Source organism: Macaca mulatta, chromosome Y (genome assembly GCF_049350105.2).
Source record: "Macaca mulatta isolate MMU2019108-1 chromosome Y, T2T-MMU8v2.0, whole genome shotgun sequence".
Classification (NCBI taxonomy): Eukaryota; Metazoa; Chordata; class Mammalia; order Primates; family Cercopithecidae; genus Macaca; species Macaca mulatta.
Window position 1 is genome coordinate 2,383,163 of NC_133427.1, and position 72,089 is coordinate 2,455,251.

The window sequence follows — 72,089 nt, forward strand, 5'->3', positions numbered from 1 at the left end:
CCAGGAGACCTTCCCCAACCTAGCAACACCGGTCAACATTCAAATTCAGGAAATACAGGGAACACCACAAAGATGTTTCTTGAGAAGAACAACTCCAAGACACGTAATTGTTAGATTCATCAAGGTTGAAGTGAAGGAAAACATGTTAAGGACAGCCAGAGAGAAATGTCGGGTTACCCACAAACGGAAGCCTATAAGACTAACAACGGATCTCTCTGCAGAAACCCTACAAGCCAGAAGAGAGTGGGAGCCAATATTCAACATTCTTTAAAAAAAAAAGAATTTTCAACCCAGAATTTCATATCTAGCCAAAGTAAGCTTCATAGGTGTAGGAGAAATAATCCTTTACAGACAAGCAAATGCTGAGAGATTTTGTCACCACTAGAACTGCCTTACGAGAGCTCCTGAAAGAAGCACTAAACATGGAAAGGAACAACCAGTACCAGCCCCTGCAAAACATACCAATTGTAAAGACCATTGACACTATGAAGAAACTGCATCAACTAATAGACAAAGTAACCAGCTAGCATCATAATGCAAGGATCAAATTTACACATAACAATATTAATCTTACATGTAAATGGGCTAAATGTCCCAATTAAAAGATATAGACTTGCAAATTGGATAAAGACTCAAGACCCATCGGTGTGCTGTGTATACAAGAGACACATGTCACATGCAAAGACACACGTAGGCTCAAAACAAAGGGATGGAGGAATATACACCAAGCAAATGGAAAGCAAAAAAAAGCAGGGTTTACAATCCTAGTCTGTGACAAAACAGACTTTAAACCAACGAAGATCAAAAGAGACAAAGAAGGCCATTACATAATGGGAAAGGGATCAATGCACTCTAGTCACTTCCACTCAACATTGTGCTAGGGGTTCTAGTTAGGGGAATTGGGAAGGAAAAAGAAATAAAAGTCATATCTATTGGAAAGAAAGAAGTAGACCTATCTCTATTTGCAGATGACATAATCTACATAGGAAGTCCTCAAGAATCCCTTAAAAAAAAAAAAAAAAAAAACTACTAACAAACTAATTAAGCAAGTTTGTGTTATATAAGACAAATGTAAAGAAATCCGTTGTATTTCTATACATTAGCAATGAACATCCAAAAAGTGACATTAAGAAAACAATGCTATTTGCAATAGAATAAAATACTTCGGAAAATTTTAACAAAAAAAGTAAAAATTATACACTGAAAACTCTAAATAGTTGTTTAAAAAAAGTTTAAAAAATCTAGATAAGTAAAAGACATCCCATGTTCATGGATAATATTAATATTGTTAAGTCTTTAAGATGCCAATGCCCCACAAATTGTTATGCAGATTCAACATAATCTCTATCAAAAATCTTGCTGCCTTTTTTTTTTTTTTTTTTTTTTTTTGGCAGAAATTGACAGGCTGAACTTAAAATTCAAAAATGCATGGGACTCAGAATGGCCTAAACAATTTTGAAAAAGAACAAAGTTGGAGGGCTCACACTTCCCAATTTCAAAACTTACTACAGAGTCATTAAGATAGTGCAATACTGGCTTGTAGATGCATATGTATATTGATAAAATAAAATTGCAAAGCCAGAAAAAAAAAAACAAAAACTTTCTTTACCTGGTGAAAACATCCTGTACCATAATAATTTACTGTTATAACATCAACCTTCTTGCATGCTAAAGGCTTTTATACAACCAGAAAACATGCATTGAAAATTACAACTGAAATCCCTAAAAAATGTTTAAATGGCCCACCAGCTGACCAAATATACATAAAATTTTGTTTTCCCAGGAATATGGGACCAAACATTGGATATAAGCTATTTTAGTAATTTGTTTTTGTTTGTTTGTTTGTTTGTTTTGTTTTGTTTTGTTTTTTGAGACGGAGTCTTGCTCTGTGCCCCAGGCTGGAGTGCAGTGGCGCGATCTCGGCTCACTGCAAGCTCCGCCTCCCTGGGTTCACGCCATTCTCCTGCCTCAGCCTCCCGAGTAGCTGGGACTACAGGCGCCCACCACCTCGCCCGGCTAATTTTCTTGTATTTTTAGTAGAGACGGGGTTTCACCGTGTTAGCCAGGATGGTCTCGATCTCCTGACCTCGTGATCCGCCCGTCTCGGCCTCCCAAAGTACTGGGATTACAGGCTTGAGCCACTGCGCCCGGCCCAGTAATTTGTTAAGTTACCACACAAATGTATTCAATTTCGATTTTTTTAATCTTTTCCATGATGAGTCATGGAATGCAGAATTTTTAACAATAAGGCTTTAAAGGTTCAGGAAGGACAAGGTGGCCATCCTGCTGGTTCTCCATGAGTCCATATGCCTAATTAACATTACAGCCTCTTAAATACCAGTTGATTTTCCAAATTAGGTGCATAGCACTGATAACTAATGGATTTATCATTAGCACTGATAATTAATGGGGTTATCATAGGTAATGCGACTGAGACTGTGGAGTTTATTCAAATTGTGTATTTAAACAATTTCAGTATCAGCTGGTTTAACATGAAAATCTGACAAAGTATTTTCTTGGTATTTAATTTTTTGTTCTACTTGAGTTAGTAGGTTTATATAACCAAATTTGGTTATTCTGTGATTTCAAATTGTAGCAGGACGGGCCACAGACAAAACCTCTCAGACACTAAGTTGTAGAAGGAAGGGCTTTATTCAGCTGTGAGCATCAGCAAGCTACTGTCTCAAAATCCGAGCTCCCCAAGTGCACAATTTCTGTCCCTTTTAAGGGCTCACAACACTAAAGATATCATATGAAAGGGACGTGATTGATTGAGCAATCTAGGGGATACATGACAGGGGTTTCATGCACTGACAGAAACAGAACAGGGCAGCGAGTTTCACAATGTTCTTCTATACAATGTCTGGAATCTATGAATAACATTGGTTTCTACATTATGAGTTGATTTTTAACTACTGGGTTTAGGCCAGGCAGACCCAGGCCTGGTTTCGGGCCTGGTGCTGGGCTGCCTGTCTTTGGTTTTCTTCCTTATTTTTTTCTTAAAACAGGTACCGAGTATAAAACAATATAAACCAATGTGAGAGGGTCTTTTTCTTTCCTCAAAATAACTTAACATAAGGCTGGGTGCAGTGGCTAATGCCTGTAATTGCACCACTTTGGGAGACTGAGGTGGGCAGATCACCTAAGGTCAGAAGTTTGAGAGCAGCCTGGCCAACATGATGAAACCCCATATCTACTAAAAACACAAAAATTAACTGGACATGGTGGCAGGCACCTTTAATCCAAGCTATTAGGGAGGCTGAAGCAGGAGAATTGCTTGAACCCGGGAAGTGGAGGTTGCAGTGAGCCAAAGTTGTGCCACTGCACTCCAGCCTAGGCAACAGAGCGAGACTCAAAAAACAAAAATATATATATATTAAAAAAAAAACCAGAATAACCATAATTATAATGGATAGCATATATTTAGACATTAGAATTTTAGAAATTCCATACAATTTTGAAATGTATATTAGTATTATTCACCAAAATATAAAGATTGAACATCATTTTGACAATCCCAACTACCTAAGCATGTCACATAATCCTGTTAACCTGTTTTCTGGATGTTTTCAGGGGCCCTCTGATCCTTCCAAAAAGTCAGGCATTAGGAAAGACGATTTTGAAACTGCAGTTTGATTTTGGAATTCCAGATTACCATAAATTATTTTGCCAAAATGATGACTCAGAAATGTTAAAGAAGCAAAACATTTTATTTTAAAAAAATTTACTGTTCTTACACACCTTGCATATAAAACTGTTTCTATAGTCTTAATTGCTTGTTACAATGTTGATTCTTAACAATTTAACTTTAATATAAAACCTGGTAAATTATGTTAATTATGTGCTAGGTAATAAGGTCTTATTGTTTCCAGCATAGCTAGGGATGTGGCCAACTCCACATGTCCCCAGGACTTACCTAGCTGGAAAGCAGGCAAGTTAAACAATTCTCAAAACCAAAGAAGCAGCTTATAACCTTAAAGCATTTAGCACACCTAATATTTGGACATAATTTAGACCACATGTTTACATTCTGAAGACATTTGTGTTTTACCAATAATTTTTAAAACTGTTTATAAGATTACTAAAGTTATGTGAACTAAAAGGCATTACGCTTTTTACTTATTTAAAACAAAATATTTGATGTAAGCTCATTATTAAACTAATTAATTAAAGCTCTTTGTAGTAATTAAAACATTACAGAGGAGATAAACAGTGACTTTAGTTTGCACAAAGAGGAAGAGGCCAGAGATTGATTGGTAAGAAATTCTTAACTTCAAATTCTATTTACAAAAGTACATTCAACATGATTAAAGTATCAAGAAGCCTAAAATCCAAAAAATTAGTTTAAGGTTAAAAGGCTAGTGTGCTCCATTAATTCTTGTAAGCCTGACCAAGACAGCTTAGGAATTCCAGATAAATGGAAAAAAGGGTGACTTGATAGAAATGCAACAGAAAATAACTATTCAAAGAACAAAATAAGAGCCTTCCACAGAAAACTAAAATAAAACCATGTTTTTATATATATATATGTATATATACAAATGCATACTATATATATATATATATGCATACATAAGCAAAATCCAGAGGAAACAGCAAACAAATGAAAACTAGAAGCAAAATCAAACAGAAAATCAACCCTAAGTTTTTTATGTTTAATCTTCCCTGGAGGCTACAGTGTTACCCAGAACCCCCTCAAAAAACCATGCATAATATTTTATTGCTGATACACAACTAAATGTCCTCAAGTTTATTAATATCATCATTCATCCTGCACAATTCAGAAATTCACTTTAGACACATTTGGAAGAGTTAAAGAAAGAGGAAAGAAACATGAAATGCAGTTTAACAGTCAAAGACAGTTTTTTTTAAAAATAAACCTGAGAGGGGCTTCTGGCTGATTTTGGTCAGGAGGACTTTATCTTACAGACTATAAAAGTATATATTGGTCTTAGGGTAAGGGGGTTTATTACAAGTTAGGAATGTTTCTGTATGGGGGAGAAGTTTATGGCAGGTTTGGAATGTCTCTGGGAGCAGGGGAGGTTATCTTGGGGCTGACATCTTTCCGGCAGTAGGGTGTTTTCTCTGGGCTAGCATATCTCTGGATTGGGAGAAGTTTGGAATGTTTCTTGTTGGAGATGTTATTTGTGGTTTATGGTCATGCTGACCTTTGCCGTTAGGCTGATCTTGGTGAATTTTGAAATGAGGTGCTTGTTCATGATGGCGATACTTCTGTTCTGTCAACATGACCAATAAGGACTCCAGTACTGGCACTATCCACATAAAATAGTAAACATAGTGTAAAGCAATGCAAGCATGTTTGTTGAAACTTGGCTCCACACTAAATCCAGCTTCAGGCTTAACTATATGTGAAAAAAAAAAAGAACCGTCAAACTGCCAATGCATTTTTTTACAATACTTGTTACTTTAATCAAGACTAACAGCTTTAACAATGAAAATGTTAATTAGCCAAATGTGTCCAATTCTTTATCAGGTTTTAAAGAATATTTTATTATATAATTTTTCCACATTTTTCTCCCCTACTGAATGGTTCATTACCAATTGTTTCACAAATAACCTTTTCAAATCTGTAATTTGAACTACCTTTTGGATAACTATTAGACAATTTTTTTTTTTTTTGGTCTCTTTGGAGTCTGGGGAGGTACTAATAACATAATCCTAATAACATAACCTTTCCTGGCACATTTTGTATATAGAATTACATGTTAACTAGAATTCTTACCCTAAAACTTAATGAAACCCTAAAATGCTAAAACTTAATGAAACCCTAAAATGTAAGAAATTCTGAACTATCAGATATGGGCGTTTAGAAATAAGAACAATTCCACAATTTTAGAACATATTTCCCCACATTATAACCCTTTCTTAATTGGAAATGACCCAGATATGAGATGAGCATCAAAAATAACTTTTAAGATATTAATTTACACAAAAAGTTTACCTAAAACATTTATTCCTTTCATTGTACTCAGTTGTTACAGTTTATTGTCATTATTATTATCATCATCATCATTTTCTTTTTTTTTTTTTTTTTTTTTGAGACGGAGTCTCGCTCTGTCGCCCGGGCTGGAGTGCAGTGGCCGGATCTCAGCTCACTGCAAGCTCCGCCTCCCGGGTTTACGCCATTCTCCTGCCTCAGCCTCCCGAGTAGCTGGGACTACAGGCGCCCGACACCTCGCCCGGCTAGTTTTTTGTATTTTTTTTAGTAGAGACGGGGTTTCACCGTGTTAGCCAGGATGGTCTCGATTTCCTGACCTCGTGATCCGCCCGCCTCGGCCTCCCAGAGTGCTGGGATTACAGGCTTGAGCCACCGCGCCCGGCCATCATCATTTTCTTGAGACAGAGTCTCACTCTGTCACCCAGGCTGCAGTTCAGTGGTGTGATCTTGGCTCACTACAACTTCTGCCTCCCAGGTTCAAGTGATTTACCTTCCTCAGCTACCCAAGTAGCTGGGATTACAGGTGTCTGCCACCATGCCTGGCTAATTTTTAGTATTTTTAGTAGAGATGGGATTTCACCTTATTAGCCAGGATGATCTCGATCTCCTGACCTCGTGATCCGCCTGCTTTGGCCTCCCAAATGTTACACTTTTATCAGCGGAGACTTGGGACATGAATTAACACATGTAAAATGAAATTGGTTCCATGTGGAAAGGCAGGACAACTCAAAGTGGGGAGAGGGGTTGAGAACTTCCAGGTCACAGGCAGGTGGGAAACAAATGGTTGCATTTTTTTGAGTTTCTGAGTAGCCTTTCTGAGGGAGGCAATCAGATATATATTTATCTTAGTGAGGAGAGGGGTGAGTTTGAATAGAATGGAAGGCAGGTTTGCCCTAAGCATTCCTAGCTTGAATTTTCTTTTCAACTTAGTGATTTTGGGGAGCCCAAAATATTTTCCTTTTGTAAGTTATTCTCCTTCATCAACAGAAAGCATGCAAACCAAAGACCATTTTGTTCTGGCTGAGTTTATAGTTTTATAACCTTCTATGCCAAACACTGACATGTCAAAATATCTAGCAAAGACAAACATAAAATTCAGACAAAATGTATGCTGACAATTCAGAAAGCATTTCTATTTTTATTCTACCAATAATTTGAAAACCAGCTTGTTCAGTAAAGTTATACTTGAGTCACATGAACTTGAAAATTGCTTATACTTATTTACTTAATTTATGAGCACTCTTTTTACTTATAAACCAGTTTGGCAGACACACCATATAATGATAAGTGTATATACTGATTAACACATTAGACCTGTATATACACACATAAACAAAGATCCAATAGCTTAGAACATTAGCCATGAGATAGCGACATAAGCTTGCTGATTTTACTCTGTTTGCCCTAACAGATAATTCAGTGAAGTCTGTGAACCAATATTTCTGGTAAAGGAGTCTCCATGGCAGATTTTTAAAGGCCAAACCTCCCCAGACTTCAAAGAATACTGGGGCCAAACAACACCAAATGAGAGTGTCACACATTAACCAGGCACCTTGCTTAAGACAGCAATACAAAAGCCTGGATACATGCAATGTCATCCCACTTTCCCATTCAACTGTGAGCTCCAGGTTCCAAACAATATTGGGGACAAGCAGTATCGCAACTCAGAAAATTTTAAGGAGGGCTTAGTACTAGACCTCTCTAGTACTCTGCCAAGAGTCTCTCCTTTGGAGATGTTGAGGTCTGAAGAATTCCCCTGCCTGTGCATTCCCCAGGGGGCTCCAATCTTAGAGTCAGACGTCTCTGACCTTAGGAGTATACCAGTGCCAGTTGCATGTTTTCCCTTTAGAGCGAGGGAGGAAGAGTTTTTATTTCTACAACCAGTTATAAGGAGAAGGCCTGGAAATTATTGCCAGGCCAACTCAAAATTACAAAGTTTTCCAGAGCTTTGATAGCTTCTAAGCTCTATATCTAAATGTAAGTGTGCAGTCATCTAAAGATACACATGATTACTTCTTTTAATCTATAAGCAAGGTCTGAGTCCTGAAGACCTTCCTCTGGAGTCTCAGCAAGTTTACTTAATCTCAGTGGGTATAGGTGCTGGGGTGATTACACTTGTTTCCTGCTAAATCATAAAGGTTTGGGAAGATCCTTCAGACCCCCTAATAAACTTGTTTGTGGAGGCCTGAGGAGTTTCTTCAGACTCCCATTAAAACCTGTTTAATTATGCTTTTAAGGTTCAGGAAAGGCCTGGGAAAAACTCTTGGTGGACTTTTGTTGCATTCCAGCCTTTGTATAAGGACATTGGTTTTTTTAGCTTTTAATATTTAACTTAACCCCTCAGTCAGTGCTGAAAGTGTGGTTATAGAGGCCTGCATTAGTGAGACCTGGCCTGCCACATTACCACACCCCTTAGCCTGTTTGGCTAAGGCTCTTTCAACACACTGAGGCCACGTGAAAAGTGAAAACGCATGCCTGGCACAGAATAAGTGCTCAGTAAACACATCAATTTGTTACTGTTTGGAAGGAAGCTTTATCATCCAATATCTGATTTAAGGTAAAAGCATTTATTGCCAAGTTGTTACATTTTCTTATACCTTGATCATTTTGAAATTATGCATATGGCATTATTCAACTAAGAGAGTGTGAAAGGAAAAATAAATGTTGGAACCCCCAAATCACTAGGCCAAAGGGAAACGTCAAGCTGGGAACTGTGGCAGGCAAACCTGAGATGAGAATAAGACAGTTACAAAGCTAAAAAACGGCTACATAGGGCTGGGTGCAGTGGCTCACGCCTGTAATCCCAGCACTTTGGGAGGCTGAGATGGGTGGATCACGAGGTGGGGAGATTGAGACCATCCTGGCTAACATGATAAAACCCCGTCTCTACTAAAAATACCAAAAAAAAAAAAAAAAAAAAAAATTAGCCAGGCAAAGTGGCGGTGCCTGTAGTCCCAGCTATTTGGGAGGCTGAGGAAGGAGAGTGGCGTGAACCCGGGAGGCGGATCTTGCAGTGAGCCAAGATCGTACCGCTGCACTCCAGCCTGGGTGACAGAGCAAGACAGACAGTCTCAAAAAAAAAAAAAAAAAAAAAAAAGCTACATAGATTCCTCACATTTGTGCCAAAAGAGAAATTCATTGTGGACCTCAAAGTCTTTTTTTCTGAGACGGAGTCTTGCTCTGTCACCCAGGCTGGAGTGCAGTGTTGTGATCTTGGCTCACTGCAACCTCTACCTCCCACGTTCAAACAATCATCCTGCCTCAGCCTCCTGAGTAGCTGTGACTACAGGCGTGTGCCACCATGCCTGGCTACTTTTTTTGTATTTTCAGTAGAGACAGGGTTTCACCGTGTTAGCCAGGATTGTCTCGATCTCCTGACCTCATGATCTGCCAGCCTCTACTATGAGCTTTCATTTTTGTCACTACATGAAGGCCTTGACTGCTAGCATCCTTATAATTTGATAAGGCCATGATTTCCCACGCTTCCCATTCCATGAACTTTAATGATGAACTGGAGGCTGGGTTGGGTTTTTGTCCTTAGCTGGTTCAGTAGGATAACGGGAGAATAAGAAAAGGTTTACGCCTTCTGAAACATGCGCAAGTCTGCTTTGAGCTGCATCACACGTAGGAATCAGAGACCACACCTGGAACAAATTAAAAAAAAAAGTCCTTCCCCCTTCTGGGCAGTACAATTATTCCCATTCACTCCTTGGCATTCAGGTAACACCAGGGAGTGATCCTAGCCAATTGCCCTCAATTTCCAAGGAGCTACTAGGAAACAGCCACTGAAAGACTGAAAAAAGAAAAGGAAAAAAAATCTGAAAAAGACCCAGATACCTTAAACAAACTGAGCAGTGGTGATTTGGTGCCTCCACAGGGAAACCCCTAGTTTCACTGCCCACAGCCAGAAACCTGCAGTTGACTCTGTGTTTAGGCGCTGCCCACCAAGGGTCTCATATTGGAAAGGGCAGAGGTTCTGAGGTCTAGTACTAAGCCCTTCTTAGAATTTTCCCAAAGTGCTGGGATTACAGGCATGAGCCACCATGCCCAGCCATGCACCTCAAGATCTTTACTCCAAAGCAGTTCTGTTTAATTTCACCCTGGCAATGTAGCTCATCTTCATAGATGTAGGACAGAAAGTCCTCCATCTTCACATCTGCAGCAAATGCATATCTCATTGCTTCCTCTGCTACACTGTTTATGTAAAAATGCAGACTCACTGAGCCAGACTATGATAGTAACTGAGTATTCCTCTACCCCTCCTGTGTTTTTTTTTTTTTTTTTTTTTTTTTTTTTGAGACAGAGTTTTCCAAGTGATTCTCCTGCCTCAGCCTCCTGAGTAGCTGGGATTACAAGCATATGCCACCATGCTGGGCTAATTTTTGCATTTTTAGTAGAAAAAGGGTTTCTCCATGTTGGTCAGGCTGGTCTCGAACTCCCAACCTCAGGTGATCCATCTGCCTTGGCTTCCCAAAGTGCTGGGATTACAGGTGTGAGCCACCTACCCGGCGTCTACCCTTTCTCTTACACTTAAATTGTGTATTTAGTGAAAGACTGTTCAGAGACCCAAAAGAATGCAACCATTCATCTCTTACGACATCAAACTCTACCTCCCCACTGCCCCAACCCCCCACCAACCCACCCCAAATTCCTGCACCATATACATCTTGCATACATTCACTGAAGTCTCTTGTCTTCCTAAAATGTATGAAATCAACCTGTGCACCGGCCACCTTAGGCACATTTTGTCAGGACCTGGTGTGGCATCTTTAACCTTGCAAAATAAGCTTTCTAAATTGAGACCTGTGTCAGGTACTTTGAGTTCACCAGAGACACAAAGCAAACTGGGTTAATATATTTAACTTACTCCTACTAAGTGTTCAAAGCCTTCTCATTCTCAAAAGCTCCGAGGAGCAGCAGACAGTCAGGAACCCTCTCTGTTTAACAGAAGTGTAAACAAATTCTCACAGTAGAGTTTGGTGTAAGCCTGGATAGAGAGGATTTCATACATATATCTATGAAAACTCACCGTCGTCTGAGACACTTCATCTATCCCCATGCCCACATATGTATTTGACTAAGAATCTTCTGAAAATGATCCAGTCAGAAAAGTCTGTATTAGTCAGAAAGCAGTATTCTGCACTATTCTATCTGGATGAGTGAATGCATTATTTGGGAGAACAACAAGAATGGAAAAGAATAGAAAACTGAGTGTGGAGCTGTCTGCTACCAAGAGTGGAAGGAACCAGCCCAATTAAGTGTAAGGGCTCTCCTTGGGCTGTCCAGAACAAGAACTGAAATCAGCAAGGAGACCTGAGAAATGGCAAAAGGAATCTAGGAATTTTGGAATAGAAGAGGTGAATCCTGTTACAGCACAAATAGTATGGAGTCCAAATCTATTCCAGCCTGCTCTCAGGACAGCTGGCACATACACTACCTGAAGCCTTGAGTCAAGGAATTGAATGCAAAAACAAGCAAAACAAAACAAAAAAACACTTCAGGTACTGTTATGTGCTTACAAATTGGTAAAGACGATGGATCTTATGTTGTGTTCTTGCAACAGTTAAAGGAAAAGCAAAGCCAGGAAGTGATGACAGTCCCAGCACTGTGGGAGGCTGAGGTGGGAGAATTCCCTCGAGCCCCGGGAAGTCGAGGCTGCAGGGAAGCTGGGCGACAGAGGGAGACCTTGCCTCATTCAAAAAGACAAGAAAAGAAAGAAAAGAAAAGGAAAAAGAAAAGAAACACTCAGAAAGGAACACAAGAAACTTTTGGAGGTGATGGAGATGTTCATTACCTCGATTGATGGTGGTATCGTGGGTTTTACGCCTACGTCCAAACTCGTCAAATTGTACACATTGAGGAAATGCAGCTTCATTTGGCTGTTTTAAAATTTTATTTATTATTATTATTATTATTATTATTGAGAAGGAGTCTCACTCTGTCACCCAGGTTGGAGTGCAGTGGTGCGATCTCGGCTCATGGCAAACTCCGCCTCCCGGGTTCACGCTATTCTCCTGCCTCAGCCTCCCGAGTAGCTGGGACTACAGGCGCCCGCCACCACGCCCGGCTAATTTTCTTGTGTTTTTAGTGTTAGCCAGGATGGTCTTGATCTCCTGACTTCATGATCTGCCCGCCTCTGCCTCCCAAAGTGCTGGGATTACAGGCGTGAGCCACAGCTTCCGGCTTGGCAGGTTGTGTTTTGTATATCAATTCTGTCAGGCGGACGCGCGTGAAAAATTCCACCTCAATAAAGCTGTGACTACACACACGCGTGCGCAGTGCAACTTACATAGCCGACTGTGAATTGTTTTGGAGGTTTTACGACATGCACAGAGCTGTGCATCCATCATGACGAGCTAATCCAAAGCAAGGTATTCAACTTAAAATTCACATGCCATAAAATCTATCATTTCAATGTTTACAAAACAGACGATTTTAGTACATTCCCAAACCTGTGAAACTGGCCCCAATCCAGAACAACGAATGATTTGTCTCTGACCCAAATCATGATTTTGCAGTCGCAGCATGTCACAGTCACAAGGACTCACATACGTTATTTCTTAGCATTGGCATTTTTTTAAGGCTCCTAAATCGTGCTCTTTCAGGGCTTTTGCTAAATATTTTGAAGGTCGGTGACAGATAAGTTAAAGAGTGCAAACTGCGTCCTCCCAACTCAGCCGACCTGACGCAGGGGAGGCACAACAAAAAGTCCTGCGGCATAACTGACACCTGTAAATCAGTATCAGAAACTTAAAATACTAAAAAATTCAGTTCCAGGCTGTGAACTCTATAGCGGAAGAATAAGAAACCGGAACTGAACTTCTCACTCATCTGACTTCCTGCGGGTTACGACCACAGAGTTTCGTTGCACCGGAAAGGAAGAGGTTCTCTTCCGTCGCAGGCTTTCGCCATGGTAAGACTGATACGCCCAAACTCCGAATATATCTGCCTCCATCCTTTGAAAAAGGGCCGTTCCACCTTGGCAGTGTTTCGCTTTTTGATCGCCCCTACTTGGTGGGTGGGAACGGTGCTGGTACTGCTTCAGGAAACCCAATTTGGAGAGCGGAGGTCTCAGAAGTGTGCGTCTAGTTGTCCTCGGCCTGGGGGCCGGCACAAGAGTCCTTCCTTGACGCAGCCCGGCAGTGGCTTTTTACCCGTATTAGCTTATTTCCACACGTTGAAGCAGTCTGAGATTCGCTTGGAGGGCACTGTGGATGTTTTCGACGTGTGATAGGGAGACGCGCGGTTTTCAAAGGTCTGTACTTTACGCGGTCTCGGTTCTGGGGTCTGGCAGGAAGTAATATTGGCTCAAAACGGGGCGTGAGTATGGGCTGGGCGATCTTTTCTCCTTGGATGAGGTATTACCCGTTAGCGGTTCCTGCAGCTGAAAATGAGGACGTTTTACTGTCAGCGGAGACGAATTTCTCTGAGTTTGGTGTCCTTTTCAGGCCCGGGGCCCCAAGAAGCACTTGAAGCGTGTTGCAGCGCCGAAGCATTGGATGCTTGACAAACTAACAGGTGTATATGTGAGTATAACTTCATTTTTTTTTTTTTTTTTTTTTTTTTTTCACTCGAGTACATGCTAAATACCTGTGGCTTGGTATTTCTTGGGAGCGGGGTTTGCTTATTTGTTATGTGGAATTTTCGTTGGTAAAGACTTCCTGCACCCGGAACTTGTCCTTGCACTTTTCTGTGCAACAAAGGGCCAGCATATCACGTCCTGATGGTCTCCTTTGCTGTTTGAGCTCCCCACTTTAGAGGGCACTTGCTGAGGCCAGAGCCGGGTGGGTTAATGAATGTGTCCAATTTCACGTAAGAAAGGAGTTCAGTGAGAGTCCACTGAGTCCCCATTAATAAATGTTTAATTTAAAGTTACCCTTGATTTTAGAGAGTGGAGTAACTGCTTTTTACGTTGAGCCCGAGGTACTGGTTTAGCAGTAAAGGCTACAGGAGCCCCCGAAACAAGGGCAAGAAATTGTGTGAGAAACGCTGGATGCTCTTGAAGTGAACGTGAAGACCTGGCAGGATGAGGGCAGTATACTTAGATGCACGGGAGGCAAACATCTCACAAGGAGACTAGGCAATTTCCACATTGGTGGTGTGGTGACATTGGGAGAGAGTGGTTGAAGCCATAAAGTCTTGGTCTTCTGAGACTGAGAGGAGTCAGTGTGAAGAAGACAGAACCGAGGTGCCTAAGATGCCAACGGTTTTTTTGATTGGGAATAAATGTGGGGCATCCTTAAGAGACTGTATCTTCCCCTGAGGGTCTACAGCCATATAGGAGGCACTTGGTAACTAGCTTGATTTGGCCTCTTCTTCGTACAGTTTGAACTCTGAACACAGTAGTAGAGGCTTGTCTTCCTTGTCCTGATATTTTCGGAGACAACCTAGGCCATGTGTTGGCTGGGGACCTGGATTTGCAACCTGTCCTTGTCAGTTTCTGCTTCCAAGTGCTGCCTCTGCTACTGTCCACTACTATCTGACCTCCCTGGTTGGGCCATTGTTTTCTCTATTGTTATGTGGATGAGCAAGGCACTTTAAGAAGACTTGTTGGGAACTTAGTCCCTTAGTCTTGTGGGCTCCTCTCGTTTTCCCCTTGGCATTGATGAATGTGTGTGGTTAATGATTGCTAGTCCCTTTTAAGAGGGACAAAACTAAAGAGGGATCTGTAGAAGCAGCTTGAAGAACAGTCTCCATTAGAAGGGATTCCTGTGTGATCCAAGCTTAAGAGATAATTGGGGAGTGATGTTCAAGACAGACCTTGATTGAGGCTTTTGTAGGTACTGTCAGTAGATATCCAAAGGACAGTATAACACTGAAATTGCAAGATTATAGGTTACAGGATTTGTTGCAGTATGATTTTGATGACACTGAAGCCAGCAAGCAGCCAAGAAAGGAAGAACGCATATTGGGTGTTATGGGGTAGTCTAGCAACATCGGCAGGACTTGTGTGGAACTTTGAAGCCTGGAATGGTGAGAGAGTAGTAGAATACGTCTTCGTAGGGTTTTGGGTAAAGTATAAGCTACACTCGAGATACATGGGGTGTAGTGTTGTGTTCAAGGGAGGTTTGAGGAGGCAGTACCAGTGGCAGTGGTGCTTGGGGCAGGGCAAAATGGGGAGATTGTTGTGAGGCTGGATTTGGGGAAGGAAGGGGCATGAAATGGAATTTCCATGATTGGAGACATGACCTTCCTAACAAGACAGACCTCTCTAAATTGATGAAATAATTGCCCTCTTGTATTCCTCTTCCCCGCGACAAGTTAAGTTCAGCTGAACTTATGCAGAGCTAAGATCTGATTCCATAAGGACCTGGTTACATAGATCAGGTTACCTGCCCTTGTTTTCTACAGGCACCTCGTCCATCGACAGGTCCCCACAAGCTGAGGGAATGTCTTCCCCTGATCATCTTCCTCAGGAATAGACTCAAGTATGCGTTGACTGGAGATGAGGTAAAGAAGATATGTATGCAACGCTTCATCAAAATTGATGGCAAGGTTCGAGTGGATGTCACATACCCTGCTGGATTCATGGGTAAGGAAAGAGCTCTTTATTTTGAAGAAGGAATGGGTTGAGAGAAAGACAAGGTGTAGGGCTTTCATGTTGCCAGTGATAAAACCGGACACTGAACTTTTGATTTGTACAGAAGTTACTGCTGGTCCTTTCAGAAGGAGAATGAGGGATAGGGAGAGGAGTGGCAAGGCTGAAGTGAAAAGCAGGAAAGGGGTGGTCACTGTAAATGGGATGAGACAAGCAGTGGCTGCTAGCTGGTGTGTTATCAAAGTTAGGCTCCTACCCTCGCGTCAGAGGTTGGGAGACAGAGCAGCTGTCCTTAGGTGTTGGCTGGAACAAACAGTAAATTCTTGTGGCAGCCTTGAGTTTTCTCAGGTAGGCACTTTGAGGGGGATTGGGCTCCTCTTGAGCTTTTAGAAGCCATGTTAGTGTTGAGGTCTTCATAGGCCAAGGTTGAAGCTTAGCCAAGAAGAGGGCCCAGAGGAATCTGGCTAATGATTGGTCGAGGAGAGACTCTTTGTCAGTCAACAGAGTTTTGGCTCTGTCTTCCCACTTTGTTGATGACTTAACTATTCTGCATCTCCAAGGATGGATTTGCAGCTTGGTTTGGGGGGGGGGGTGGAGGAGGGGCAGAAGGGTCACACACCTCTAGGGAAAAAGTGTACTGAGAGGGGAGGTAGGGAAAGGCGCTAAGGAATTCTGACCTAGTGGTTAGTTCACCCTTTTAATGGTGAAAGGCTCAATTTAGCCTAGTATTGTTCCAAAAGCAGGGGGATAATTAGTTTATCAGATGTGGATGCTACCAAGTGGATGGGGTTCCAGGCCAGACTTTCCCAGGATGCAGCCACTGAATTAGAAAAGACAGACCTTCCTTTTCTTACTTTCCTTCCTTCTTTTTTTTCCCCCCCATCTTGCTTTCTTCCTCAAAACCCCAAATCCCGAGTGAGGCAGGACTCCTGATAAGTCATAGAGGGAGTAAAGGGGGCCAGGCCATTGACTGCTGACCCTTGAGTCTTGCTTGCTTAAATGTGAGTTCTGCTTGTTCATTTGGTTTCCTGGTATGTGTGGGTGTGCTCATGTGTGTTTTCTCCTCAGGATCCTAAGTGCATTAACCCAGAACACAGTCTCAAGTAGCCATTGCATAAGAACATAGGAAGCGGTAGAGCAGCCTTATTTGTATTCACTTTCTTTTGCTGGATGACATGTATTGGGACAGGAGCAGGCTTTGGTTTTGTTCAAGCACCCCCATCAAGTGCTGGGTACTCCTAGCCTGCTAAAATGTTCTCAGGTTCAACCTGGCATAGAGTGTTCCTGCTGTGCAGGCAAAAGAAAGTTTGTGTTAACAATGTTCTGTATACCTCTTTGTGATCAGATGTCATCAGCATCGAGAAGACAGGTGAACATTTCCGCCTGGTCTATGACACCAAGGGCCGTTTTGCTGTTCACCGCATCACAGTGGAAGAGGCAAAGGTATGTTGTGCAAATTAAGTGAGGTTTGTAATTTCCAGACGGTAGGTCTGTTACCACGGTTGTCAGAGGGTGTTTAGGCCAGATTCTGGGAGTATTTCCTATCTCTGCTTGTTCATCTGTTTTTTTAATCCAGGCACGTAGGTGCCACTGATGGAAGGTAATGGATTTTTCACATGAGACTGTTTTAGAAGCAGGATACGAGTAAGCAGTTCTCTGAAGGACAAGGTGTTTCTGTACAGGAAGGGTCTGTGGTATTGGAACCAGGAAGGCCTGGGTACAAATCCAGACCCTTGTCATTCATTCATTATGTAACTGCAGGCAATAGTCCATAGAACCTTTTTTAAGTCTTTTGTTTTCTTTGTAAACAGTGGTAATAACGCTTTCTTGCCAGCTGTCTGTGACTATGTTAGTAGTAGTGCTGCCTCGCACTTACTAGACGTAGAAGATTATTGACTCCCTAATGTCTGCCTCAGCCCTTAAAACTCCCTCTTCCCTCCCCAGATTTAATGGCTGAAGTTTCAAGGAAACTTTCACAGGAGCTCCTTTCTGTGTGTACAGGACTTTCCATTTTTCTGTGTAGGGAAGACCTCTGGAAACCACAGTCACCCCTCAGTCATCTATTCCTCTTTTTCCTGAATTTAGGGTCGTGGGATGACTTTGTTTTTCACATAACCAAATCACCTTTACAGTGACTAGATGCCATCTGAATATGAGATACATTCTGTAAGTGAATCACAACATGTTTTATTGGATGTTGTTTCCACTTAGTTTAACCGGCTTGCATTTTTCTCTGTATACTTCTTTGGAACACATAAGAGTCCCTACAGGAATTGACAAATACTTTCATCTCTGAATAGTTACTTAATTGATCAGTTGTTTGGTTGTTTCTGACTTCTTTGGTCATGTCCCTTGATAGAGTCTATCCTGTTTTTGTGGATTGCTCCCACAGGCGGTGCTTTGTTTTAGATGGTAGTAGTAGGCCTTGAATCCTGCAGGGTGTTCAGTCGTGCAGGCTGTCACGTTCTGTTGTACATAAAAGCTAGAAAGCACGGGGGAAATCTTAAATCTGATGACCGGTTTCTGCTTTTGTAAGGAATTTGGATCTCAAGAGACAACGCACATTGGTAGTCCCTGTGAATTTTTAAGTAGGGAGAGGTGGAGTGGGACAAGGAGATACTTGTGGGACAAGGAGTGTTGTCATACCTAGTACTTGCCCTAATGGATTGGCCAGCCACTGTGTGAAAATGGTTACCCTGGGTTAGGGTACGGGCCTTACCCTTGTATAACAGGTGAGAGACTTGGGGAAGTTTTAGTTGAGCTTATTTGTTTGCTAATTGTTTCTTTGAGCACTTGGAAGGGAGCATTCCTTATTACAAACCCAGGTTAGCTTGGCTTGAGCCAAGAGTTGAAGGACACAGTGAGTTCACAGTGGAGAATCACAGGCTCCTGGTTGTCAATTGTGTCAGGGACACACCAGGGAGCCTTTTCGTAGTTTATTAGTTCACCAGGTAGCATAGGTTAGTGGAGAGACAGAACATCCAAATAGCCCTCCACCCTTGAAAATAAGACAGAAAAGGGGTATTTTGTGGGTCTTGGGAAAACAGCCCGATGGATTTCAGACATAATTTTTCCCTTTAACAACTTGGTATTTGTTGAAGACCAAGGAAATAGAAGTCACTGGATTTAGGAGTGGGAGATTACATCTGTTTCTGTGGGTGATTGCCACTACAGTGGATGGGAGAAAAAGAAAGATTTTGGGTGAGCCCATGATGAGCCTGCACAAGAATAATGGGAACTAAGGCAGTGCCTGTTCCCATTGCGAGTAGGGGTAGAGAGCACAAGTATCACCTGGGAGATGCAAAGAAGACGGGGGTTTAAGATATATATCCCCTGCTGTGGTATGGAGGAAGCACATGTGGAACAGGGTGATTGAATATTTGGTGGTAGGATAAGGAGATGGTAGCTCCAGATCTTGACGAAATACATGGATGCTTGAGAGAGTTGTAGATGGAAGGACAGTACCATAATGCTTTGGGTTCAGCTTGCCTTGTAGCTTGCAAGTACATAATAAGACAGAAAAAAGTAGGAGCTGACTGAAATAGAGGACTGAAACACTGCTCAAAGGAGTTACAGTAGATGCTGTCTGAATAGTTGGCACAGTATCCTCATTGATGTTGGGCAGCTTGTGTTCAGTGATAGGTGTGCATAAGGAGAGGGAGATTTTGTATTGCAGAAGGTTTATGAACAGGATCTAGGTGGTGCAGGTTCTTTTTCCTGAAAAGTGGAAAACACTGGTTAAAGAAATCGAAAACAGGAAATCAGAGAGTAACCAACCAGCCAGAGACTTGGGTTTATGTATTACCATTCTTGAATGTTGAGAAGACTGAATCTCATAAAGGTGACCGTTATTCTCAAAGTAGAAGATACAGGACAGTGGCTAGAAAGAGGCAGAAAGAGGGAGTTTCTTTTAAGATAGTGGGTAATGTTTGCTCATTTGTTTTAGAAAATTGGAGACTAGTGCAAAAGGAGGTGTTCAAGACCATGAGTGTGGAGACTAGTGCTTTTTTTGGTGGGCAAGGAAGAAATGTGGGAGGGAATAGGCAGTTGAAGTTTAAGTTTCAGAAAAGATGGAACCTGGGCAGTTAGATTTATTTCTAAGGGAGGCCAGCTGAGAAAGATTTCATATTGGTTTGTGTATGTGTTGTACAAAGGGCAGTGGAAACGTGAAGCGAAGAGTTAATCTTGGTTGGAGAGGGAGAGGGTAGAATGCTCCTCAGTGGAGCCTCACATTTGACATTCATTTTTTTGGAGAATGTCAGGAAGCGTCACCTTGCAGTCAAGATTGTATGGAAAGGGTGTCAGTGGGGCAGGCATGTTGTAGTAGGTGGTGATGTGATTACAAGTTATGACTGGGAGTCAAGATTGCTGAGCAGAGAGAAGGCAGAGTTGAGGTTTTCTTGTGCTAGAGCGCTATTCAACAGTTAAGAATAAACTCTTTTTCTCTGTAGTTCTTCCTTTAAAAAAAAGAAATTTGAAAATATTCAGTAACTTTTTGGATACAAGTGTTTTTTGGGTTACATGGATGAATTATCTGGTGGTTAATTCTGAGATTGTAGTGCACCCATCACTGTAATAGTGTACATTGTACCTAATATGTATTATTTTTATCTCTGGCCCCCTCCCAACCTTCAGATACTCGAGAGTATCTGAAGTATCTGAGTATTTGAAGCCTGTTATATCACTCTGTATGTGTTTGCATACTCATAGCCTGGCTCCCACTTACAAGTGAGAACATAGGGGTTTTGGTTTTCCACTCTGTGTTATTTCACTTTGAATAATGGCTTCCCGGTCCCTTCAGGTTGCTGCAAAAGACATTATTTTGTTCCTTTCAATGGCTGTTTTTCTCCAAATGTCTGTCTCTGTGAGTGCTCAGAAACTGACACGTTCTGGAGACTACCCTGTCTAAGCATTTTGCTTAGATATGCCCGTGGCTTACATATACCTAGGCTCAACTGCTTTTTATTTCCCTGGCTCCCACCCCTGTCCTTTTCTGTCAGACATTTCCATTTGTCTTAGACATTTTATTATAAGCAGTTGGTTGTTGTACTCCAGCTCATACTGTCTTGTTTTCATCCATTATATCCTTGCCTTCATGGCTTTTAGGCTGCCTCCTTGGAGGACTCAATCCGACCTCTGATTCCTGTTCTGGAATCGTGCCACACAGAGGCTGAGCCCCATGCTAGGAACTGAGGATTGAACCCAGAGCAGTCTCCTGTTTGCTGTCATTGTTGTGCTTTTCTCACTGGCCGGTGGTGACCCAGAGGACCCTACAGTCGTTGGGGCTGGAGGGAAGTCTTGGGGCTGGAGGACAGAAGGTGATGGGGGTATCACATCTTTAAAATCTGAAGTCAGTCTTTTCAGCCGTGGGACAAAGGAAAAATAATTGGTTTTCCACAGATGTTGAGCTACCCCTGTGGTAAGAGGTTTAGCTCAACTGGAAGTTCCCCTCATAATACCGCCAGCCTTACCCTTAGTGAACCTCTAGTTTTCTCACAGGATGGGCCTCTACCAAGCAAGAGTACCCAAGATCTAAATCCTGAGCTGTTTTGGCCACATAAAGGTTTGGTGCACAGGTAATAAAAGTCGTTTGAGGTGGATATGAGGAAAGCGTGCTGAGGTTGGCTTTTGCAGGAACTCTCCGCCTAATAAAAGTGTTTAAAAGTTTTGAGCCTACTTTAGTCCTGGTCTTGAAGCACCGCAAACCTGGTCAGGCAGCTCTGTATAGAGATTAGACATGGAACTGTTACCTGTTAATGTGCTAGCATGCTTACAGGCATTTCGCTCACTCGTGGATAGTTGCTCTCTGTCATCTCTATTTCACAGTCATCTCTGGATCCTTCAGGAACAGACGTGCATCGTGAAGTTTGGGTTAATGGTTCCAGAGGGAACCATCTGACAGGATGGAGGGGGAGGCCCCTTGGAAGTGGAGGCACCCGGAGAGGCCATGTCTTTTTCAGAGGGTGTTTCATGTGTGCAGTTAAAGGCAAAGGACCTTTGGGCCCAAGGGTTCAAGTTTGTTGCTGTGATGTAGCAGTGAACAGCATGGTGCTGTTGCTGTCTATGTAGATACTTGGTTAGTGAGAGGATCTGTAGAGGATACAGGAAAATAAAATGTTTTTACTTGTTTTGTTGTTGCTTTCTTTCCTTTCTCCTGACTGTCAGCAGTACCTGATGACTATTGTGACTCCCTTAGCACCATTCTCAGCTCAGCTGAGACAGTACACTGCCCAGGATGTATGTGAAAAGTAGAGGGCAGCAGGTAGGCTTTGAGGTGTGAATAGGCTTTCTGTGAGTTCGTAGCCATAGAACTTAGTTGGACTTGTCTTACCTGGGATATTTGGGGCTAATGAGCAAGGGTGGAAAGGGGAAGGGTTAACTTTGACTGGGAACATTTTAGAATCACCCAAGAAGGTTTAGGATGTCATGTACAAAAAATGTGAGGACAGTTGGGTGGCAAGAATGCATTCAGCAGGCCATGATGCAAAGACTTGCCTTGTGAAGTTGGAGGGGCAGAGGTAGAGAGGGCCAGATTTTATTCTGAACAGGGAGCAGTGATTGTAATAGGGGTGTCAGTAATAGTGACCTCAGAAACTGTGTGTAGAGCCATTTCAGAACTGGAGCTTGCATTTCAGTTCTTCCTCTGGTTATCAAGGACAGTGGGTTTCTTAAATCTAGCATGGAGGAGAGCTGGAGAGATTAAAAATTCCCCTAGTAGCCTTAGGTTGATTAAAGTAACACTGCATTAGTAAGTAGTCAGTGGGTTGGTACTGGATTGAATAGTACATTTTAAAGGTGAAGTGCAAGTTGCACTTCTAAATGGGGATGGAAGAGTGAAGTCAACAGATTGTTTTCAAGTCTGGCTCCACTGGTTGCAGAATGTATGCTGTGTGTTGTAATCTTTCTTATGGTTTGGTCCCAGGGCCTTTGGAGGTATAAGGGGAAAAAGTGTTTTCTCTGTCTGCATACCCAGCTTTACTTACCCTGGACTGAAACAAGCCTAGATTCTTCACCCACTGCTTTAGTGCTTATGGACTGTAGCTTGGTAGTTTTCCACTTTGGAATAGAGGGCGAAGAGAAGAATGGACTTTGATAGTCATATTATACCTCATCCACATGTATTCACCCTGAAGTTCGGCAGGTTAGTAACCCTCTGTGCCCGTGGTATACCATTTATTGTCTGAGGCAATTCTGCTTGGCTCCTCAGTGAACCTCAAAGACCTCCTTTCAGTACCCTGGACACTCTGTGTCTGTGTCCATATTCTCCCTCTGCCTCATCACACTTAAGTATTTTGCCTCCTGTAACACAATAGCTTGATGATTTTCTGTTCTGGCACATAATCTTATCAGCTGAATTTGGTTGTTTATTGGATCTGTCTTCTCTTATGGGGATATTTATACCTGGTTGGAAGGAATGTGCCAAGTTGTATTCAGTATCTTAATGACAGCACCCCCTACCCTGCCTCTGCACACATTACCTTCATTACACTTGCTTATGGATGGCCAAGTACTTACATCCCTGGGTGGTGGGGCCATTCCTGTAGTCACCTTGGTTTGCACTGTGTTTGTTTTGCTTTCCTTCTGCCACCATTCGTTCTTTCCAAGTCCCATCCATATGTTCAGAGGGCTTCTGTCCTGCTGTGCCTTGCTGTGACAGGCAGTAAAACAAAAGTTTTAAATACTGCAGCCTTTGTGTGTGTGTGCAAGCAGGTTTCTGATGTCTTGTCCTTTAGGGCCAAGTTCTGGACCCAAAGGCATTCCTAAAGTTAATTTGGGCGTGGTGCACACACTGGCAGGGCAGCAGGAAAGGAGAATGTGGTTTTCCTTTTCCTTTTGAAGTAAGAGGGCTCAATCAGCCTCATTGTCCCTTGGAGTGCTTCCGACTTTTCTTTAAGAGCTTCAATTGGTATGTTTGCATGCAGCATCTGGGTGTTTCTTAAATTTCTACATTTATGTGTGACTTCTGTATTACAGTCTCTAAGGTTTTCAGTTGGTTGGTCCAGTAGGCAGCTCTGATTGGGGAGCTAGGCAGCTTTTGATTCTTTGCTTAATTCACTGGCCAGGAAAGCTGGAAATGATCTTGAGTTTGTATTTGTAGTGGTGGTAAATGTGAAGTGGTGGTGGTAAACAAACTGAACACTCAACTGAAGAATGCCTGGAGGAATGTGTCAGCTGTGAAGTTTTGAGTTGAAGAGAGTGCTCTCATTAGATTGACTGCATAGGTTCTAGGCCTTAACATGGATAAGTGGGGTTGGATATGCCAGGCTGGTGAATTCCAGATTTACTTTAACTGATGGAGTTAATGTGGCCTAAGTTCCACATGTGGAATAAAAGTCTTTTGTCACCTTCTTGGACTGCTGGCTTATATTAAATGGCTTCACATCTCCATAGCACCTTGAATGGCGTTGGATCTATAGTAGCAGCAGGAATAATATTAGGTGACATTCAGTGCTTTGCCAGGTCCTTTATGTTCCATTATCTCATAAACATTAGATGTAGTAGTGTGCAATAATTATTCCCATCCTACACCTGTGAAGCCTAAGGGGACAGTATTTCAACTTGTGCCTTTTTTATAGAAGAGTGAGCCCAAGCTCTGGTTACTTTACTTTGCTTCTCTTTCCACTCCTAGGCAGGTCAAAAGCAGTGATAGAGAGAAGCTGGCAAACCTAGTTAGTCCTGAGAGCCCAAATATAGGGGAGAGAGTTGAAATATCTGTAGAGGAAATGCAGGAGCTGATTAAAAAAAAAAACAAAAAACAGTGGCTCCTCGAGTTCATTCATTGTACAGTTTTTGGACTGTTTCTGTCATCTTCAGGGGGCTCTTTCTGTCATCTGGCAGTCTGCATTTGTCCTTGTTATTTTTACATTTACCCAGAGAGTTTGTCCTGAGACTTCAGAGGACTGTACTCAGTTTAAGTGTGGGGTTTTTAATATCTTTTAACTTTCTATAAGCCTTTTCTTCCAACAAAACTGAAAGAAAACCGACTTTGTCACTTCTGAGCAGTGACACTCTGTGGGGAGCCTGGATGTGGGGAGCCTGGTACGTAGGATGAGCATTGGCAACCACAAATGGATTATGTTTGTTTGAGATTACATAGTGTACCATTTGAAGCTCCTGAAAATTGCTTGTATAACAAAATGGGGCTTGGATAACTCTTGGGCTGATACTTGTATTTGGTATGAGACATTTTGAACTGCTCCTGCTGGTAGATGTCACAAGCAACACCAGAGTGGTAAATGTTAACAAGGAAATAAAGCAAGTATATAATGGGTTGTGCCATTTAAAAGTGAGATGAGGAAGAGCAGCATTGTGTACTGAAAGCATATAGCTGGCTGGCACAGCTGTTTTTACCTAACCTGGTCATAAAAACCTCATGTTTTTCTTTTCTTTTTTTTTCCTTTGAGACAGAGTTTCGCTCTTGTTGCCCAGGCTGGAGTGCAGTGGCGCAATCGTGGCTCACCGCAACCTCCACTTCCCAGGTTTAAGCAATTCTCCTGCCTCAGCCTCCCGAGTAGCTGAGATTACAGACGTGCGCCACTACCCTGGCTAATTTAGTATTTTTAGTAGAGACAGGGTTTCTCCATGTTGGTCAGGCTGGTCTTGAACTCTCAACCTTAGGTGGTCCGCCTGCCTTGGTCTCCCAAAGTGCTGGGATTACAGGCCTGAGCCACTGCGCCCAGCAAAAGCCACACATGCTCTTAGCAGTTCTTAGTAGTGGTAGAGTTAGGTTTGTCTCTGGGGCTCTTTATTACCACCGCTCCAGAGTTGCTGGATGAGAACTATCAATTGGAAATATGTCCCTGAGGTGAAAATGATATACCAGTTGACTGTGAGTTACCACTCAGATACACAGGCAACAAGCTTTTAGGGTGTGATAAAGGACCAGAGGTTAGTTCAGCTGAGCACTCTTCCAGTAGCCACTAGAGAGTTCTGAAACAGATTCCCCCTTGGTGAGATTTCCCAGATGTCTAAATTACTAAATCAGTATGGGAGATCATCAGCTCTGTGACTGGTTAATGTAGTTTTTCCCAGGAGCATTCCTCTGTCTGAGGACATGCTGGAAATCGATGGGATAGGAAATATTTGAGTGACTGCTTTAGGCTGGCTTTGTGTTTACATATTAAATTGGTTTTCCTTGCTGTGTTTATAGTACAAGTTGTGCAAAGTGAGGAAGATCACTATGGGAATGAAGGGAATCCCTCACCTGGTGACTCATGATGCTCGTACCATCCGCTACCCAGATCCTCTCATTAAGGTGAATGATACTGTGCAAATTGATTTAGGGACTGGCAAGATAATCAACTTTATCAAATTTGAGACGGGTAAGTTTTTTTTTCCCTTGTGTTGTCTGCTACCTCCCTCCTTGTCTTTTCTTTTTCTATCTTTCTATTTTATTCTATTTTGTCTGTACAACCATTATGATTAGAGAGAACTAAATAAAACGCATTTGGTTCTCCCTAAGAGAGAGCATATGGTGTCATGGTCTCCTGGGTTTGCAGTGGGTTCTTGATGTTGAGTAGGGGTGTGATGTCCCTTTGAGCTATCTGCAATAGCCTAGCCTCATTCAAGAATGTAAAGCATAGCTGTGTAAACTCTGTGTCCATTCTGTCACCAGAGGGGAACTTTGTTTTAAATGAGATAAACTTTAGGTGTGTTCCTTGAGGTGAAGGGCTGAAGTTGTCCAGATAACCTTAAACTAGTTACGAGGAAAACATGTGTCTACAGCTTTGTTTCTCCTCTCTACACCACAGGCTCCGTCTCCTGACAGGTGTACACCCAAGTGCTTGGTAATACCTGATCAGCTAAGGAAGTAAAATATTTTGCTCTACTTGTTTTAACAGAAATTTCTAGAAATGCAGAAACACTGAAAAAACAGGACAGGGACAACAAACAGTGGCAACTCCTTTTGTGCCAACCTTCAGTGACTTTGCATTTTGTTATGTTGCCTATCTGCCCTCCCTGTTTACCTGCTTATGGCACCCCCACAGTCCCCACTTGGACCGTGATTTAAGACCTAGCCAGAGTCCTCAAGTTGCCTTGGTGTTTGAGCCCAGGCTGGCTGTCTTGAATTCAGTACTGCACAGGCTGGGGTTGTCTGATTGTTTGACCACTATGATCTTGTACCTGCGCTGCCTGCACTGCTGTTATTTACTGTTGACCTGGAAATTTTAGCCAAGAATGTTTCTTGGCTGTGAAAGTTGAGAGGCCTTCTCATTAGGGGAAAACATTGAGAGAGGGGATATTTAACGGGATGTGTCATGCTTGTGATACCTAAACCTGTTGTTTGATGTCATTGTGACCACAAAAGAGAGAACTAGACATCTTGCATCTCCTAGTAATAGCAGGAAGTAATAGCAGGGATACTTCCATTCAGGAAATATTCTTGTGAAAGAATCAAGACAAACTTGGATAAAGGGACAAAGGAAAGCATGTATATATTGGAAAACACTTAAGACACCTAGAAATAATTTGCAGAGTTACTTAGATTTTCGAGTGGCTTGCCAGATATTTCAGATTCAAATGATTTGGTACTGGCCATTTGTTTCTAAGTGATCCAGCGAAGGACTGCAGGAGTTTAAAAATGTTACGAAGCTGGAGAGTGTAGCTAGGATCATATTGTGCTTGTGTCCCAACTTTTGCATACCTTTGAGAATAATTTTTTAAATGGGTGTGGACTTCTTATCTCCAATTAAATGATAATGTTGTTTCTCATTAAATCAAATTCTAAGTTAAAATTAAACAGATTTTTTTCTCCCCCACCTAACTTGTTTTTGTTTTGTTTTTTGGGGGGGGGGGTTTTGTTTTGTTTTGAGACAAGAGTCTTGCCCCATTGCCCAGGCTGATGTGCAGTGGTGTAGTCTCAGCTGACTGCAAGCTCTGCCTCCTGGGTTCAAGTGATTCTCCTGCCTCAGCCTCCCAGGTATAGACAGGGTTTCACCATGTTGACCAGGCTGGTTTCAAACTTCTGACCTCAGGTGATCCACTGCCTTGGCTTCCCACAGTGCTGGGATTACAGGCGTGAGCCATTGCCCTTGGCCCTGACTTTGTTTATTTGAAATATGTATCCCTTTTTCTTACACAAACATGCTTGGTATTAATTTGTTTGCTTATTTGCTTATTACTTGTTTATTAGTTTACTTAGTTTACTCCTGGGAGTTTACATAAAATCTCAGAATGACAAAGCCAATATTCCTAGTAACAAGAAACCAAGTGAGGGCAAAGGTTTCTGTGTGGTTCTTGGTTTGTTTGGTTTTAAATGCTTAACGAATTTTTAATTGTGGTTTAAAAACAAAAAACAAGATAACTTCCGAAATTTAGCACCTTAACCGTTTTTAAGTGTACAGTTCATTAGTGTTGTTAACTATATTCACATTTTTGTGTGGCAGATCTCCAGAACTCCCTCATCTGCTTTAACCAGCTCCGCCACTTTCTTCTTTCTGTAACCTCTGACAACCACCATATCACTCTTTGCTTCTGTGAATTTGACTTTTTTGGGTGGTTTCTTTTTTTCTTTTTCTTTTTTTTTTTTTGAGACGGAGTCTCGCTCTGTTGCCCAGGCTGGAGTGCAGTGGCCAGATCTCAGCTCACTGCAAGCTCCACCCCCGGGTTCACGCCATTCTCCTGGCTCAGCCTCCCGAGTAGCTGGGACTACAGGCGCCCGCCACCTCGCCCGGCTAGTTTTTTGTATTTTTTAGTAGAGACGGGGTTTCACCTTGTTAGCCAGGATGGTCTTGATCTCCTGACCTCGTGATCCACCTGTCTTGGCCTCCCAAAGTGCTGGGATTACAGTGGGTGGTTTCTTAATAAGTGGAAATGATAGTGTTTGTCCTTTTTGACCAGTTAACTTTACTTGGCCTAATGTCCTCAGGCTTCATGCATGTTGTGGCATGTGAAAGTATTTCTTCTTTTTTTGAGACAGTTTCACTCTTGTCGCCCAGGCTGGCATGCAGTGATGCTATCTCCACTTACTGCCATCTGCTGGTTTCAAGTGATTCTCCTGCCTCAGCCTCCTGAGTAGTTGAGATTTCTGGCACCCGTCACAACACCCAATTAATTTTTGTATTTTTAGTAGAGATGGGGTTTCGCCATGTTGGCCAGGCTGGACTCAAAACTCTTGGCCTTAGGTGATCCACCTGCTTTAACCTCCCAAAGTGCTGGTATTATGGGCGTGAGCCACTGCACTTGGCCAGTGTTTCCTTCCTCTTTAAAGGCGGAGTAATACTCAGTTGTGTATATATACCACATTTTGTTTATCCATTTCTCTGTGGATGGACGTTTAGGTTGTCTCTACTTCTTGCCTATTGTGAGTAGTGCTGCTAGGAACACGGCTGTGCAGACAGCTCTCCCAGATCCTGCTGGATATTTCTGTGTACATACTCAGAAGTGGCATTGCTGGACCATATGTGATAGTTTTGAAATTTTTGAGAAACCTTTGTGCTGTTTTTTTTATAGCAGCCTTGCCGTTTTACATTCTCACCAACAGTGCAGAAGAATTTCAGTTTCTTCACATTCCTTCCCACACTTTGCTGTTGTTTGCTTTTTATATTTTTTCTTTTTTTTCTTGTGGCTATCCTGATAGGTATGAGGTCATATCTCATTATTATTTTTTTAATTTGGAGTTCTGTGATGAGTAGAGACATTGAACATCTTTTTGAGTGCTTGTATGTTTTTGGAGAAAGGTCTTATGTCCTTTGTCCAGTATTTAGCCAGGTTGTTTCTGGTATTGTTGAGTTGTAGGACATCTTTAGATTGTATCAAATGTAAGATTTGTGGATGTTTTTCCCCATTCCATAGGTTGCCTTTTCACCGTTACTGATTGTTTCTTTTGGTTGACAGGCTTTTTAAAATTTGTCTGTTTTTGCTTTTGCTGTCATGTCCAGGAAATCGTATCTCTTATGTCACTTGTGGTTTCTGTGTGTGTCTTGGGAGCTTTACAGTTTGAGGCCTTACTTTTAATCTGTTTAGAGCTGGTTTTTGTATATGGTGTAATGTAAGGTATTCTCCTTGTTGTTCATTTATGTGGGGACCTAGTTTTACCAACACCACTTGTTGAAGTGACTGTCTTTTCTCCATTGAGAGGTCTGGGCACCCTTGTTAAAGATCATTTGGCATATACACTTGGGTTTATTTCTGGGCTCTGTTTTCTTCCTTTGGTCTGTTTGCCCGTGTTTTATGCCAGTATCACACTGTTGGATTGCTGTCATTTTGTATTTCGTTTTCAAATTAGGAAGTGTGTTATCCAAGTTTGTGTTTATTTTTCAGAATTGTTTTGGCTGTCTTTGGTGCTTGTAGAGGAGGTGTGTCCCTTGAGATTCCATATGAATTTTAGTGTGATTTTTTTATTTCTGCAAAAAGAAAAAATGCTATTGGTATTTTGATGGTGATTACATTAAATCTATAGGTTGCTTTGGGTTATATGGACTTCTAAAAGATACTAAGTTTCTGCATCAGTGGAGATGACTGAGTGGTTTTGGTCTTTTATTCTGTTAATGTAACACTGATTTTTTTATGTTTCATCATTCCTTGCATTCCAGGAGTAAATCCTACTTGATTGTGGTGATGTATTGCTGTTGAATTTGATTTGCCAGCATTTTGGTCACAATTTCTGCATTGTATTTATTAAGGACAGTGGCATGTAGTTTTCATTGTGGTATCCTTGTCTAGGTTTTATATCAGGTTGATGCTGGCCTCACAGAATGTACTTGAAAGTGTTACTTCCTTCCCAGCCTTTTCAGGAGGATTGGTGGTAATTATTATTCTGATGTTGTCAGGTCCTGGGCTTTTATTTATGGTGAGGTTTTTGGTTACTGATTCAAACTGCAAGTCTAGCTATAGATCTGTTCAGATTTTTTTAAAGTTTTAAATTTTTGTTTTTTTTTTTACTTTTGAGACAGTCTGACTCTGTCGCTCAGACTCTAGATCTTGGCTCACTGCAACCTCTGCCTCCCAGGTTCGAGCGATTCTCCTGCCTCAGCATCCCGAGTTGCTGGGATTAGACGGCAGTGCCACCACGCCTGGCTAATTTTTGTGTTTTTGTTAGAGACAGGGTTTCATTTCACCCTGTTGGCCAGGCCGGTGTTGAACTCCTGACCTCAGTTGATCTGCCAGCCTTGCCTCCTGAAGTACTCAGATTACAGGTGTGAGCGAGCCACTGTGCTCGGCCTCAATTTTTTTTTACTTCTTCACGAGTCAGTCTTGGTCCGTTGTATGTTTTTAGGAATTTTCCTCAGTTTCTTCTAGGTTCTCCCAATTTGTTGGTGTACTCATGGTATTCTTATGATACTTTTATGTCTATGACATTGGTTGTAATATCTTCTCTTTCATTTCTGATTTTAATTTTTTTGAATCTGTTTCTTAATTTGGCTAAACTTTTGTCAAGGTTCTTGTTTTGTTTTTTTTGGGAACAGGGCCTCACTCTGTCATCCAGCCTGGAATGCAGTGGTGTGATCACTGCTTACTGCAGCTCAACCACCTTGGGCTTGGATAATCTTCCTGCCTTACCGTCCCGAGTAGCTGGGATCACAGGCACGCACCACCACACCTGGCTAATCTTTGTAATTTTTTATAGAGATGGGGTTTCACCATGTTGCTTAGGCTGATCTTGAGCTCCTGGGATAAAGCGATCCTGTTTGCTTTTGCCTACCAAAGCAGAGTCAACCACGCTCAACTTCGGTTTTGTCAGTTTTGTTAATCTGTTTTAAGAAATCAACCCTTAGTTTTTTTTCTTTTTTCTTACTGTTTTTTCTTATGTCTGCTCCGGTCTTTATTTAATTTCCTTCCTTCTGCCAACCTTGAGTTTATTCTGTTTTTCTAGTTTCTTGTAGTGTAGTTAGGCTATTCATTTGAGGTCATTCTTCTTTTGTAACATAAGCATTTTTGAGCTGCCTTGTCTTGTGTGAAAATTTTTGACTTACAGTTTGTTTTGTCTGACCCAAGTTTGGTCAGCCCTGCTGTCTTTTGGTTACCATTTGCTTGGAACATCAACTTCAGCCTTTCACTTTCAGCCTGTATGTGTCCTTAAATCTGAAACTAGTCTTTTGTTAACAGCATATAGTTATAACTTGTTTGGTTGGTTATATGGTTTTATTCCTTAGATTGGGGTGAGGAGTTAATCTATTTTACAGTCAAAATAGTTAACTGTTAAGGAAGGTGTTAGTATAGCTCTGTTAATTATTTTCAGTATGTTCTGTAGCTATTTTATACCTATTTTTTCTCCCTTAATTACCTGCCTTTTTGTGTTTTGCTGCTCTTTACTTTTTGTAGTGACAAGGAATAAAATAATGCTTTGAATTCTTTCTGTTTTTGTTTTGTGTGTCTTCCATGGTTTTTTTCTTTGTAGTTACCAAGGGGATTACATAAATTATCTTAAAGTGAAAACAGTCTGTTTTCAACTGTTACCTGCAGTTGCATTGCCATATTCTCTCAGACCAATTTTGTTATTGATGGCATACATGAATTTTTTTTATTGTGTATCCTTTTACATTGGTTTATGGTTATATACATGCTTTTGTGATTTAAGTTCTATACCAGATTTAAAAGTGATTTATATACCTTTGTGATCCAGGATTCTCTTTATTTCTTTGTATATTTACTTTTATCAGAAAGCTTTATGTTTTCTTTTTTTTTTTTTTCTTTTTTTTAGAGAAGGGGTCTCGCTGTGTCGCCCAGGCTAGAGTACAGTGACACCATCTCAGCTCACTGCAACCTAGGCCTCCCGGATTCTAGCAGTTTTCCTGCCTCAGCCTCCCTAGTGACTGGGACTACAGGCATATGCCGCCACACCTGACCAATTTTTTTGTATTTTAGTAGAGACGGGTTTTCACTGTTGCCCAGGCTGGTCTCGAACTCCTGAGCTCAGGCAGTCCCCTCTCAAAATGCTAGGATTATAGGCGTAAGCCACCATGCCCAGCCAAACTTTATATTTTCATATGGTTTTGTGTCTGACATCCTTTTGTTTCATCTTGTAGGACTTCTTTCCGCATTTCTTGCAGGGCAAGCCTAGTGGCTTTGCTTACCTCGGAAGGTCTTATCTTTTTCTTTAATTTTGAAAGATGGTATTCTTGTGAGGACTAAACACTGATTATTATCTTGTCCCAATCCCTATCTAAAGGATCTGGGAGTTATGCCCTACAAATGAGCATGACTAATCATCAGATGAGTTTTATTTAACCCTATATTTCACGACTGACTTTCCAGTCTGACTCTGGGATAACATTACGAGACAATGAAGAAAATAAAAATATTTTACTCCAAAACATTTTTGTTTGCTGTATTTTGAAATGACCCTGCGAAGCTCTTCTTTGTGGGAATGGGGGAAATCTGCATCTGTAAAGAATCTCTGTTAAAATTGTTACATCTTTTTCTTCCAGACCCTCCCAATCCTAAAGAGAGAAACTAAAATCTGAATAAGAAACATTGATCATCTATTGTCTCTAAGGGCAGCCACTTTAAGACTTCAGAAGAACTTTGGTCTACATCATCTTTTATCTTAACCTGAGCATTCCGTTTCCCTTCTTACCAATCCCAGGCAAACTCAAACTTCAACGAGAAAAATATTTAAATTCACCAATAGACTAGACCCGATAACCCCCACAACCCTGTTTTTTCTGGACCAAACCAGTGTATTTCTTAAATGTATTTGATTGATGCATCATGCTTCTCTAAAATGTATAAAACCAAGCTGTGTGCCCTGACCACCTTGGTTACATGTTCTCAGGGCCTCCTCCTAAGGGTTGTGTCATGGGCCATGATGACTCATATTTGGCTGTTTGATAGTTAGCCTCTTTTAGTTGTCACTTGGCTGACAGTTTGTTCCTTTGAGCACGTTGAATATGTCATCCCACTGTCCTCTGGATTGCAGAGTTACAGCTTATCTAGCAGGAGTTCCCCCGTAAATCATGAGTCACTTTTTACCTGCTGCTTCTAAGATGCTTTCTTTGTGACTCTTGACAGTTTGATTATATTGTCTCTTGATGTGTATCTCTTTGGGCTTGTCCTAGTTGGAGTTCAGCTTCTTGAATTTGTATGTCTGTCTTCTTTCTCACAATTGGGGAGCTTGGGCCATTATTCTTTTCTAGTAGGCTTTTTGCCCCTCCCTGTCTTCCCCCCAAATCCCGTTCTCATTTTCTCTGTTTCTGTCTATTCTCTTTCTAGGACTCTTGTAATTTGTATATTGTTCCTCTTGATAGTGTCTCCTCCTCCCTGTCTTAGGCTTACCTTTATTATTACTTTTTCCTTTTTGCGCCTCTGACTTGTTAATTTCAATGGCCTGTCTTCAAGTTTGCAGATTCTTTCTGGATCTGTGAATTTTTAAATTCAGTTCAGTCGTATTCAGCTCCAGAGTTCGATCCTTTTTTTGTGGGTTTCCTTTACATTGTTGATAATTCTTACGTTGTTTATGGGTTGTTTTCTGATTTTGTTTGTATCTGTGTTTCCTTAGTTTGATGTGCATCTTTAAGATGGTTAGTTTGAGGCCGGGCGCGGTGGCTCAAGCCTGTAATTCCAGCACTTTGGGAGGCCGAGACGGGCGGATCACGAGGTCAGGAGATCGAGAGACGATCCTGGCTAACATGGTGAAACCCCGTCTCTACTAAAAAATAGAAAAAAAATAGCTGGGCGAGGTGGCGGGCGCCTGTAGTCCCAGCTACTGGGGAGGCTGAGGCAGGAGAATGGCGTAAACCCGGGAGGCGGAGCTTGCAGTGAGCTGAGATCCGGCCACTGCACTCCAGCCTGGGTGACAGAGCAAGACTCCGTCTCAAAAAAAAAAAAAAAAAAGATGGTTAGTTTGAATTCTTTGGTAATCATTTCTTCAGGCTCATTTTTCTAAAGAAATATAGTCACCTCTTCCAGTCTTCACCAAGTATCTTCATACAGGGAGTATAACCTTCACCACTCAGCCAGGCTAGAGGTTTTAGGGATCTCAACTCAGGGCTTGCATGTGTACTTCCTTGGCTGTGCTTTTCTGAAGCCCCTAACATCTTGCTTTGCCTGATGCCTGTCTGTGATACTATGGCCTCTCTGCTATTGTAAAAACTGTCTTGTAAAACCCAGCTCCCACCCCAATCCCTGCATGTCTTTTTTTTTTTTTTTTTTTTGAGATGGGGTTTCATTCTTGTTGCCTGGGCAGTACTGCAATGGTGTCATCTCAGCTCACTGCAACTGTCGCCTTTCAGGTTGAAGCGATTCTCCTGCCTCAGCCTCCTGAGTAGCTGGGATTATAGGCATGTGCCACCATGCCTGGCTAATTTTGTACTTTTAGTAGAGATGGGATTTCTCCATATTGGTCAGGCTGGTCTTGAACTCCCAACCTCAGGTGATCCTCCCACCTCAGCCTTCCAAAGTGCTGGGATTACAGGCGTGAGCCACAGTGCCTGCCAATTTTTGTAATTTGTAGTAGGGACAGTTTCATCATGTTAGTCAGGCTGGTGTTGAACTCCTGACCTCAGGTGATCTGCCTGCCTTGGCCTCCCAAAATGCTAGGATTACAGGCATGAGCCACCATGCCTGGCTTTTTTTTTTTTTTCCGAGACAAGAGTTTTGCTCTGTCACCCAGGCTGGAGAGCAGCGGCATGATCTCGGCTCATTGCAACCCCTGCCTCTGAGGTTCAAGCATTCTACTTCAGCCTCCCAAGTAGCTGGGGTTACCAGGTGTGTGCCACCATGCCTAGCTGTGATCCATTGCAGTAGAACATGTTGTTTTCACATACTGCTTTGTTCATAACCTTCATCTCACTTCAGTGTTTGGGACTTGTATTAGAGCTTTTCACAGTAGACCCACTCGTCCAGTCTTCTCTGTTTATCATCTTTTTATCTTTCTATAGTGCATCATGAACAGTTCTTTTCAGCACCTTCTGTTTTTCTCATTCTCTCTTCAACCAACCGTAGACATGTTTCTTTAAACCCTTTCCTTTCCATTCTTAATTTTGGTAACCACATTTTTCATTATTTGTTTGATTTTCGAATCCAGTAGGTTACTCTGCAAAGGTGGGCTTCTTGTTGATTTGTGTTAGTTTTATTATGTTTTGTTTTTGCTCTTACCCTTGTAGACCCTTTCAGGACAGTTACAAGTTCTGCATTTGGTTTGATTCTGTGTTGAGGGTGGTGGTCTTTATCATGATGTCTTAGTTCCTTCCATGCTAGATACTACATGTAAAGTACTGACACATACAAGAATAGTATGTGGTCAAGACAAGGTAGCCGGCGCCCTATATAGTATGCTTATAATAGATGGTTATGTCCCACAAAAATAACTCTAGATATCTGAAACAAATGTATTCTTCCTGGGGCCGCCTGAGAGCCCTTAGAACGTTGGAAGATTCCTCCTCGAAAGACTGGATTAGCTAGCCATCCAGTTAAAGGCCTTTCGTTGTTGTCTAGTGCCTTTCTTATAGCCTGAATTTCTCCAGTTCTCCCTCCCTCTCAGTCATCCTCATTATCTCTCCACCCATCCACCTACCCAGTGCTGCTCTATGCTGTCTTTGTCAACCCCAAAATGATTATTTATTCAACCTTTGAAGAATTATTGTTGGACAAACAATGCAGGGGAAGCTTATGATTTGAAAAATCCTTAGGGGCTTGCCTTTAAATGATGACTGCAGTGTAATTCACAAATAGCATTCATTTACAGTGACAAGAGTTCTTGAAATTACAATTTTGGGATGATGCTCCATTTTTGTTGCCTGGTGAGCCCATCTGTTTTAATTGGTTTTAAAGGCAGCAGGCTTCTGTCTGGTTTTAAAATGACTCCTCTCCTGTTTATTTTCCTTTCCCTCTAGGCAATGTGTGTATGGTGATTGGTGGAGCCAACCTCGGTCGTGTTGGTGTGATCACAAACAGGGAAAGACATCCTGGTTCTTTTGATGTGGTGCATGTGAAGGATGCCAATGGCAACAGCTTTGCCACGAGGCTTTCCAACATTTTTGTCATTGGCAATGTAAGACTTACACTCTCTTTACTTCTTTCTAAGAAGACTCACCCTAAAAAGCATAAAGACCTGCATCCGCTACTGGTGTTTGTCTGTCTGTTGTTGTTCTTGTGTTAAGGTTCACAGAGTGCAGCAAGCTTTCTATTTAGAGTCTCAGAGAAGAAATAAGATTAGATCTAGAGCCTTACGCCTGCCTCTTCAGGTGGTCTATGTGAGATGCCAGCAGTGTCATGCAGTAAATTAAGTTAAACTCAGCCTTGCAACTTTTGCAGGGCTACACCAGTGGTATGGGCTGGATTAAGGCCACTGGCTGCAATCCTGGTAGTACCATGCCCCCTTACTTTTGTAACTAAGTCTGCTAAACCCCTCTGAGACTCCCATGATATAGCTCATCAGTGAACATGGTGGAATTTGATGCAAGGGGGCTATGAATGAGTTCCTAATTTGAGAATAAGAGCATTTACAAGGCATATAACACTCGTTAGTTTCCTTTACTTGTTCAAGATGATCTTGCTCTCGGATCTTTTGAGACCTTTTCAGTGAAGGAGCACCTCTAAAGTCATGCAGTATCCTTACATGGGAGTCAGTTACCCCAAGACTTAAGGAAAGGGCAAGGGACGTAATTGAAAAGCTTTTCATCAAGCTATTCAGCCCTGGGAGCAGCATCTTTCACTTGTACCCTGGCAGTCCTTAGAATATTTGAGAGGTGGTACAGAGGCGAAGCCTGCTGTTGTTTTTTTGGCTATGCCACTCAGCAGCTCTATAGTTGGTCCATTCCTTTTCTCGGTATTGAATTATGACACCTCAGTTTATATCTTTGAAAGCAAGGGATCAGGGAAGTGAGTAAATGCATGTAAAAGTTCTTTAAAGCTGATGATGGGGTGCTGACAGTTCATGACTTCCAAACTATGAGAACCTGAAGTTAGTGTCCTTGCCTTTAAAGATGCTTATGAAAAACTTGTTGGCTGGTTGCTTCATATAAAATAGAAGCAGGAAGACCTTTATTTAGCAGCTCAGCAGTGAGGAGTGGGAGGGAATGTGAGAGGCAGATAACCTCTCAGGAGACACGTATAAGGAAATCTTTTATTTTGTTTCAAATTTTGTTTGGCGGTGTTCTGTTAGCTGGCTCTTAATGTAAAGGAAGGTATGAGGCGTGTGTGTTTTGGTGGGATGTTGTTTTTCTCTCTTCCCTCTCTTTCTGTACTTATTTTATCTCCTTCTCAATTACAGGGCAATAAACCTTGGATTTCTCTGCCCAGGGGAAAGGGCGTTCGACTTACTATTGCTGAAGAGAGAGACAAGAGGCTGGCCACCAAACAGAGCAGTGGCTAAATTGCAGTAGCAGTGTATCTTTTTTCTTTGCCAAAATAAACAGTGAATTCTTGTTTCCTAATGTGTTTTTTCCCCCTTGTGGATAATAGTAGGGTTTGAATTTGCTCATGGTTTTGGCACTATCTTAAGATCTCTAGGAATACCACCTATACTTTCTCTGACCCTCCAGTAAGTAAACCTTTACTTCCCTCATACATGTTACCCACACCATCTCTGTGGGCAGAGTGATGGAGTAGCATTACAAACCAAGTACAAAAAGCATATGACGTTTCTGGTGCCTCAGAGAATGAGCATTAGTCGAAATCTTAGAAGAAACAAGTGTTTGTAAATTAGGGAGTTTAATTTTTCTTTACCAGGGACATGCTTTCCGTACCTCCCCCTCCCCCACCCCAGTTCTTTAGGTCAGAAGTCCAGCCTGTCTCAGAAAGGATGGCATTCTTTTGTGGAAGCTGTGGGCGATGGTCTTAGTTTCCTTGCTTGTTCACATTATTGGCAGAAATTAAATCCTATGGCTGTAGGACTGAGGTCCCTTTTTCCTTGCTGACTGGCAATCTGAGGGCTTTTCTCAGCTTCTGGAGGCCATGTGCATTCTTTGCCTAATGGTCCCATTTCTCCATCTTGTTCAAAGTCAGCAGTGGCAGGTCAGGTCCTTCATGTACAGAGTGTTTGGTCTTTGACCCAGTCAGGAATGTTTCTCCACTTAAGGCCCCATTAGAGTAACCTCTTATTCTCATGGATTGTCACTTTAATGTCATATTTATAGGATCTTTGGATACTGCTTTTCTTACCAGAAACCTCTATGGCTGGTGGCGCCTTTGCCTGAGTTTTATTTTGGCTTGCTGGGCTCGTTCTGCCCACTTGGCATGGCAGGCTAAGCTTGGTCTATAATATTATCTTAGATCCCATGCCTGCCAAGGGCAAGTCAGGCGTGGAACAGTTAGGGGTGTATGAGCAAGCATGGGGTCTGGCCATTGTGCAGTCCCACATGCTGGCTGCTGCCGCAGGGCAGGCAGCTCTAGGTGCCAGGATGGGCGCTGGCTCTCTGCAGAGCTCCAGCTGGTGCACCGCAACAGCTTCCACAGCTGGCTCTGGGGAAAACGGTAGCACTCAGAAACTTGGAGATGCCAGGAACTGCACGGCCTCAAATGGGGAGCTCAGCCCTGGCTCAGGGAGCTCCCAGGTCTTGGCTCCCTGAAGTACTGCAGGGCTTCTTCCCTCATCACCTGCAATGTGGCAACCAAGGGGAATGTATCAGCCCTTTTTGTGTTACAGGTATTTTAGAATTCACATTCGGTGGGTCCTGAGTGCTTGTCCTGTGTCCAGGAAGAATGAGGTACGTGGACAAGTGGAGGGTGAGGAAGACAAAGAGGAGCTTTATTGAGCAACAAGACAGCTCAGAGGAGACCCACGGGCAACTTCAGTCCTCACCCAAGATTGGAGCAGGCTCTGGGAGCCAGGAGAGGTCAGTGGGAGCAGACACCCTGATTCTGGGGACCGGGGGTGCCTTCCGAGGCCCCCAAGGTTGCAGAGTGCAGAGACAGTGTTGGCAGCAGGGGTGATATATCTGGCAAGTTGTTCTGTAGCTCCAGTCCTCCCCTGTGACAGGCCCCTGACCCTGGAGGGGAGTGGGGGTGTAGGGGGACCAGGGTGCCTCCAGGAGCGGATCACCATTGCTTGATGGTCACCCCTTGGGCCCCAGAGACACAGCCTTAGGAGGCCATGGCAGAGCCAGGTATATGTGTGCATACACCTGTGATAATCAGATTTTTTTTTTTTAGGCGGAGTCTCACCCTTTCCCAGGCTGCAGTGCAGTAGTGTGATCTTGGCTTACTGCAACCTCCCTTTCTTGGTTTCAAGCGATTCTTGTACCTCTCAACCTCCCAGGTAACTGGGACTACAGGCACATACCACCATGCCTGGCTGATTTTTGTATTTTTAGTATACAAAATTGGCCAGTGTGGTCTCAAAACTCCTGACCTCAAGTGATCCACCCATTTTGGCTTCCCAAAGTACTGGGATTACAGGCATGAGCCATTGTGCCTGGCTGATAAGCAAAATTTTGGCTCAAGTACAGCAAAGATACTACACTGGAAAGAAGTGGGATAATAATTCCCTTGAGTACTGTGTTTATTGTAGTCTCATAGACACATCTATTTCAGTGTCCCTTCATCTCCTTATGACTGACTAATGCAAAACTGAGTATGATGCTCAAAAATGTTTTCTCTTACCAGCCCTTCCTCCCTGATGTAAGGACATCTTATTCCTCATCACACTTGAGAACCTACGGTTATTGTTATCTTATTCCTCACCTTCATGTCATCATCTCCCTCAAATCCTTTCTGTAAGTGGGTGAATTTTAAATCATGTTAGTAAAACTAATCAGCCACCAAACATTACCAGCTGGTGTAACTCTCTTTCTATCCATTGCCACTGTCACTCCTCGGGAGGATTTTATCCCAGAAATATTTCTCTGACTTCTCCTCCTCCAACCACTGCCTGTTACTTGAGTTTGGTCTTCCTGTATTTAACTAGGTGGTGAGCTCAAAGAGCTACAGTGTGAATCCCTGACTTTGTTTCTGAGCCTCTTTCAGGTTTGCCCTGGGGCTCAAAGGCAGGAAGTCTTGCCCTCACAAAATACTGCTCCTTGGTTATTTGGTATCTTAAACTCTCAAGTACATGGCTGCGCATTGGTCCTTACCTTTGCCTTACACAGGCCCAGCACCTGACAGCCTCTTTCTGTCAGAGATTAAGCCCTCAGGCCCTCGTGCTCAGGCTTTGAAGGTCTAATTTTCCTCCCAACTCTTTCCTAGCTGGAGGGGTGGTAGAGCAGGAATAAGAACTCACCTTCTGGCAACTGAGACAAACTGAAACAAAAACACGCTCATCAGTATCTGGGAAAGAACTCAGTCCCATGACTCTTCATGCAGTAAGTCCAAATACTTAATCACAGCCCTAAGAGACAGATGAAAGGGAAGAAGGGAGGAAAAGTGGAATAAGAAAGGAGTGAGCACCATCAGTGTCAAAAACACTTGACCATACAAAAAAATCTGTATTCCTGAATTAAACATTACTTTCTCATATCTATTCTTGAGATATTTTTTGAGTACCTACTGTTTGACATGCGCTGAACAGAATAGACAGAAAACACTAAAGCTTGAACTCAGGTGTGGGAAATTGATTTAAAAAGTTAGCAAAACTAAGCAAGGTTGTGTCAGTGACAAGTCTGTGAATGAATAAAATGGAATTGGGATAGAGACCTCTTGAGGCAGTCCACAAGGCCTCTCTGAGCATTGACATTTGTGAGTCAGTAGAATAAAGAGTCGACCAATAATGCAAATTAAAGGCACATTGATAGATTTCCTCTATAAAAAAACAGTAGATGCATGCTTCCCATTTGTATTAGTTTGCTGAGCCACGAAATGGGTAAGACAAATGAAGGACCGGTGTGGTGACACTTGTCATCCCAGCACTTTGGGAGGCAAAGGTGAGTGGATCATGAGGCCAGGAGTTCAAGACCAGTCTGGTCAACATGATGAAACTCCATCGCTATTAAAAACCAAAAAAATTAGCCAGGCATGGTGGCAGGCACCTGTAATCCCAGCTACTTGGGAGGCTAAGGCAGGAAAATCGCCTGAAAATCGCTTGAACCCGCGAGGGAGAGGTTGCAGTGAGCCGAGATCATGCCACTGCACTCTAGCCTGGGCAACAGAGCAAGACTCCATCTCAAAAATAAATACAGAAATTAGTTGTCTCCTAATTCTAGACGCAAGAAGTCTCCTAATTCTTGACAGGACCATGCTCCCTCAATGGATAGGAGGGATCTGTTCTAGGCCTCTCCTATTTCTGGTAGTTCCTTGGCTTGTCGCAGCATAACTAGCCTTCACATGGCATTCTCCCTGTGTGCTGGAGATACACTTAAGTGAAACTTAAACTTGTTTTGTTTTGTTCTGTTTTGAGACAGTCTGGTTCTGTCGCCCAGGCTGCAGTGCGATGACATGGTCTCCACTCACTGCAAGCTCCGCCTCCCGGGCTCACGCTATTTTCCTGCCTCAGCCTCCGGAGTAGCTGAGACTACAGGCGCCCGCCACTGCCCGCGCTAATTTTTTGTGTTTTTAGTAGTGACGGGGTTTCATCTGTCAGCCAGGATAGTTTCAATCTCCTGACGTCGTGATCCGCCCACCTCGGCCTCCCAAAGTGCTAGGATTACAGGTGTGAGCCACCACGCCCGGCGCTATTTACTTTTAGGGGAGCTTGTATGGTCTTGAAGATTACAAATGACTTCAGTTTGGTACTACTGCCTTGATCCATTCGTGGTAGGAAGCCAGGAGTCTCAACCACCACTGCCTTTGCATTTTCAATGCAAACATCAGCATGGTGAAAAGGGCAGATAATGTTTGCATGTGAAAATAATTGTGACTTTTTAAGTATTCCTGGAAAGAGTCCTGGGACCTTGATTTTAGGGATGGCTATGTTGAAACAGGCATTGGAAACTCCTATAAATTGATGATCTTCAATAGTTCGTTTTCTAGTAAGAAAGTCAACCAAATAACATACCTACCAGTGCACAATGTCACTTATGAAGAATTTGTGTGTGTGTATCCATATAGTTACATATATGGATATGTTCTGAATACAATCAGGCAGATCTAACAGTATATATGAGAAAATCAAGAGAGGTAGTTTAAAGGGTATGATATGGCATAAACAAACGACACAAGCAATAAAAAGGAAAGCACTTCTAAAACACTGAGCAACATAAAAGAGTATCACTAAGTGGTTTAGAGGAAAAGAATATAACTCAAAAAGTTCTAATTTATATGTTACCCAAGAACATAACACCTGTGATACCCAGGTGTGAGCCACTGCACTCGGCCTTGTTTTTTTGATGTGCCTTCATTGCTATGGAATTCCCTCTTAGGAATGTGTTTGCTGTAACTCTTGTTTTCTCAAAGAGATTATGTAGAACTGATTATGTTCTTAAAGATATGTGGTAGATTCTCTTCTATTTTTTATAGAATTAGGTAGAATTGATGTTATTTCTTTAGATGGTATCTTTTGAGTCGAGTTTTTTTTTTTAGGTGTCAAAATTTTGCATTATACATTTAATTCTGTGAATAGTTACGGGACAATTTAAAGTATTTTATATCGATGGGTTGAAGTGCTGTGTCTGTTGTTGGTTTTTGTTTTGTTTTGAGACAAAGTCTCAGTCTGTCATTCAGTCTGAACTGTGGTGGTACAGTCATGGCTCTCAATAGCCTCAAATTCCTGATCTCAAGTGAGCTTCCTGTCTCAGTCGCCGGAGTAGCTGGGACCACAGCCACACACCACCATGCCAGGCTAATTTTTTTTTAAGTTATTTGTAGAGATGGTGTCTCACCATTTTGCCCAGGCTGGTTTTGAACTGGACTGAAGCAGTCCTGCCTCAGCCTCCCAAGGTGTTGGGGTTACAAGGGTGAGCCACTGTGCCCGGCAGTTGTGTGTTTTCTGAGAAATTTGTCCATTTTGTCAAAGATTCAAATTTATGTGTGTATAATTGTTTATAGTATTCCTTATTGTGTGTGTATGTATGTGTGTGTAAGGTGTAAGGGTCTGTAAAACAGAATACCCTGTTTTATCCTGATCATGATAATTTATTTTTTCTTTTTGTCAGTCTTACTAGAAAAAGGTTGGTTAATTTTGTCGATCTTTACACAGAACCATTCTTTGTTTCACTGACTTTTTTTTTTAAAAAAGATGATCTCACTCTGGCTGCAGTGCAGTGGCACATTCTTGGCTCACTGCAACCTCCGCGTCCCCGGTTCAAGTGATTCTCCTGCTTCAGCCTCCCGAGTAGCTGGGATTATAGGTGCCCACCTTCACCCCAGCTAATTTTTGTATTTATTTTTAGTAGAGATGGGGTTTCACCATGTTGAGCAGGCTAGCCTTGAACTCCTGAACTCAAGTGATCCACTTGCGTTGGATCAAAGTGCTACGGTTGCAGGTGTGACCCACCATGCCCAGCCTGTTTCATTGATTTTTATCTATTGTTTCTCTTTTCTATTTGATGGATTTGTGTACTTTATTGTTTTTTTCCTTTTGCTTGCTTTGGGTTATTTTTGCCCTTCTCTGTACAAGTTACTAAAATGGAAGTGTACATTATTGAAAGGTATTATCTTTTCTCATGTTTTAATTTAATGCCATAATTTTACCTGTCAGCACTCCTTCTCCTTTTACCTTCATCTGATCTGAAATGTATTTTCACATTTATCCAGCTCAATGTATTACTTAATTTTTTGTTGACACTTTTCCTTTAACCCTCTGATTATTTGAAGTATTCTTGCTTGACCCAGCGATGATCTTCCCAGTGTATGGAGATTTTCCTGTTATCGTTTTCTTGTTGATTTCTACTTTCATTCTTTTGTGGTTTGGGAGCACACTGGATTATTGTAATTCTTTTTTATTTGTTGAATTTTGTTTGATCACACAGGAACCTTGAAAATAATATGTATTTTGCATTTAGCAGAGTGTTCCATAAATGTTCATTAGATTGTTTTGGTTGATGGTGTTACTGAGAGGTCTCTTTGTTGATTTTCTTTCTAGTTGTCCTGTCAAAGGATGTTGGCCTTTCAAACTGTAATAGATTTGTATTTTTCTTTTATATTTTTAGGTTTTGCTTGACATATTTTCAGTTTTGTTTCTTTCTGCATGGACAGTTCAGACTGCTCTTCTAGATTAATTGTTCATTTAGCATTATAATATCCTTTACATAGCTGGTAATTTTATCTTCTCTCGTTTACTTTATCTAGTAATATATCTATCCACTTCTGTTTTCCTTTTCACTTTTGAACTTTCAGCCTGTCTGTACTTTTATATGAAAGTCTGTACTTTTATATGAATTTCTTGTTGTAAATATGTGGGGCAGGTTGTTAAATCTACACTGCTAGTCTCCATATTTTAGTTGGTGCATTTAAACTATTTAGTGTTTACATTTAGTATTAATTTTTGATATGTTCATAGTGTACTTGGAACCAAGCAAGGTCTGGCTGCATTTTCTCATGACCTAATAACTAGAAGCAGACAAACTACATAAGAAGGGAATTTATTGCTGTAACTAGATACAGGGAGAAGACTAGAGATACTTCCAGGAGACCAACTGAAAGTGTTAAAATTTTTTGGTGGTTATATAGGTTGGGCTTATGTGCCTACATGCAGTACAGCTTTTGCCTAAGTCTATTGGCAGCTTATTTTGTTTCACCTAGGTCAGAGGCTAAAAGAAAAAAAGGCTTGTTAAGTCCGATTCAAAGGGCCCCGGTGCCTTCAAGGGCTGTCTACTGTGATATAGCAGTGATTACTTGTAGCTTATGTCCTTTAGAGCTTGATCTGGAGAGCTGCCTTTGACTCTCCAATGAATCCATTCAAACAGCTGCCTCTGTTACCTTGACTCTTCTCAGGTTTTGTTGACCCGAGATGGGTCCTGGCACTAGGAATGTAAGGCTGTCTCTATTATTTTGGTTGGCTCCAGGTTAGGGAGAGACCCATGCAAGGCTCTTGATGACCATGTTTCATTTCTAGCTTTGATGTCTGGACACTGATTTCTGTAGGTTTAACTTTGCTCAATGTTAAGGCAGCGCTGTGGAAATTTGTCTGTAACTAGGTTGTTGCACAGGCCTGTGTAAGAACTGTCATGCCATAATAACCATTCATTTTCTCTCTGCTGGTTGTTTTTTTTCTTCCGGGTTTTATTTTTTGTCCTTTGGGCGGGTTATTTGAAGAGATTTGAGATACTCATTTTGACATATTTGTTATCTTTTTCAGTGTACCTAAAGAGATATAAAGATACGCCTTTTTTGGTTGTCTTTTTGGTGTTACATTCTATAAACATAATTTGTCACAGTCTACTGACATAATTTTACCTTACCTCCTGTTAGTCCCTTTTAATTTCCCTTTTTATACTTGTCTTATATATTTTCTCTACATAGATTTAGGATGATCTCAGACTGTTACATAATTTTTGTTATGGATTTTAGTTTTAAAATTTCATTTTCTTTGTTGAAACCCGTAATTTTTATGCTTTATACTTATTAGTTTTAAGCATGTTCATAATTCTTCATTTAATTATTTTTATGATGGCAGTTTAGGAATCTTTCTCCGATATTCCTGATAACATTGACATTTCTGTATTGACATCGTGTTGTTTCTTTGAGGTGGAGGCCTTCCTATTGCTTGATTTTTATTTGAAATGAAATTTGAACTTTTAAGGGACTGTTAGGAGACTCTGGACCTTATTATGATGTTCATTTTTATCTGGCTTTGTCTAATACCACCCTAATAGAGGAAGGGGTGTGCTTGTCTAGTAGGGGCACAATTCCAAATTCCCTTCTACATTTCCTTTGACACCCAAGGCAGGGCTCCTCATTACTGATAAATAAATATGTAGTTTCCAGTGTCACACAAAGCCTTACTTGCACCTCCTAGGGAAGGGTGTCTTGTTAACACATGAAAACTCTAGCTGCCTACTCTGCCTTCTCTGATTCCACTCCAGCAGAGGATTGGAGTGCTTCATTACTCTCTATACAATGGATGCTCACACTTGGACTTTGTTGACCTGGGTAGGTTTTTTGTTCTGCCTTGTTTTTGTCATGCATGTCATGTGAAGAGACCACCAAACAGGCTTTGTGTGAGCAACATGGCTGTTTATTTCACCTGGGTGCAGGTGGGCTGAGTCCGAAAACAGAGTCAGCGAAGGGAGGTAAGGGTGGGGCCGTTTTATAGGATTTGGGTAGGTAAGGGAAAATTACAGTCAAAGGGGGGTTGTTCTTTGGCAGGCAGGAGTGGGGGTCACAAGGTGCTCAGTGGGGCAGTTTTTGAGCCAGGATGAGCCAGGAAAAGGAATTTCACAAGATAATATCGCTTAAGGCAAGGACCGGCCATTTTCACTTCTTTTGTGGTGGAATATCATCGGTTAAGGGGAGGCAGGGCATTTGCACTTCTTTTGTGGTTCTTCAATTACTTCAGGCCATCTGGATGTATATGTGCAAGTCACAGGGGAAGCGATGGCTTGGCTTGGGCTCAAGAGGCCTGACAGTTTTGTGTTGTGTTGTTTGGCTAAAGTAGGGTGACTGTTGTATAAAAGCTTTTTGTCTTAGTAAGATGTCTTTTTCCTAACCCTGTGGCTAGAGAAGGCGGGCTTGGGAGAACATTTTTGTCTGTGCCTATTTACATTTTTGCAGAACATTTGTACTCCTTTTGGGCAGAAAATTCAAAGTAATTTTTGCATCAAAACGTTTTCAACTAATTTAACCTCAATAGAGACAGACTACTTTACAAGGTACAGTGTCAGTTGGGCACAGTGGGTCATGGCTCTAATCCCAGCAGTTTGGGAGGCCGAGGCAGGTGGATCACTCAAGGTCATGGTCATGTTGAGACCAGCCGGGTCAACATGGTGAAATCCCATCTCTACTAAAAATACACACACAAAAAAATTAACTGGCCATTGTGGTGCAGACCTGTAATCCCAGCTATTCGGGAAGTTGAGGCAGGAGAATCACTTGAACCTGGGAGGTGGAGGTTGCAGTGAGACAGGATCACACCACTAAACTCCAGCCTGGATGACAGAGCAAGACTCCATCTCAAAAAAAAAAAAAAAAAAAAAAAAAAAAAAAGAGGTACAGTGTCTTTGAATCTTAGAGGAAGCTAGGATAGTTTCTAGGTTAAGTTGCTCAGAACATAAAGAGTTTGCAGAGCGTGGGGACACATATTCTAATCATGTTGACCACTTTATTTTTTGCATTTGTTTACTCCTTGCTCCTTCCCCCTCTGTCTTCCCCTCCCTGCATTTGTTTCGTTGTTGCTCTTGTTGTTTGTGTGACACTTGCCTTATTTTGGCCTTAACTTTACAATGTTGTATTCCACATTTAACCTTTTTCCATCCTCTCGTTACTTTTTCCTGCTTTTTCTAAAATTTAATTTTCTTTTTCCTTTGTTCCCCTAGTATTTACCCAAGTTAGTCTGTTCACTTTTCATCCTTTTAGGCATTGTACTTTTTTTTTTTTTTTTTGAGACGGAGTCTCGCTCTGTCGCCCAGGCTGGAGTGCAGTGGCCGGATCTCGGCTCACTGCAAGCTCCGCCTCCCGGGTTCGGGCCATTCTCCTGCCTCAGCCTCCCGAGTAGCTGGGACTACAGGCGCCCGCCACCTCGCCCGGCTAGTTTTTTGTATTTTTTAGTAGAGACGGGGTTTCACCGTGTTAGCCAGGATGGTCTCGATCTCCTGACCTAGTGATCCGCCCGTCGCGGCCTCCCAAAGTGCTGGGATTACAGGCTTGAGCCACCGCGCCTGGCCAATAGTAACTTCTATTCTTGTGGACTTAGACAGTCTAGTCCACAGACATAAAGAAAGGTTCGCTTTGGAAAAGAATGGTTATCATCTTCGAAAAAAAAGAACGAAAAAAAAAAGGGGGGCGGAATTTTTATCAAAAGAGTGTTATATGGTAAATTTTTGTCCTGAAATAAATTAACTGGTTGTTTAAAGAAAGAAATGTTTGTAATAAGTCAGAAAGTTAAGGCATGTCGAAAAATTGCCTGTAAAAGTTGTGGAAGAAAAATAAAAAAGATTTTTTAAAAAGTGTGTTAAAAAAAGAATTTATGCAAAAAATGTTGTATAATTTAAAAGTAACTAGGCCTCTTGAATGTAAAACTATTAAAAAAAGCCAGTTTATATGCAAAGTGTATAAGAAAAGCAAAATATACCTTTGGTAAAAAGATTATAAGGAGGCATAAGACTACATTTTTACCTACATTAAAAAGTTAAAAATTATTGTTTTGAAGGTTTCAGCAATTTTTAAAAATGTTAATTTGTAAAGAACATTCTGTGTGTAAACATATTAGCTAAAGTTAAAGAAGTATCATCCAGTTTTTCTGTGAACTGGACATTAAAGTAAAAGCATAACAGGTTTTTCTTAAAGCACCAACCTGCTCTTTAGCAAAAACTGTAAAAGGTTAAAAAGAGTCTATAAAATCTTATCTAATGGTCAGACATTAAAAATTAAATATATCTACATGGTTTTGTTAAAATTAGGTTTACATTAATAACACACTAATATTAAGATAACATTTAGCTTATCTTGCATAAAAATCATACGAGAAGCATTGTTAAATCTAAAATGGTATTTGGCTTTCTTTGGTTTAAAAACTAATAAAAATAGGTGCTAAAGGAAATTTCTCAGTGAAAAGGCACTAAGGACTATAAAGTCCACTGCCAAGGTCCCCACATTTAAAACAAAAGGTCAGTTTCTTAAAAATTATATACTTGGTTTATCTTCCACTTTCCTTTCTCGCAAAAAAAAAAAAAAGAAAACAACAACTAAAAATCTTTTAGCACATGTACCACCCCTAAAATTTGCAGTAAAGCAGCACCAGCCTGAAGACCACGTTCTCATCGAAAGGTGGAAAGAAAAACTTGAGCCAGCCTGGGAAGGACCCTACCTTATACTGCTAACCACTAAGACTGCTGTTAGTACAGCAAAAAAAGGGATGGACTCATCACACCCAAGTCAAGAAAACGCCACCCCCTCCAGAGTCATGGGCCATAGTCCCAGGGGAAAACCCTACCAAACTAAAGCTAAGAAAAATTTAACACTTTTAATCTATTCTGTTACTCTTTCTTCTTTCGTTGTTCTGTTGCTGACCATCTAGTTATTAATATAACCAAGTCAATTTCGCCTCAAACTATTGCATTTAATGCTTGCCTTGTTAAACCGTGCGGGGACTTGCCAAGTCAAAGATAAGCTTTCTACTTCAAAAGTACTTTTGTCCCTCCTGACTCTCCTCAGACTGGGCATTAGCAAACTAGAACCATTTAATCCAGGGCGATTTTGATAAAGACCCCAGTGCCAACCAGGAGTGTTGCCCCCTGACGTACAGCTTTCATGCCATAGTTGGGCCAACATTCTGTGGACCACTACAGAGAGAGGATGGACTGCCCCAACCGGTTTTTGTAATTTCCTAAAACCATACATTCATTTTACTAGAGGATCATAGAAATTAAAGACTTAAAGTTTAGCAATTAAGACAGGATACCAAGATGCAAATACCTGGTTAAAATAGATCAAATGTTCCATCTGCACGTTTAAAAAAAAGCAATTGTTATGCTTGTGCACATGGCAGGCCAGAGGCCTAGATTGTCCCTCTTCCACTAGGGTGGTCCTCCAGTCGACCAGGCGTAGGCTGCATGGTAGCTCTTTTCCAGGATTCTATAGCCTGGAGTAACAAGTCATGCCAAGTTCTCTCTGCTATATCCCAAAGTCCCTGCGGGTCAGTCCCCGACGGCCATCCAGCTTCTGTCTCCCAACAGTAAGTTCACTTTGTGTCTCTCACAACAGGGAGGAAACTTAGCATTCCTTGGAGACCTGAAAGAATTCAGTGAGCTTAAGAATTTTTAAGAGCTTATCAATTAGCCCTTGTTCATCCCTGAGCGGATGTGTGGTGGTATTGTGGTGGACCTTTACTGGGCACTGCTGAATAACTGGAGTGGCACTTGTACTTTAGTCCAATTGGCTATCCTTTTCACCCTGGCATTTCATCAACCGGAAGGAGAAAAAATAAATCATAAAGTGAGGGAAGCCCCTTATGGGTCTTTCGACTCTCATGTCTATTTAGATGCAATTGGAGTCCCACAAGGAATACCAGATCAATTTAAAGCTGGAAATCAAATAGCTGCAGGATGTAAGTCAATTATTTTGGTGGGTGACAGTTAATAAAAATGTAGATTAAATAAACTACATCTATTACAACCAACAGCAACGAGCTTTTCATGAGTTAAAAGAAAAACTCATGTTGGCCCCAGCCCTGAGGCTAGCTGACCTCACAAAACTCTTTACACTCTGTGTGTCAGAAAGAAAAAAATGGCAGTTGAAGTTTTAACCCAGACTGTGGGATCCTGGCCAAGGCTAGTGGCCTATCTCTCAAAACAACTAGACAGGGTTTCCAAAGACTGGCCCCTAGGTCTAAGGGCCCTGGCAGCAATGACCCTGTTAGCACAAGAAGCAGGTAAACTAACCCTAGGCAAAACTGAATATAAAGCCCCCCTATGCTGTGGTAACTTTAATAAATACCAGAGGACATCATTGGTTAACAAATGCTAGATTAACCGAGTACTAAAGCTTGCTATGTGAAAATCCCCACATAACCACTAAAGTTTGCAACATCCTAAACCCCACGAACTTGCTCCTGGTATCAGAGAGCCCAATTGAACATAACTATGTAGAGGTGTTGGACTCAGTTTATTCTAGCAGGCCCAACCTCTAATACCATCCTTAAACATCAGTAGGTTGTGAGTAGTATGTGGATGGGAGCAGCTTCACCAGTCTTTGCAAAGTGACTCTGAAGAAGATGACAAGCCCTGCTCCAGTCACATCCGGAAGCTGACTGGAGCATGCACAGCCGAAGCATGAGGAAACTCATCATGGGACTCATTTTTCTTAAAATTTGGACTTGTGCAGTAAGGACTTCAACTGACCTTCCTCAGACTGCGGGCTGTTCCCAGTGTATACGTCAAGTCACTGAGGTAGGACGAAAGGTTGCTACGGTCCTATTATTTTATGGTTATTATAAATGTACTGGAATTCTAAAAAGAACTTTTTGTATAATGTTATTCTATACAAGGTATGTAGCCCAGGAAATGACCAACCCGATGTGTGTTATGACCCATCTGAGCCTCCCATGACCACAGTTTTTAAAATAAGATTAAGGACTGAGGACTGGTGGGGGCTCATAAACGATACGAGTAAAGTGTTAGCCAAAACAGAAGAAAAAGGGGTTCCCAAACAAGTGACCTTAAAATTTGATGCGTGTGCTGTCATTAATAGTAATAAGTTAGGAATAAGGTGTAGTTCTCTTAATTAGAAAAGAGGCTATATGGCAGAAAATAAGTACATCTGTCATAAATTAAGACTGTGTGGAAATAAATGTAAATACTGATCTTGTGTGATTTAGGCCACTTGGATTAAAAAAAAAAAAAAAAGGAAAGGATCCAGTCCACCTTCAGAAAGGAAAAAAATGGCCATTCTTATACTAAGGGACAGTGTAGCCCCTTAGAGCTAGTAATAACCAATCCCCTTGATCCTCACTGGAAAAAAAGGGGAACGTGTGACCCTAAAAATTGATGGAGCGAGACTGGATCTTCAAGTAAATGTCGTGGTTTGAGAAAAAGTTTATAAATGCTCTCCTGAGCCAGTATTTCAAACCTTCTATGATAAACTAAAAGTGCCAGTACCAGAAATTCCAGGAAAATCAAGAAATTTGTTTTTGCAATTAATCGAGCATGTAGCCTAGTCTCTCAATGTCACTTCCTGTTATGTATGTGGAGGAATTGTAATGGGAGATCAACGGCCATGGGAAGGCCAAGAATTAGTACCTATGGATCCAGTTCCTGATGAATTCCTGGCTCAGAAGAATCACCCTGATAATTTCTGGGTCCTAAAAGCCTCAATTATTGGACAATATTGCATAGCTAGCGAAGGAAAATAATTCACTCACCCCGTAGGATGACTTAGTTGTCTGAGACAGAAACTGTATAATGGTACCACAAAAACAGTCACTTGGTGGAGTTCAAATCACAGAGAGGAATCCATTTAGTAAATTCCCAAGGTTGTCCCACTCCAAATGTGGACCCACCTGGACTTCCACCGGGACTGGACAGCCCTCACTGGATTATACTGGATATGTGGGCATAGAGCTTATGCCAAATTACCTGACCAGTGGGCAGGTCATTGTGTTATTGGCACTGTTAAACCATCTTTCTTCCCACTGCCCATAAAAGCAGGCGAACTCCTGGGCTTCCCTGTCTATGCTTCCCGCAAAAAGAGAAGTATAGCTATAAGAAATTGAAAAAATGATAAATAGCCCCCTGAGAGAATCATACAAATTATAGGCCTGCTGCTTAGGCACAAGACGGCTCGTGGGGATACTGGACCGCCATTTACATGATCAACCGAATCACACGGTTACAAGCTGTCTTAGAAATAATCACTAATGGGCCAGGCGCAGTGGCCCAAGCCTGTAATCCCAGCACTTTGGGAGGCCGAGGCGGGCAGATCACGAGGTCAGGAGATCGAGACCATCCTGGCTAACACCGTGAAACGCCGTCTCTACTAAAAAATACAAAACACTAACCGGGCATGGTGGTGGGCGCCTGTAGTCCCAGCTACTCAGGAGGCTGAGGCAGGAGAATGACGTGAACCTGGGGGGCGGAGCTTGCAGTGAGCCGAGATTGCGCCACTGCACTGCAGCCTGGGGCACAGAGCAAGACTCCGTCTTAAAAAAAAAAAAAAAGAATCACTAATAAAACCAGCAGAGCCTTGACTATTCTGGCCCAGGAAGAAAGTCAGATGAGAAATTCTATCAAAATAGATTAGGTCTCAACTACTTGCTAGCAGCTGAAGAAGAGGTCTGTAGGAAATTTAACCTTACTAATAGCTGCCTACACATAGATAATCAAGGGCAAGTAGTTGAAGACAGAGATATGACAAAACTGGCACATGTGCCCGTGCAAGTGTGGCATGGATTTGATCCTGGGGCCATGTTTAGAAAATGGTTCCTAGCGTTAGGAGAATTTAAAACTCTTATAAAAAGAGTTATAATAGTAATAGGAACCTGCCTACTACTCCCTTGTTTGCTACCTGTACTTCTTCAAACAATTAAAAGCTTCATCGCTACCTTAGTTCACCAAAATGCTTAGCACAAGTGTACTATATGAATCACTATTGATCTCTCATACAAGAAGACATGGGTAGTGAGGATGAAAGTGAGAACTCCCACTAATGAGTGAGAGCCTCAAAAGGGGGGAATAAGGGAGGAGACCACCCTTTATATCATCTTATGCCCAATTTCTGCCTCCAAAGAAAGAAGAAGTAAAAACTAAAAGGCAGAAATGAAATCCACAAGCAGACAGTCCAGCGCCACACCCTGGGCCTGGTAGTTAAAGATCGACCCCTGACCTAATGGGTTATGTTATCTATAGATTATAGACATCGTATAGAAATGCACTGTGAAAATCCCTATCTTGTTTTGTTCTGATCTAATTACCGGTGCATGCAGCCCCCATTCAGGTACTCCCTGCTTGCTCAGTCAATCACGACCCTCTCACACGCACCCTCTTAAGAGTTGTGAGCCATTAAAAGGGACAGGAATTGCCCACTAGGGGAGCTCAGCTCTTGAGACAGAAGTCTTGCCGATGTCCCCGTCCAAATAAATCCCTTCCTTCTTTAACTTGATGTCTGAGGAGTTTTGTGTGCTGCATGTCCTGCTACACATCTCAAAAAAAAAAAAAAATAACAAAAAAGAAAACTAAAAAGTGGTATTATGTTTTAATGGCATGTGGACATAGGTGAAATGGCCATTGTTTTGTGTCATAGTATGCCAGCATAAGGAATCAGGATTCCCTGTATAGATCATGGATTATTCATTCCAAACTTTTCCTACTTAGGCACAATTTGAAAATATATGTACATGGTCAAGTGGCAGCAGTAAGTTTCCAGCCTGAGAAATCTGACTCTACAAATCCATACACCATCTCAACTTCAGCTTTCCCAGAAAACTGAGTGATGAATCTTGTCAGGTTTTAGCTTGTGACACCAGCAGATTTATAGTATACAAAATCTACTGTGAATTCTGCTTCTGAACTGTTGCATAGCTGGGATCCCCAGTGTAATCCATTTCAGCACAACAACTGGGAATCCCTGCCGCAAATAAAGGAAGACATGGTAAGTATGCAGCTAGTTCTTTCAGGCAAGGATCTGGCAGTTAAAGCAGACGATAGAAAAGAAATTTTAGAAGAGGCAGGGGGAAATCAGCACATTTCAGTGAGATAAAAGGAAAGAAGCCTTTATGGTGGTATTGCTGAAAGTATGCAGATTTGCATAGTGGTCAGATAACTGGAAGCTAAAAAGAAAGCATGATAGTGGAATTGATAACCAGTGACAGTAGTTTCAGTAAGTCAAAATTGTTCCAACTCTAGTGAAAACTGCTTTGGCCTACCCCTTAAAGGTTGTGGAGAAGAGCAACGAGGAAAATTAATGCCTGAACACCATGAATGTTTGTTTTTGACAATGAAAGTAGATTTTAATGGGTTTCAGTCCATAGTCAATATTAACTGATTTACACACACACACATATATAAACATACATACATATATCAGACACTGTTAGGTCTCTGCTGGGTGTCCAAGACGGATAAGAAAATTAATGTGATAGATAAGAAACATCTCCTGGAAGGAGTGATATCTGTGCTCTAGGAGTCTTAAGTAGGCAAAGAGAGAGAGGGCCTTTTATGTCCAGGAAAGAAATGGGGCAAAAGGTACAATATGGGAAAGGGCGTGGCTGAAAGTGGTTTGTTTGAATCTTGCTACAGAAAAACAGAAAGACATGAAGCTGAATGTCAGATGTTGAAGTGATTTATTCAGCCATCCTGAGGACCTGGGCTTAGAATCTAGAAGGTATTAAATGCCAACCCAAGAAATTGAGTATTTGGGTGGAGCATGAAACCAGTGTGATGAAAGTGTGCATTAGAGGCTAGGTGTGGTGATTCATGGCTGTTATCACAGCACTTTGGGAGGCAAAGGCGAGTGGATCACCTAAGGTCAGGAGAGCCTGGCCAACATGGCAAAACCCCATCTCTAATAAAAATACAAAAATTAGCCCAGCATAGTTCTGCACCTCTGTAACCCTAGCTACTTGGGAGGCTGAGGCATGAGAATCACTTGAACCCAGAGGTGGAGGATGCAGTGAACTGAGATCACTCCAGTGCACTCTGGCCTGATGACACCGTGAGACTATCTCAAAAAATAAATAAATAAAAATAAAATAAAATGTGCATTGGAAAATGTGAAAGGTGGCCTCTTGCGGGAGGTAATTAAAGGCACAAACCTGCTGGAATGCTTTGACAGAACGTCAAAAATGGCCATTGCTGATGCCAGCTGTGAAATTCCAGCATGTCCTGACAGTGATGCAGTCCATGAGTATAATATGTGAAGTTTGTTACTCAAGTGATGACACAAATAATGGTGATACATTTACTGAGCTGGCTAGGTACGAACTATAATGAAGATGATCTTTGCCATCTAAAATCCAAGTTTAAAATAACTAGGGAAATGTAACAGAAAATACTGAGTAAATAATATGTATTAACCTTTCTCTGGAGTTTTTGTATGTGCATGTGTGTGTAGGTGTGTGTGTGCATCTGTTCCCTCCTTTGTGCCATCCTAATTTAGACCCTCATTTGATTTAGGCCAGATTTTGAGAAGTTGCTTATTACCTTTTCCTAACTCCACTTCCTTTTTTTGCCTTTGCTCAATGCCATGGTTTTGAATGCCCCCTCCACATATCACACTGAAATTCTGTGGCCATTGTAATAGTGTTGGGAGATGGGACCTTTAAGAAATGACTAGCTGTGAGGGTGCAACCTATCATGACTGGATTGATGGCATTATGTTGAGAATAAGTTATTGTGCGAGTGGACTTTGGATCAAAGGATGAGTTTGGCCCTTATTTTCTGTTTTTCACGTCTTTTACCATATGATGCGCTCCTGCCATGTTGTAACATAGAAAGAAGGCCTCACCAGATGCAGCCCCTTGGACTTCCCCAGCCTCCAGAAACATGAGTATAATGAGTCTTTTTACAAATTACCCAGTCAATGGTATTCTGTTGTTGCAGCAGCGAATGGACTAAAGCACTTTATTTTTTTTTTCGTCTTTAGAGAACTAAATAAACTTACAAAGAGACATGTCAGATTTCCTGTCAAATGATCAAAAAGGCCATATAGGTTTTAAAAATTGTACAATAGCCCACCACTGAAATAAAGCACCATTTTCCTCTTCACCTAGTTTTTAGAAATAAGGGAAAAGCAACCATAAATGTAAACATGTAATTTTATTGTTTAATAGAATTACAGGAATTTAAAAAAAAATTTTTTTTTTGAGACGGAGTCTCGCGCTGTCACCCAGGCTGGAGTGCAGTGGCCGGATCTCAGCTCACTGCAAGCTCCGCCTCCTGGGTTCACGCCATTCTCCTGCCTCCGCCTCCCGAGTAGCTGGGACTACAGGCGTCCGCCACCTCCGCCGGCTAGTTTTTTGTATGTTTTAGTAGAGACGGGGTTTCACCGTGTTAACCAGGATGGTCTCGATCTCCTGACCTCGTGATCCGCCCGTCTCGGCCTCCCAAAGTGCTGGGATTACAGGCTTGAGCCACCGCGCCCGGCCTAAAAATTTTTTATCAATGCAAATTTCAGTCCCTGTTGTCCTGCCTAATCTGTTACCTCTTTGGTGGAAGATCAGTTGTAATTAGGGTGATGTTTGTCCAGTGAAGATGATTGATGAGATGGCCTGGAAAGACAGGCAGCCGATGTATCAAATGTCATAGGCATTTGGAACCACTGGTTGCCTGCTGGTAGCAGGTTAGGATAAGGAGCCTCACTGACTGATACCTCAAAATATCTGGTTGGAAAAATAGATGGTTCCACGGTCAGCCCCCAAAAACTATTCTGTAAGGGAGGTGTGATATGGTATTGAGAAGTGGTGGTGATAACAAAATTCACATATGTCCATTTGTTTGCATGTAGGTGCTATGAGAGTGCATATGAATGTTGGTCAATTGATTTAAATGTTGATCTGTGGCAATTTGGTCTGACAGTCCAACTGAAGTTGAAGATGGAGGAGGAAAACCGCTTCTGATTGGGTCAGTTGAACTAGCAGTTCTCTAGCTGACACAATATTTCCTTGTTAGAGGCATATTTAAATTTGTAGAGGGTGGAAATAAACTTTCTTCACTAGGTTTAGCAGCTAAGCCAGAATTACAATTACCCATGTTACCCCCTGCCCTGAAGTGCTTCTTGTTGAAATCTTCAGCAAATAAAGTAGACACAGGAGAAGGATTTTTAATCCCAACTTTTCATTCTTACTGAAAGTTGGGGACAGTCACGTTTGAAATTTGGATTATGAGAACTGTAACTAAAACCAAAGGAGAAGTTGATTTAGTGCCATTTTAACCAAGAGGCAAGCGACTATCACAAATCTGACGTGTAAAGTCTCAGATTTCTGTTGTACCACACAAAGTTAATGTTATCAACTAATAAATGCACATTGTTGACTATTTTTAAGAATGCACTTTTTGGGAAAAAAGCATTCAATTAGTAAAGCCCTCAAGTGAAAACACGTTATAGATTGACAGTGACATTTCACTAGTGGCTTTGGTATCTTTATTTGTAGTTCACTGATAAGATTCAAAGTTGTTGGCAAAGTTTTTTCACACGCTGAAAGTTTAATGCTTAAGCTGCCCTCAATGATTTCAAAAAATTAAATAATTTTAACCTTAATATTTCACATAATTTTTGAAATCGGGTCTTACTGCATATATTAGTGTGTTTACTGATGTATAAAATAAAATCATATATATACTCTACATAAAGTGGTAACTGAAAATATTTTGAATACCTTGCTTGAAACAGAGACTTGTTTTTCTTCTGCCAGAAAGTTGGCCAAAGAAGCAGAAGTTTGAAAATTCTGTCGAATTTTACTAAATACATAGAGGTTGAGCTGTTGAACTAAACTTTTCATACTGTCAGTTTCCAATATTCTGTAAGGAGCTCTTCTTTCCAAAATTTCTTTCTTGAAGAGTTCTTCATTAATCACATGCAAGTTCCATTCTCATCTTATGAAATAGACTTGAATTGGTCACTTTCAATTATTTTCCAAAGTTTTTTGGGAAACGTCAGGGAAAGAAAATCATTATCTTTATCTGGCTCAGAGACACAAACTGTGCAACGTGGCCTTTTTATCAAGGATCCTTGTGACAAAACCTGACAAGCATTTTCTTCAATCATTGACCTTAAGTCTGAGTCGCCAGGGAATGTGTTTTCACACAATGGAGACCTAGGGGAGGCTTCTGAACCAGTTAATTCATCTTTGGGAGTTTCTGAGGAAACACGTGCCATCTCAAGTAAATATTTCTTTAGCTACTCTTCCAGGCCGCATGGTTTTCAAGACTGCAGCTTCCAAAGCTGCTTCAGAAGGCCTAGGCAGGTAAAGTAATCTATATCATCACAGTGGTTCCTAATCTGAGTAGCAATGACATCACAAGAGGACTTTGGTCTCCTAGTAACATATGTAAAAAATTCAGCCAAGTATGAGAAATGAAAATTCTTCCCAGAAATGTATCCAGTAAAAACAAAATGTGAACTTACTACTTACACAATGTGATCTCCAGAATCTCATTCCTGCAGAATCTTTTAAGTAAACAAGGAAATAAATGAATAATGTCCTCAATCCCTGAAATAAAAGTGATTTTCTTCGTTACACACACACTCATACTATATTGGTGCCAGGAGTGTAGGGCCTGGTAATTGGACAATGCAAAAAAACAACAATAACAAAGATTTAAAAGGTGTGTCAGTTTGGCATGTTGGATTGGAAATTGATGCAGTGTAGAACCTATATGTTAAAAATCCTGTCTCTACTAAGATACAAAAAATTAGCTGAGCATGGTGGCATGCACTCAGGTGGCTAAGGCAGGGGAATCGCTTGAACCTGGGAGGTGGAGACTGGTGAGCCAAGATCACACCACTGCACTCCAGCCTGGTGACAGAGCAAGACTCTCAAAACAAAACACAACACAACAAAACAAAAAAATGCATGGCCTTAGAGATAAAAAGTAGGTTACCGGTTGCTGGGGAGGGGCGGGGGAATACAAAGAACTGTTTAGTAGATAAGAGGTTTCCTATTGGGTGATAGAAATGTTTAAGAACTAGAGTGGGGTGATAATTGTACAACATCATAAGCATATGAAATTCCATTGAATTGTACACTTTAAAATAATTTTATATTATGTGAAACTTGCTATAAAAAATTAAGGGCCAGGTGCAGTGAGTCACACTTGTAATCCCAGCACTTTGGGAGGCTGAGGCAGGCAGATCACGAGGTCAGGAGATCCAGACCACCCTGGCTAACACAGTGAAACCCCATCTCTACTAAAAAAAACAAAAAATTAGCCGGGCGTGGTGGCGGGCACCTGTAGTCCCAGCTACTCAGGAGGCTAAGGCAGGAGAATGGCGTGAACCCAGGAGGTGGAGCTTGCAGTGAGCCAAGATCACACCACTGCACTCCAGCCTGGGTGACAGAGCAAGGCTCCGTCTCAACAACAACAACAACAGCAAAAAAAAGACTACTTGAATTTCTCCTTCATAATCAGAGTCAACAACTTCTGGGACTACAGTAATGCCCTGTAAGTTAAGATGGCTTTTGCCTAAATTTAGTCCCGTGTATCCTGTTGGTAAAAGTCCCCAAAAACCAGTGGGAACTTTGATGGGTTTGTATCCCACAACTAACTTGATTCTTGGGGGGTAGATCTAATCTTGCACTTCCTGGTGTTCCTGGGGTGGGGGAATCAATGTGCCTTTAGGAACTCAAGCCTGAAACAGTGTTGAGGGCTGAACTGGGAATGCCCTTATTGTTTGAGGGGCCTGGGTCCCGGCCCCCATCTCGTTTCCCGACAGCGGGGTGCCATTCTGATGAAATCTTGAGTGGCACTGATTAGCCCAGTTATCCTTTGTTACAGTGAGGACAAAGTCCTGGCACTTTTTCTGCTGGGTGGGACAATGCATTGTAAGATCCTTTCTGTCTTGAGGTCTGGCGGCATTCCTTTTTAAAATGTCGTTTTTCCACAATTACAACATTTTCCCATTTTAGGGTTTGATTCTTGGCTCCTTTTAGATTTGACTGTCAGGCCTCTGAGCCCAAGCCAAGCCATTGCATCCCCTGTGACTTGCACGTATAGGCCCAGATGGCCTGAAGTAACTGAAGAGTCACAAAAGAGGTGAAAACACCCTGCCCCTGCCTTAACTGATGACATTCCACCCCAAAACAAATGAAAATGACTGGTCCTTGCCTTAAGTGATGACGTTACCTTGTGAAATTCCCTTTCCTGGCTCATCCTGGCACAGAAAGCTCCCCCACTGAGCACCTTGTGACCCCCCACTCCTGCCCTCCAGAGAACAACCCCCCTTTGACTGTAATTTCCCTTTACCTACCCAAATATGATAAAGGCCGAGCTAGGTCCCAATTTTTCCTCAGCCTCCACTCCCCCACCCTATAATCCTTTTATCACCTTCCCTCCTCACACCCAGTCTGGCTTCCAGTTTTGTTCCATGACTAGCTCTACCCAACATGCCCAGCAATTTCCTCTTAAAAAGGTGACTTCAGCTAAAGACATAGTCAAGGTTAATGCTCCTTTTTCTTTATCCGACTTCTCCCAAATCAGTTAGCGTTTAGGCTCTTTTTCATCAAATATGAAAAACCCAGCCCATTTCATGGCTCATTTGGTGGCAATCCTGAGACGCTTTACAGCCCTAGACCCTAAAAGGTCAAAAGGCCATCTTAATGTACATTTTGTTACCCAATCTGCTCCTGACATTAAATAAAGCCCCCAAAATGAAATTCTGGCCCTCAAACCCACAACAGAACTTAATTAACCCGCCTTCAGGGTGTACCATAATAAAGTAGAGGCAGCCAAGTAGCAATGTATTTATGAGTTGCAATTCCTTGCTTCCACTGTGAGACAAACCCCAGCCACATCTTCAGCGCACAAGAACTTCCAAATGCCTGAACCACAGCAGCCAGGTGTTCCTCCAGGACTGCCTCCCCCAGGAGCTTGCTACAAGTGCCAGAAATCTGGCAATGAGGCCAAGGAATATCTGCAGTCCAGGATTCCTCCTAAGCCATGTCCCATCTGTGTGGGACCCCACTAAAAATTAGATTGTTCAACTCACCTGGCAGCCACTTCCAGAGCCTCTGGAACTCTGGCCCAAGGCTCTTGACTGACTTCTTCCCAGATCTCAGCTTAGCAGCTGAAGGCTGACACTGCCCAATTGCCTTGGAAGCCTACAGGACCATCACAGACGCTCTGGGTAAGTGTCACAGTGGAGAGTAAGTTCGTCCCCTTCTTAATCAATACGGAGGCTACCAACTCCACATTACCTTCTTTTCAAGAGTCTGTTTCCCATTGCCTCTATAACTGTTGTGGGTATTGACAGCCAGGGTTCTAAACCTCTTAAAACTCCCCAACTCTGGTGCCAACTTTGACAACATTCTTAATGCACTCCATTTTAGTTATCCCCACCTGCCCAATTCCCTTATTAGGCTGACACATTTTAGCTAAATTATCTGCTTCCCTGACGATTCCTAGGCTATAGTCACACCTCTTCGCCACCTTTTCCCCCAGTTCAAAGCTTCCTTCACGTGGCACACCTCGTTGTCGCCTTTTCCCCCAGTTCAAAGCCTCCTCCGCTTGTATCGCCCCCCCTCGTTGTCGCCTTTTCCCCCAGTTCAAAGTATCCTCCGCTTGTATCGCCCCCACCTTAACCCACAAGTATAGGATACCTCTACTCCCTTCTTGGCGACTGATCATCTACCCCTTACCATCTCATTAAAAATCACCCTTACCCCATCAATGCCAATATCCCATCCCACAGCAGGATTTAAAAGGATTAAAGCCTGTTATCACCAACCTGTTAGACCATGGCCTTTTAAAGCCTGTAAACTCCTTTTACAATTCCCCCACCTGTCCTAAAACCAGACAAGGCTTGCAAGTTAGTTCAGGATCTGCACCTTATCAACCAAATTGTTTTGCCTATCCACCCCGGGGTGCCAAAGCCATATACTCTCCTACCCTCCATATCTCCCTCCACAACCCATTATTCTGTTCTAGATCTTAAACATACTTTTCTTTACTATTCCTTTGCACCCTTCATCCTATCTTCACTTTCACTTGGACTGACCCTGGCACCCAACAGGCTCAGCAAATTACCTGGGCTGTACTGCTGGAGGTTTTGCCCCTGGCCCAGGATGGGCAAATTGACTTTACTCACATACTTTTAGGCTTCAGACAACCCCTATTACTAAAAGTTAGCTAAAAAAGCAGCTAGCGTTCCAACTTCTATTCCTCATGGCAGTTTTCCTCCTTCACATCAGTCACATGCCACAAAGTTTCAGACAGCCCCCATTACTTCAGTCAAGCCCAGATTTCTTCCTTATCTGTTACCTATCCCTCGACATAATTCTCATAAAAACACATGTCCCTGCTGATCATGTCTGGCTAATCTCCCAAACCCCAATCTCTTCTACAAAACAACAACTTTCCAATTCCTAGGCATGGTTAGTGCGGTCAGAATTCTTACACAAGAGCTGGGACCATGTCCTGTAGCCTTTCTCTCCAAATAACTTGACCTTCCTGTGTTAGCCTAGCCCTCATGTCTGCGTGCAGCAGCTGCCCCTGCTTTAATACTGTTAGAGTCTCTAAAAAATCACAAGCTATGCTCAACTCACTCTCTACAGTTCTCATAACTTCCAAAATCTATTTTCTTTCCCCCACCCTCAAGACAACGCTTTTTCTGATAAATTAGCTAAAAAAGCAGCCATCAAAAGGCATCAGATCCCATCGCTGAGGACAATGCTTATGCTGATAAGTTAGCTAAAAAAGCAGCTAGCATTCCAACTTGTATTCCTCATGGCAGTTTTCCTCCTTCACATCGGTCACTCCCACCTACTCCCCATCTGAAACTTCCACCTATCAATCTCTTCCCACACAAGGCAAATGGTTCTTGGACCAAGGAAAATATCTCCTTCCAGCCTCACAGGCCCATTCTATTCTGTCGTCATTTCATAACCTCTTGCATGTAAGTTATAAGCTGCTAGCCCACCTTGTAGAACCTCTCATTTCCTTTCCATAGTAGAAATCTATCCTCAAGGAAATCACTTCTCAGTGTTCCATCTGCTATTCTACTACTACTCAGGAATTTCTCAGGCCCCCTCCCTTCCCTACACATCAAACTGGAGGTTTTGCCCCCAGCCCAGGATGGGCAAATTGACTTTACTCACATGCCTTTAGTCAGGAAACTAAAATACCTCTTGGTCTAGGTAGACACTTTCAATGGATAGGTAGAGGCCCTTCCTGAGAAGGTCACCATGGTCATATCTTCCCTTCTGTCAGACACAGTTCCTCGGTTTGACCTTCCACCTCTATACAGTCTGATAATGGACCAGCCTTTACTAGTCAAATTACCCACGCAGTTTTTCAGGCTCTTGGTATTCAGTGAAACCTTTATATCCTTTACCGTTCTCAATCTTCAGGAAAGGTAAAACAGATAATGGTCTGTTAAAAACACCTCAGCAAGCTCAGTCACCAATTTAAAAAAGACTGGACAACACTTTTACCACTTTCCCTTCTCAGAATTCAGCCCGTTCCTTGGAATGCTACAGGGTACAGCCCATTTGAGCTCCTGTATAGATGCTCCTTTTTATTAGGCCCTGATCTCATTCCATACACAAGCCCAACTTGAATTGCACCCCAAAAACTTAGAGCCTAAAAACTCACCAACCAAGCAAGTAATTATGCAGAACCCTCTTAGGCTCTCTCTAATTAGATGTCCTGGGTCCTCCCAATTCTTAGTCCTTTAATACCTGTTTTTTCTCTTTCTCTTATTCAGACTTTGGTCTTCCATTTAGTTTCTGAATTCATACAAAACTGCATCCAGGTCATCACCAATCATTGTATACGACAAATGTTCCTTCTAACAACTCCACAATATCACCTCTTACCACAAAATTTTCCTTCAGCTTAATCTCTCCCACTCTAGGTTCCCATGCCACCCCTAATCCCCCTTGAAGCAGCCCGGAGAAACATCACCCATTATCTCTCCATGCCACCCCCCAAAAATTTTCGCCATCCCAACACTTCAACACTATTTTATTTTTCTTATTAATATAAAAAGGCAGGAATGTTAGGCCTCTGAGCCCAAGCCAAGCCATTGCATCCCCTGTGACTTGCGTGTATACACCCAGATGGCCTGAAGTACCTGAAGAATCACAGAAGTGAAAATGCCCTGCCCCTGCCATAACTGATGAAATTCCATCACAAAAGAAGTGAAAATTTCTGGTCCTTGCCATAAGCGATGACATTACCTTGTGAAATTTCCTTTCCTGGCTCATCCTGGCTCAAAAAACTCCCCCACTGAGCACCTTGTGACCCCCACACCTGCCTGGCAGAGAACAACCCCCCTTTGACTATAATTTTCCTTTACCTACCCAAATCGTAAAAAACAGCCCCCCCCCCACCTCCCTTAGCTGACTCTTTTTCGGACTCAGCCCACCTGCACCCAGGTGATTAAAAGGCTTTACTGCTCACACAAAGCCTGTTTGGTGGCCTCTTCACAAAAACGCACATGACATTGACAATTCTGAATTAGCCATTGCTTGCGCTAACATTGCAGATGGATGGAGCTCAGTTTCTATATCCCGACAAGCTCTGAGAAAATTTCCCAAGTTTTTTGTACACCTTCCTGGTGCTAGTGCATGTTTATAATCCTTGTTTGCATTCTCAAAATCTAGAGTTAAGGTTAGCACTTCTGCAGCTGCAGTATGAGGAATCTGATGCTTCATTGCCTCTTGTAATCTTGTAAGAAATTGTGAATAGGACTTCTGTGACCCTTGCATGATATGTAAAAAGGATTGTACTGGGACTTCTTCTTCAGGAATTGTGGCTCAGCACATTTGGTGGCCTATGCACACTGCTGATAAGCAGAGTGTGGGAGTGCCATTTGTCACTCCAGGTCTGAATAATGGCCATTACCTAACAGCATATCCTCTGTAAAGTCTCCGTGTCCAGCAACATTATTTTATCTAGCCTGTGTCTGCACACATGTCTTGCCAATTTAAATTCCATGTAAGATATGCGCTAGCAGACAGATAAGTTTGTGCCAAGTGTTTTACATCAAAGGGTAAAAGATGCATAGCACCAAACACAGATTCTAGCAATCCTAAAGTGAATGGACTCTGTTTGCCATTATTTACCACACTCACTTTTTAATTCCTTCAACAACTTAAACTCTAGTGGAGTGTGTTCATGAATAACCTGCTGTGGATCAGGCCTTATGGAAATAGGAAAAGCACAAGGTCCTAAGGGCTCTCCACCTATGGCAGCAGAGCATAAAATTCTTTGTATTGGGGTTTCTAATTCTGCTACTGAAGGAGGCCGTACAGATGTTTCTGCAATTGGAGGAGGTGGTATAGGCCAATTTTTATCCTCCCTGTCATGTTTTTTATTTTCAATCGATGCTGTGGGCGGGACAACAGATTCTTTCAGATTTTTAGACTCAGCATACTGTCCTGTAGCATAATAAAGAGATAATGATAGAATTACAGTATGAATTAAACTCCAAGTGGAAAAAACAGAAGAATCAACTTTAAGACTTTTTTGATGAGCCCATTTTAATTCTTTTCCTGGTCTGTCCCAATTTTCCATATCAAGAGTGCCTGCCTGTGGAAACCATGAATTACGCTTAGTAACCTCCTGCAGCATCTTAGTTAATGTCTGAGAACTAATCTGAGCATCAGTTTGTTTCAACAGAACTTTAAGCAACTGCACATAATGTTTTTCTTCAGTAGACAAATTCTGCCCTATGTTACCCTGATTCAGAAAACTTCCCATTCCCAGTATTTCTTTAAAGCTCCCGGTACCTCTTTAGGGCACTGACCTTATATCCACTGCTGGCAGACTTGTCCTGGGTCCCCCTTCACCTTGTCAATTTCAGTTCCTCTGCTCCAGCAGATCTTTTTCATTCACATCCTTGAAGTCCTGTGTCTGGATGCCACTTGTAACCTGCACAGACCTTGCAGGACTGAACAAAGGAGGATGAATGTGGGGATGAAAGACAAAGACAAAAGAGTATATTTGGAAGAAGGGGTTGGGGGAACCTTGCCTCTAGTGGAGATGGGCCCAGAGCTTTTTCAGCCCTCTGAATTTATTAAGTTAGCAAGAAAGTGGCGGGGCGGGGGGCGGGGGTTGGGTAGTGATTGTTGGGTAATTGTCAGTCAGCCATTTGGTTCACAGCAGGCTTGCAAGACGGCATCCTTGAAACAATAGGTGATAGATTTCCCAGCAGATAACTTCCAGGAGCCTGGTGCCAGGGAGTGTCTGCCCTCAGCAAACCTTTTGGTAGCAGGCGCAGTGTGAGTTTGCCCATATCCTGCATTCATGATAAACAGTTTGCTATTTGATCATATATCCTCCAGTGGAATGCTGATTTGGTGAGCATTCCTTTGCTGGCTCTCTACAGAAGCTACTTTAATGATTTTCTGCATAGGACCCATGCTGTATTACACAAGAAAATAAGACATTTCTATTTGAGGGTTTGGGAGTCAAAGTTGTCTCAATGCTTTAGAATATTGCCAAGAGGTGAGTATGAAGGAATAGACGGGCTTTGTCCCATGATGGGACTGGAAAACACACTGCTCAGGAGCTTTCATGAATTGCACTTTTCTTGAGTTTGCTGCCAAGATGAAAAGTGTTTCACTTGTGTCTGCTCAGAGACTTGGGTACATTTTCTAAAAGGGCATTCCACCTATTAGAAAATACCTCTTGGCTGCTCAGGAGGCTTATGCTGGGTAATTGGTGAGGAAAATGGGTACACAGAATAGTCAGTCTGCGCTAGGTCTGCAGATGGAGTGGGTGAGGGAAGACTCATTGTTTGGAGGTTGTCTGACATCACCTGATTTAGTAGCGTCCACAGCAGGATGGCTGAACAACTCAAGAAGATAATTCAGAATGAGAAAGAGAGTCTGAGTTACCTAAAACAACTCTGAATGAGCTTCTGCTGTCAGTCACATCCGTTGTGGGGATTAGGGACCTTCTACTACAAAAGATAGAATAGAGTTTTAGTTCTTTTTAGGCAGGGCAGTCAGCCCTGTTCACACTTCGGCCTTCATGCAACAACAGAACACAGGGCAGTTACCAGAGTTGCCAGAGGGATACTGGAAGTGAGCTGTTGCAAAACTTAAAAAGAAAATAAACTTAGGTCCTTCACCTGCATGCATGGTCATTGGTGGTCAGATGCTTCCACATGAACATTTTTCAGTACTACTGGAATGTAGTTTCAGCCAGAGATGTTCACTTGTCTCTGTGCTTAGGTGCTGTTCACTGAGGATCCTGAGTTGGGAAAGAGAAAGGCAAGTGGGTTCCCCATAAGGAGAGTCCCTGTATGGACTCCCAAAATGTCATTGCTTATCAGCTACTGTCTATGGCTGGTATCACACAGGTAGTAAGAAGAATTTACCAGAATAGTTTTAAAGAAAGGCAGATTTATTAGGAAAGTACGGAGCTATGTTTCAAGGATGCAACAAGCAGGGCAGCAAAAAGGATCTTACTGTAAGGAAACAAAGGCTTGCTGAGAATTTCATGGAAGAGTGTTTATGTTGTGTACTGAAGAGGGCTTTGTGCAGTATTGATAACACCACAACCAAAGTTGCACTGAGCTAACTTGCATTTTCCTATCAGCTGAGGGTTTGGTCATAGCTGCAGAAAGCTGCAGAAAGACTTATTTGTCCAGGAGGGCTGTGTATCCTGAAACAATGAAGAAAGGTAGACTTATAGCTTATTTGCCTTCTTTTTTTTGCCTTTCTTCTGTCCCACTGGCTAGAATCATCCTTCCTTATTAGGGCTTGGCAATTTCTTCATACTATGCTCAATAATTTATAATAGTTCCTCACCTCCTCCATAGTATTTCAGGCCCTTATAAAAGAAGTCTGATTCAACCTAACCTTTTTTTTTTTCGTGTTTTTTTCCCCCCAATATAAGCCCCTCGTTGAACTTTTCTGTTTTCATTATTCCAGAATCATTCAGGTTACACTTGGCTCTCTACCTGTTCTTTCTTCCTTCCCACCCCTCTTCTCCCCGCACCCTCCCTCCCTCCCTCCCTTTTCTTTCTCCCTTCCTTCTCTTCCTTCCTTCTTTCTTTCTTTTTTCTTCCTTTCTTTCTTTTCTTCATTTTAATAGGGATGGAATCTTTGTCACCTAGGCTGTGATAACAGTTGTGCCATCACAGTTTGCTGCAGACTTGATTTTCCAAGCTCAAGCAATCTTCCCACCTTGGCCTCCCAAGTAGATTGGACCACAGGTAGGAACCAGCATGCTAGGCTAAAATTATTTTTTGTAGACACAGGGTCTCACTCTATTACCCAGGCTGGCCTCAGACAGACTCCAGGCAGTCCTCCCACCTCCACCTCCCAAAATGCTAGGATTACAGGCATGAACCACTGTGCTTGGCCTCTGTTCTTTTCTTACTGTCTGCCTCCTTATGAAGCCTTCCATGAATACTTTGCCCCAAGATCTGTCATCATTTGTCATCAGCTACATTAGTATAAGTATCTAATTTATACTAATAATTAAAAGGTTAAGTTTCATTGCCTTTTGAGAAAATAATCTGGCTTTGTGGTGGTTTTATACCTACTTGATTTTATTATTTCCTCTTTTATGATCTTAGTGTTTCCAGTGTGTTTAAAAATAAGTATAAATAGGCCAGGCGTGGTGGCTCACACCTGTAATCCAAGATTTTGGGAGGCTGAGGCAGGCGGATCAGGAGATCAGGAGGTCAGGAGTTCAAGACCAGCCTGGCCAACATGGTGAAACCCCATGTCTACTAAAAATAAAAAAAATAGCCAGGCATGGTGGTGGGTGCCTGTAATCCCAGCTACTGGGGAGGCTGAAGCAGGGAATTGCTTGAACCCAGGAGGTGGAGGTTGCAGTCCATAGAGATCATGCCACTGCACTCCAACCTGGGTGACAGAGTGATATTTCATTTCAAAAAGAAAAACAAAAAGTAGATTATGCGCAGTGGCTGACACCTGTAATCCTACACTTTGGGAGGCTGAGTGGGGCGGATCACTTGAGCCTAGGAGTTTGAGATCAGCCTGGCCAACATGGAGAAATCCCATTTCTACAAAAAATTTAAAAATTAGCAAGACGTGATGGGGCATACCTGTAATTCCAGCCACTTGGGAGGCTGAGGTGGAAAGATTGCTTGGGCCTAGTAGGTTAAGGCTACAGTGAGCAGTCATCAGGCCACTGTACTGCAGCTTGGGCAACAGTGTGAGACCCTGCCTCAAAAAATAATAAGTCTCTTTGGGAGGCTGAGGAGAGTGGATCTCTTGAGGTCAGGTGTTCGAGACCAGCCTGTGCAACACGGCAAAACTCTGTACAAAAAGTACAAAAATTAGTTGGGTGTGGTGGCATGTGCCTGTAGTCCCAGGTACTTGCAAGGCTAGGGTGAGAGGATTACTTGAGCCCAGGAGGTGAAGGTTGCAGTGATCTGAGATTGTGCCACTGCACCATAGCCTGGGTGACAGAGCCAGACCTTTTCTCAAAAAAAAAAAAAAAAGAAGAAGAAGGAAGAAAAAGGAGAAAGGGGAAGAGGATGGAAGAAGGAAGAGGGAGGAAAAGCAAGAAGCAGCAGGAGAAGAAAGAAGAAGGAGGAGGAAGAGGAGGAGGAGCAAGAAGAAAAAGAAGAGGGGAAAGCAGCATAAATAATATCAAGCCTTCAAAGACCTTTACAATGGAATATATTACTCAGCATGAATGGACATTTTCTGCATTAGAACCCATTTTTAAAACAAAGGATCTTTAGGCCAGGCATGGTGGCTCATGTCTGTAATCTCAGCAATTTGAGAGGCCTGGGTAGAAGGATCACTTGAGTCTAGGAGTTTGAGACCAGCCGAAGCAACACAGCAAGAACTCATCTTAATTTTTTAAACATAGTAATAATAAGAAAATAAGGATTTTTTGTCTTCTCACTATTATGAGAGAATTCTTTTCAAATGAAATTTTAGACCTTGAACATTTTTAAATGTTACATAGGCCAGGCGTGATGGCTTGTGCCTATAATCCCAGTCCTTTGGGAGACTGAGGTGGGAGGATCACCAGGTCAGGAGTTCCCGACAAGCCAGGCCAACATGGTGAAACCCTGTGTCTACTGAAAATACAAAAATTAGCCAGGCCTGGTGGCACCTGCTTATAATCCCAGCTACTCAGGAGGCTGAAGCAGGAGAATTGCGCCACTGCACTCCAGCCTGAGTGACAAAGTGAGATTCTATCTTAAAAAAAATAATAATAAAATAAAATAAAAATGTTACATAAAGGAATATCTGAATTATTGATTTATAGTCTTAAAAAATTATATATATATAATGTGTGTGTGTGTGTGTGTGTGTGTATATATATATATATATTTTGAGACAGAATCTGGCTCTGTTGCCCAGGCTGGAGTGCAGTGGCGTCATCTTGGCTCACTGCAAGCTCCGCCTCCCTGGTTCATGCCATTGTCCTGCCTCAGCCTCCCAAGTAGCTGGGACTACAGGTGTGCATCACCACACCTGGCTAATTTTTTGTATTTTTTTTTTTTTTTTTTTTTTTTGAGACGGAGTCTCGCTGTGTCACCCAGGCTGGAGTGCAGTGGCGCGATCTCGGCTCACTGCAAGCTCCGCCTCCCGGGTTTACGCCATTCTCCTCCCTCAGCCTCCGAGTAGCTGGGACTACAGGCGCCCGCCACCACGCCCGGCTAGTTTTTTGTATTTTTAGTAGAGACGGGGTTTCACCATGTTAGCCAGGATGGTCTCGATCTCCTGACTTCGTGATCCACCCGCCTCGGCCTCCCAAAGTACTGGGATTACAGGCTTGAGCCACCGCGCCCGGCCTAATTTTTTGTATTTTTAGTAGAGATGGGGTTTCATCATATTAGCCAGGATGATCTGGATCGCCTGACCTCGTGATCCACCCGCCTTGGCCTCCCAAAGTGCTGGGATTACAGGTCAAGAGCCACCACACAGGTGCAAAAGTTATATTGTATTGCTATACGAACTATTACTTTGTAGTTGTTGTTAAAATTATGCTAAAATACAAATAACATAAACTTGGTCATCTTAATCTCTGTTTGTACAGTTCAGTAGTGTTGAATGCAATCACATTGTTGTACCATCACCACCATCCATCTTCAGAGCTTTTCGAAAAATCTCGTCAAAGTGAAAATTTACCCATTAAACGATAAGTCTACCTGCTTTTAACCCTGGCAGTCACTGGTTTCTGTGTCCTGTTTATGAATTTTACTACATTCAGCACCTGTTACAAGTAGAGTTATACTTTTGTCTTTTTGTTACTGGATTGTCATACTTAGCACAATGTGCTCAAGGTTCATGTTGCAACATGTAAAAAAATTCCCTTCCTTTCTTGGGAGGGTGAGGCAGGAGAATTGCTTGAACCTGGGAGGCAGAGGTTGCAGTGAGCTGAGATCACACCACTGCATTCCAGCCTGGGTGACCGAGTAAAATGATATATCAGAAAAACAAACAAAAAAATTTCCTTCTTTTTAAAAACTGAATAATATTAATATTCTATGTATATAACATATTTTGCTTATCCAGGTATCTGTCAGTGGACATGTGGGTTGCTTCTACCTTTCAACTTTTGTGAATAAAACTATTATAAATGTGGGTAT

At 42.1% G+C, this 72,089-nt stretch overlaps 1 protein-coding gene and 1 pseudogene across 1 annotated transcript; one reads left to right on the forward strand and one right to left on the reverse strand.

Moving 5' to 3' along the window:
* The first annotated feature begins 12,831 nt into the window (after positions 1-12,831).
* On the forward strand, positions 12,832-37,797 carry RPS4Y1 (ribosomal protein S4 Y-linked 1). Its single transcript, NM_001265745.1, is given in 7 exon segments — positions 12,832-12,872; positions 13,408-13,485; positions 15,311-15,491; positions 16,843-16,940; positions 25,648-25,819; positions 36,272-36,429; positions 37,651-37,797. Coding segments are annotated over 7 exon segments (792 nt in total). The 5' UTR covers positions 12,832-12,869; the 3' UTR covers positions 37,753-37,797.
* Positions 37,798-56,939: 19,142 nt separating this feature from the next.
* On the reverse strand, positions 56,940-58,849 carry LOC106995377 (heat shock transcription factor, Y-linked-like; annotated as a pseudogene).
* Between the last annotated feature and the right edge of the window lie 13,240 nt (positions 58,850-72,089).